This window comes from Suillus fuscotomentosus, assembly GCF_016647785.1.
Source record: "Suillus fuscotomentosus strain FC203 chromosome Unknown F5891scaffold_117, whole genome shotgun sequence".
NCBI lineage: Eukaryota > Fungi > Basidiomycota > Agaricomycetes > Boletales > Suillaceae > Suillus > Suillus fuscotomentosus.
The window spans coordinates 86,902-140,540 of record NW_024539629.1 but is presented as its reverse complement, the minus strand read 5'-3'; the positions used below and the strand labels follow the sequence as shown (position 1 = coordinate 140,540).

The following is a 53,639-nucleotide window of genomic DNA, read 5'->3' as shown; positions in this document are numbered from 1 at the left end:
TTTACCTGTTTTGTGCTGAGGGAGTTTATCATTGTAATTCCGCACCATTTCTTTTGGAGTATAGTTGGTACGAAGCACTGTTGTTGAAAGGGAACTTGAGGAAGAATCCCATATATTCTTTTGGTCATTGCCATACTGTCGGGCTGACCATTGTTTGTTTGTTTTCCTGTCAAAGTCCATAGATTGGATTGACCATCGTATTACTGATCTTGCAGAAGTATCCTTAGCTGAACATACCTTGGGTAGTATACAACTAGCCACCCACGAACGACCACGTTATCAGTCATTGGTATTTGTCTGAATCGCTGACCGTGGAGATATTTGTTTTTATAGGTGTTTATCTATAGATCATCTATCTAAGAAGACAGCGCGTGTCACGTGACTTCTAAGACGGATGTCTTTAAAGTCACTGACGTTCTCAAAGTAAGGACAGTCTTGTCTGAACGATGAGTAGTCGATCGAGGTAGACTTAGGCGCGATGAGCACCTAAGAAAAAGATACTAGAGACTGAAGCTGAGGGGGCTTCAGAGGGAAGTATGTTCGAGGGAAGATTGAGTAGATTCAAGTTAGGGAATCTAGTACAGAATGACCGACTACTTATACTAAGTGGAAAGGGTTAAGGGCAAGGCTACCGTACTGTAGGTAAGGGCAAAGGGGAAACGGAAAGGGTATAGGTACGCTGGTAGCAGAGCCTGATTAGTGATGTAAGGTCGAATGCGGAATGAGACTGAGAAACGTTGGAACGAACCAACGGTAAATGATACAATGTGCATCATGCACGAGTCAAAGGAAAGATAAGACAAGATAAGGAAAGCCACATTGGTGGCACGAGTCAGAACGAGTCATAGCCCGAAGGCACGTGCGCACGTTGGTGCGATAGGAGGGGGATGAGGGACGGGAACGGTCCCGAGGATCCGGTCAACGGATAGTCGGTAGAGAAGTACGAGCCGGAGGCATACGAGGGCGAGGACAAAGGGGAAAAATGATAGGGGGGCCATGTAGCCGATGTTACTTGTAACAAAAAGGCTTGAACATTTTTTCCTGATGTAGCATGGTACTCAGAATAACTAGAGGCCAGTAGCCTGAGGAAATGGACCAGTGGGTCAGGCCTAAAATAGGCACTGTGGGCACTGCCATGTTAATGGAACATTGACACTGGGACCTGACATGGTGTGTGCAATGTGAACCATAGTCACAACAGGTGGTAGATTAATTGTCACAGAATGATTGTCAGTGTATAAAGTAACATAGATTTTCCTTACTCATACTTTCTCTGTGCAGCATTCACAGACCACTGGATGATGTGTAGATTTGGCCACTTATGGCAGGGTCTCACTGTTGTAGCTTACTTCCCATGGTATTATTTGTGATAAGGACTACAGACATAATGTCCTGGTGTTCCTGGATCCACAGTAGCTACATAAAAACAAGGATCACCCTTCAAGATCTTGGAGCCACAGGTGGAGCATTCACACACTTAATCATCTTTAGCAAATGCATCTTCAGTAAACTGAGAGACCAGTTTATACTGAGACAATGTGAGATTATGAGAGGAGGTATAAGTGATAGCCAAATGTTAATGCCAACTAATATTTCATTAAATATACAAACTTACTTTGAAGTCTAAGATCTAACCATCCAAGGTATGCATCAAGCTGCAACTCCATATTGATACACATGCATGTTTGGTTTGGCAGTTGACTCTTTGGATAAGAGTGTTCTAGGCAAACATTACTCTCAACTGGTAGTTGGCTTTTTTGAAGGACCTTGAGGATGTTTAACATGCTAGTAGCCCCTATGGCAGTTCCTCAGGCACTGAGAAGTCATGTTGTTTGATCTGAGGCTATCCAAGTCTGTTAGTTTAATACTGATTTGAGAAGGAGTTCATATTTGAAGTTCCAGTAATTCAAGTCTATCAGTCCATGTACAGTGCTAATACTGATTTGAGTCACTTAGAGCTGCATTCCTTACATAGGCATTTGTGTAGTGTCCTCCCTAACTCCAAGCTCAATAAAGCTGATAGATGCAGAATGTCCAAGTTTGTTGCTGAAGGGGAGATAAGGAATCCAGGAGAACCATGTTGCTATGATCATGTAAATCCATATTTTTCATCCTCAGTTACCCTAGGACTAAAAACTTTAAGTACTTCATATTTCACCTACCTACTACTAGACAATTGATCATGCCTAACCAATACAAGCCAACCTATACATGCTTTATCACAGTTTCTAAGTTTCTGTTGAGAATTAACCTGACTAGTGCCTTTCAATGAGATTGCACCTCATATACTTTGGTTATGGAATGCTCAGCTAGCTGTTGGCCTCTGATCATGATAGGTAAATATACTTCAGGCACCGGTAGCACCATGGGTAGCAGAAGCATCTGCTAGCAAAGGTTGGCTAATTCTTCTGTAATGAAGTTGAAGTAGGCCTATTGCTGAAGCAATCTGTGGTTGGTCTCTGCCAGTTGATGCTTACCAACAGCAACCCAATCTTGCAATCTAGTGACTATTATATGGAGTTCTTGAACTTTCTAGTGACAATGGCTGGTGCAGGTGAGATTGGGATGGTACCAGGAATGTTAGGGATGTTGGGAATAGCAGGTGTCAGAGCAACTGGGTTTCCTGATACTAGTGAAATATTCATATCTAAATAACTTAGATTTCAATACAACAAAAGAACAGATACATATCTAAATGTTGAGAGGCTACACATAGTGAGGGACAATAGTAAGATCATGATCGAGTGCAGTGAATGTAGTCCAGCATTACCTTTTTTGGTCTACCCACCAGAGTAGACCTGTTACTACCATACTTTTGCTTTGATCTATGGCACTAGGCACAAACAGTCAGCTATCTACTAGAGTTATTATAACTCTGACAATAGACCAGATCATGCTGCACACAGTTGCCATATAGTAGGTTCCATATTGGAGATGATAAGTTAGCATAGTCATCCTTAGTGAGAATGCTGGCAACTGTGGATGTCTGTAATGGCACTGGGGCAATGTTGGCAGGCTACATAAGATAGTGTTAGCTGATATATAGGATAAATTAGGTAACTTACCAGAACCAGAATATATGGCATTCTGATACTTTTTGAAGGTCCAATATTTGGAATCTCATTAGTTTCATCATCGGTAGATACCACCAACCTTATAGCTGACTGATTGCAGTACATGGACTTTTTGAGTGCAGGAGGCAACTTTGTAAGGATGCCTGCCTAACTCCTATTAATAAGGCACTGATTCAATAAGAAAAAATATAACTTACTCTGTGTACCATTTTGAATCATGCAGTTGCATGTGGTGACAGCATATTAGATTGCATTGATGTTTTCACTAGACTATGAGATGGATTTACCAATGCCTTTGCTAGAGCTAGTGCAGTGTCCAACTCCTGGTCATCATTACTAGTGATGACCACTTTTAAAGAAGCATAGTGGTGCTTTGCAGCTGGTGGATGACTGGAACTTATTACAGAATGTTTACCCCATTCAATTGGTCAGCCTCAATTTTCATTACTGCATTTTAGTAAGGCCTTTTGCTTGCCTTTATCCTTTGTAGTGTGAAGTTGTGAAGGACTAGCCACTAGCAGAGATAGGTCAGTAGAGGCTTTCCTATATCCAATGGTCAAAGGGTAGAGAAGACTCCTTTTGCAGTGGAGATCTCCAGCATAAATATTAGCCCACACTAGGTACTTACTTTTATATAGGAGAAGGCATAAATGTGCTTGCTCAGCTTAGCAGCTGTCAAGAGCATAATTGGTGAGAATGTTTTTATCTGCAGTACATATATTAAAAAAATATTTAGATAAGCTTATGAAGATTAAATGATTACTTACTAAATGCTGGCTATTTCTAGTACCAACTGGCTATTGGTGGGATTAGCAGGATCCAATTAGAGTACCTGACCCAAAAGATGTTCAAGGTGATCAGCCAAGTGTCTAAAGGTAGCATTGGCTATTGCAGCAATAGCAGCAAGGGACATGTTAGAATAGACTTGGTTGTACAATGAGTGGTGAGGAACAAAAGTGAATCTAAATGCAAACCTGATGGATTATGTCATACAAATTGCCACATCTGCAAAACCACTGAAATGAACACTTAACTTACACACATTATGGACACTTACAAATGCCTATGACTTCAGTAATGCACTCATGTGATTGGTAGAGATGCTGAATACCAATATAATGCACTATATCTGACTGATAAAACTCAAGCCTGATTATCTTTTGGTGATAAGATGCAATAGCAATAGTCAATACAATTGATCATGCTAATCTAGCCACAGTCTACGCAAATTCAGTACTAAATGTATGGTAGCTCTCTTTGTCTGTGAAGTTGTTCAAAAAGAAACACTCATGATGTTCCAAATAAGTGGCCAATGAAATATCACTGGCCACTTTCTCACCAAAACATGGTATAAGTTCGATAGTGTGTGTTACATCTGTAATTTGCACCACAGCACCCTGCCTATAATGATTACCAGTATTATCTTGAACATACGAACACTCCACAGTCCACATTGAAAGTTCTGGTTGTTCGTCAGGAGAGGCAATAAAGTGGAAGTATTGGACATAAAAAAATAGAGTAGAAAGGTATGTGAGAAGGTCTAAGTTGGATCCTCATCAAATTGTTGGCTGGAAAAACAGTCAGACCTGTGTGACATAACTGCCTGGAAAAAATGATAAAATCAGTACTAAAAACCAGTACAGAAACATACATACTCGTTTGGCCATCATCTCTCATGGTTTCAATGAGAACTGTATCATAGTTGCCGAAGGAAAAATCCTCACTAGGTGGGTAAGCTTGTATCACTCTGCTTGGCATTATGATTCATGGCTGGAATGCTGAGTGAAGCTGTAGTTGGAATTTGTTCCACATAGAGAGGTACCCATATTTGCCGTTGTAGAAACAACAATACCGCTAGGAACAAAAGATGCTCCTAACTGTATCTAAAAATGTCATAGGTCGAGTGTTGCCTAGTCTGCTATGCTTGAGATGGCAAGCACGTTCGACCCTTAAGGGGAAGCAAGTGCAGCGAAGATCTAAAGGTACGCGCCGAAGTGAAGTGCGAGAAAGCGCAGGTGCGCGCAAGGTACGAAGGCACGGGAATGCGCGCGCATATTAGCGAGAAGCATGGGAAAGCGCGCACGCGCGTGCAGAAATGGTAGAGAGACTAAGCTTAAGTGATAATATAATGCAATATAAGAGAAGAGTGCGAGATGTAAAGGAATAGAGTTCTATTGCGACTTTCTAGGTAGTAAGTACTAGGTAAAGTGAGAGGTGAAAGTTCAGTAAAGTAATAGTATGTACTGCTGGCGCTTATATAGCGCGCCTAAGCGCGGTCATGCGGAGCCAAAGCGCTACCGAGTAGGTATGTAAGGATATATATGGGTGAGAGTCCATGATAAAAATAAAGGTGGAACACTATGCTAATAAAGGAAATGGAAATATACGCACTAGGGAGCTTGGTGGACAGTGGATGGATGCATCTGGATGGCTGGCGCTATAGGGCGCGCAAGCGCGGGAATGGTGCGCACATGGTGCGGGAAAGCTGCGCCTCATATAGGAATTGCTGTGGACAGTACACAGAGTGGTGCTGCGAGTTGGTGCTGTATACTCCCTTAGTGGAAACTGCCATATCACGCCATGAGAGGCATGAGTCTCTACACTGTCCCAGAGGCTATGCGCTAGCCCATGGACTGGGATGAATGATGAATGAAATTGGTGAGTGTGATATCAAAGTCAGGGAGCAAGTATTCTGTGCAAATCTCAACTGGGGACAGAGATTTGTAATCCGGCATTACATTCAGTTGAAAGGTGGTGAGTGCATCTCCAGAGAGAATGCCTTTGAGGAAGTGGTTGCAGATAGGTTGAGGACCATAGACCTTTGCTTCGTCAGGGAGAACTCAGGAAACCCAGGAGAGTGCAGGGTTGGTGGTTATGACATCTTCATCCTCGGCATGTATAGCATTGACTAGTGATGCACCACAAGAATGCAACAGCGCAAACAGGTCAAAGATCTCCATTGCTTCTTGCTGGTCCAGGATCCGCACACACTGCAATGCAAAATCTTTGCTTTGTCAACTCATCCAACTGAACAGATCCTTACAGTGTGTGATGAGCAAGTGCTCTGTCACATCAGCCAAAAACTGCATCAATGAGCCCAGTCTCTCAACTGTCCCACAAAAGCTTTGCAGTAGCTTGAGTTTAGGGGTGAAAAAATCTTCTTTTGCACTGTTCTTCCCCCTCCTTGCCTTAACATCAATGATGGCATCCTTGAAGGAGTGGAATTCCACAAGTGCCTATGCCATGGAATTCAGTGAGTCAGGCAAATGAACTGGATTTTGTGCGAGGTAGATGAAGTCTATGAGGGCATGATGTAGGACTGGAAGTCCTTGTAGCCTCATAGAGGCTATTTTTGCAGTATCCCTCAGTATCCTATTGCTTTACTATATGAAGCTCAGCTTTCCTGTGACCACGCACATTGGCCACTACTTTCCCACAATAGCCGCTGCATTCCTGCATGCGTGCACAGCCATGCATAGCCATGCTTCATTAGCCAATGTTTCGCACCATCTGTCCATGTCCAACCAACCCAATGGTACATTTTCTGCAATTAATACTTACATATCAGACCATTTCCACATTGCACCACCTTTATTTCATCATAGACACTTATTTACATATAGCTTTACATACCCTACTTGGTAGTGCATTGGCTTGGTTCCACATGAAAATGCTTAGTGCAATACTTAAACACTAGCAGTACATATCTTTCAGTAGTTTGTTTTCCAGACATTCCAGTAGCAACTCCCATTAGCCTACAGTTGGTAGCTATTGGTAATCTGTGTCTGTTTACCACCCGCACCACGTCCATTACTGTTCCACTTTACATCTATTTCTATTATCAGTCATCTCTATTATAATCTGAACCACCCACGCTGCAGCCGCTTCACAGCCACATTTTCCTACACCTTCAGCTATTAGCTGCTGCTTTGTTTCTGCGTGTGCACCCACCACTTTTCTGCGCTTTGCATTGGCTGCTAAGCAGCACCTTCTGCGCTCATTTCTAGACCTTTGCTGCACTAGCTTCCCCTTTAGGGTTGAACGCACTTGTTCTGCAAATATAGCAGACTAGGTATTGGACGACCTACAACATAAAGATATCAGTTTGGAGCCTATAGTACCACTCTGAGTTGTAAACCTACAGCACACCAACATCTGTTGATGACAACATGGGAGATTGAAGAGGCTGAGCGCTAGACAGCATTCCTTGAAGCACTCCATGTTGAGAGTAAACAGTTCCTGGGGTTAGAGGATGCCAAGTTGGAGAAAATGAGAGAGTGGTTTTCTTCCCACAACCTGACAGAAGTTGCAGATGATACCAACTACCTTCACTCTGATCTCTGTCTACTCAGGTACAACAAGTCTCGAAGATCTTAGGAAAACGTTCCGATGATATATTCTCAGCATCCACAGGTGAATCTACTAGCAAATCACCCTTAAATGTGCTTTTGGTTGTAGAAGATGAGGATGACTTAGATGATTTCTCAAACCTCAAGGCCTGATAAGATCTCCAAATGTGGTATGTACATGCACATGTGATGGCTGATATCCTACACTGATTTCATATCTAGTAGATAGCCCTGCCTCTTTGCCATTTCTGCTGTTTCATCAATTTTTCCTATCACTTATGATCTTTCATTTTGTACAGCTTGTACAGTTTGTATGTGTTATTACCTGCATACTAGAATCAAAGTGTCTGTTACATTGATAATGATGACTTGATTGTTTCCTTCCCCTACTATGAGTGTCCGTTACATCAAATACCGATGACTTGATTGTTTCCTTCCCCTACTATGATTGTATCTGACTTGCTCATTCTCCTCTACTTGCTGACACTAATTCTGCTTGCCAAATGCAAGGTGCTGGATGCGGTACCAATACCAAGTGCAAAAGTAAGGCTACCATCCCAAAACCATTTTGGGGATCAGGGCTTAATCCATCGGGATAGCCAGCCAATGATCAGCTCAATATTCCTTCAGAACAACTATGAATGCCTGACAATATGTTCGATCTGTATGATAGAGGTGGAGGTGGGCAAGGGAGCCATTGTGAGTGAATTATGAAACTGTGGACTCTTGATGCTGATGAAGACACGCCTGACACTTAAGCTGATTCGATACTGCCACACTTTACCTTTGGGGACGACAGCAATTTTGACATAGACACATTGTATGGTCAGGCTGGTAGGTTGCCAATCACACTCAATGATGCCTTAATGCTAATAGCATCAATTCCAGGTAGACAGATGCTGACAGACACTTTGAGGTCAGATCCCTACACAGATGCAGACCTGCCCATGTCACAATGGAGTGGGCATGTGCCAGATTGCAGAGTACATCTAGTGCCAGCATACAAGCCAACTGATCTAACAATGATGCAGAGAGGTGAGATACCTTCATCCAATATAGTGCATGTGAGTATTAATTCATTTGTTGGATGCACCCTGCTGATGCATTTAATTCTAGACTACAGGGCTTGCAAGGACCATACAATGTGTGACCCGGCAGGTGTCAATGCCATCAACACCATATGCGGTTCCACAAACCCTGGTGAGTTCTGATGCACAAAGCCCTGTCGCCATTGAAGTGCATGCTGGGCCTTCTGTGATGGAGCCGTTGTTGGTGTTGTTGTTGTTGTTGTCACAGCCTCAAGACATTACACCCACAAAAGAGGTCCGTCAACAAATCATATGCAAGGCAAAACATGGGGTTGTTGATTGGCTTTTCATGAAGTATGCAATGTTGCAAACTGCAGCAGATCAGAAACACCTCATCAAGAAAGCTATTTTAGATACAGTCCTGAAAATTTTCTCATTAACCAGTGAGTTTTTTATTAGATTCATCTGTTACATGCTACTAACAGGCTTTATAGTTTTATGCAATTCCCTAGTCACTAAAGAACAATATTGTTCTGTATCCCAAGCACTTACAAATGCACATGGCAAAATTATCGACATTGCTCGCAGCAGTGTACCTCATGCATATGAGCTATACTGCCTGAAAGGACATACAGAACAGACACCAACTCAATACCAGGTGCATATAGCCATGACACTTACCCATACAGACACATTGACAATTATGCACTCTCATCATTTTGATATGGTATGTGCATTCATTTTTAATTAGGATGGTAACATACATGTTCACAATCATTTCAACCATACATTCATCAAGCATGTCATGATCCGGTTCATTTGGTATCTTAGACATGAGACCTTCCTTGGCAAATCTCCCCTCACGAAGGTCAACTACATCATCATGATTGTCATAGCAGCTGTTTACTGTGTACTGCAGGAAGAATGGATGATGATGCCATCCATTGATCCCTTCACAGGTCTGGTCCATTACAACAAATTCGTTGAGATCATCAACTCCAGCTTTGTCTATCGGGCGGCACAGAGGTCATTCCAACAGTGGTTGGGCTGGGGCCAAGCATTAGCTCGGTTTGGATGCTGATGAGATTGCCACCGGGTGGGCGGGAAACAAACTCGACAGCGGATTGTCGGATGACTATTATATGTGATAAGATAGGCTGCTAGATATGATGATAGGTATGTATGTATGGATACTTAAGATAATCCAATATGACATGAATATGATTATTAGTTGCGACAATAATGGGAGTGGAGGGAGGGTGAAAATACGAGAAACGAGTGAGGAAACTGTAGGTATGATGTAGCACTCAAGCTCGCACTAGGCTCGTATTCAGCCATTTCACACATCACGTCAAATGCCCGTTGCACAATACTCACTTCCCGATGTAACCCGATGCATATCCGCCAAACCTGACACTTTGACTAGCGGACCTGATATTTTTCCCATGCACTTGTCCTATCTGTGTCTGGTCTTGTCAGCTAGCCCCACTAGCGCTATTACATGTTTTCCCATAGTCCGCAGCACCTCGTGTTTATTTACATGTACATTGGACCCGAAATTCTTCAGTTGCTACTTTTGCCTATAGGGTTCCGGATTTCTACGTACTTATATATATATTGGTTTCCACACAGCATATTCATGAGGGAAGTAGTAGGGAGCTGTTTCCTGACACTTTGTGGTCAAACCCGATATTTCGTAGTTCTTAATTGACATTGCGAATATTACCGCACTTTCTATCCGAAACACCCGTCCTTATCAATATTCTGCATACCGCTCACTACACCCGACAATCATTTTGCAAACCCGACGCAAACCCACCGAACCTGCACCCGAAACCCGCTAAACCTGAAAATGTCAGCCGACACTTTGGCATCGGACTCATAATTATACCTTCGGATTCTGTTTCTCGTGCTTGGACTTTTGACGATTTATCGATTGACTCACTATATACTTATTCCAATAGCAAACCCCTCGGGTCGAACACACTTGTCCAGCAAGTATAGCAGACTAGGCTGTGCAAGACCAATACAACATTTTTATATTGCTGACACTTACTTCATATAGTATCTAGCATTGTTGTATCTTTACAACGAGTGAGTGGAATGTGTGATACAGAGAAGAAACAACAAAGAGAGAGGAGCCGAAAATTCTCGCTCAGCTGGACGTGTGGTGCCGGTTCCTTCCAGGCACTCTGGAACCGGCACCTTTCACATTCCAGCTTTGTCTATTGGGCGGTATAGAGGTCATTCCAACAGTGGTTGGGCTGGGGCCGAGCGTTAGCTTGGTTTGGACACTGACAAGATTGCTGTTTACCCATGTGCTGGTGAAACCAAACTGCAGCGGATCACGCAGCCAGCCCAATCACTGGTGAGACAGTGCTACGATGGGATGATGCTGAGGTGTTGAGAAGCAATTTGTTCGAAGGTGCGGATGTACATTTCATAGGCAAGCAAATGCCAGCGCCCTGCTAGACGCATTATTTCAGGATCTACCTTCTGTGCAAGGTAGAATGAGGCCCCTCCTATGTGAAACGAGTGCCTGAACGTGGTTCCCCACCCCCAAGCTGCGATTATGCAGTTTATGCGCTCAAGTGCATGCTGTGTTACCATAGGGCGGATGTCACCCAGTTTGTCTCGCCATGAGAACAAAGGGTCCTCTTGGAGCGCCGGTACTACTGATGCTAAGTTGTGTAGCACTGTAATAGGACAGAGTGCGCCCTGGGAAACAAGGAAGATTGATTGAATTTCTCCTGGGCGAGCCATTTTAGCTGATGGCAGATCTAATCGAGCATATGCCTTCCCTACAAGGCCCATTCCCAGGAAAACATCCTTGCAAGTGATGTGTTTTACTGGATTGAAGGCTGTACGTGATTCAACCGACACTTCGCCGAAACACATCATACCAAAAAAGGCACAGCTTTCCATTGCCCAGACACAGGCATCGAATGAGTCGGATAAGTTTAAGGTGGCTTTGAGTGCATGTAACATATTGATAGTGACTGGAGGACAGAGCGGCTTGCATCGAGCACCAAGCAGGTTGTCTGAACCGTGTAGAGACCAATTTATTCGAGCATGGTCATCTTCAGAAAGTGGTGGGTGCCAGCCTTGAGTGATGTGCCATGCACAAACAGCGGCAAGGTATTTTCTAGCTATGCCTATTGAAACAGGTTCAAAAGGGATCACAGTGCAAGCACTGCTGAATGAGTCATCAGGCGAAGGGTCTGAGACTGCCCAGAGGGCAAACAAATGGAGTAATTCAAAGGAGGCTGGGAGGCGGTCGGACTCTGGTATAGAGAAAATGTCACAAAAAAGGTGAAATTTGCAGAGGCCAGAGCCATAGCTCATTGTATCGCAAAGGGAAGCTCTGGATGCTACGCTGGCCAAATGCTCTATGATGGGGTGTGCAATCATTGCTGGTGGTGGGACATTGGGCCCTCGCCAAAGGAATAGTCGTTCGTTTGCCCAACAAGGGGATCAGAAAGATGAAGGGTTAAGGCTGAGGAGACAAGATGGGACTGATGGTGGTGAAGAGTTTGCTGGTGGGGGACGAATGGCAACTGTGACCAAATGGGCTGAGGCTACAATGATATCAACTTGCCCTCGAGGTGATCCAGCAAATTGAAAGAGGCTTGTTGAGCCGCTCGGGGAAAACCAGCTAAGAAAGCTGCTATGTCATCACGTGAGAGTGTGTCTGCGATGTTGTCTCAACTCAGAACATATTCTGTGCGGAGGCACACTTCATTGAGGGCCTGCAAGGCATAAATGTGTTTGAGGGTGGAATTGGTTGCCGAGCTGTGGGAATGGCCTTTGTTGGTCATACCAAAAATGCCTGCATTGTCTGACCAGACTCGGAAGATGTGGTCATGTGGGCTCCCTGTATTTAATAGGTCTGAAATGGACGAGTGAGGGTACAGCAGTGTAAGATGAGATAATGACTGACTGAGGTATAGTGCCATGCGAAGCCCTAGTTCCACAGCTACTGCCTCTGCCCATCCTATGTCGAAGGCACATTTTGGTCCGACTCGAAAACCTGGCGCCCAATGCCAAACTGCCCAGAAGCGGACAACTACAACACCAATGCCAAAGGAGGTGCTGGCATCGCCCCACCAACCTATATCCTGCAGGTGCGTGGAGTGCAGAGGAATTTTGTTGGGAAGGATTGGAATCAAGTCCGAGATCCATTGGAGGTCTTTGATAACACCTTTTGGTAGGGAGAGCTTTGTGCAAGGTGAGAAAAATATTGCTGCAAATGATGAAAGCCCCCTTAAGAAGGGATGAATGATCGGGAATATGCAGGAAACGTGCATGAGTTTTCTGTGAAGGCTGTTTGCCTCTTTTTCAGAGAATTTGGTGGCAGTCTCTAGCCACATTTTCACCAGAGCTTGAACTTTGGCAAGTTTCTCCTCCAGTAAGGCTACAGATTTTCTTTTGAGGTTCCAGTCTAATCCAATATAACTTTGTGTGGAGGCAAAACAGCGGAGTTTCTCGAGGCTCCATGGAACACCACAGTAAGCAGTGAGGGCAATGAAATCGGCTTCTGTCCAAGATTGATGCGGTAAACAGATGATGAGGAAGTCGTCCCCCCATTTTCAGATCGGGTCAAAACCTGCCTTTCCACAGATAGCGATGAGCATGTCGGCAATAGATCCAAATACTCCAGCACTGGATGTTAAACCAAACATGAGAGCTCTGTCCATGTAGATGATCCTGCGCCAGAATACACATAGAGTGTTTTGCTGGAGAGGGTGCACGGGAGTTATGTGATATGCCACTGAGATATTGAACGTTGCTGTGACGCAGCCCAGTGGAAGAGTGAGAATTAGTTCTGCCGTGCTGTCGAATGAGCCCCATACCATGGGGAAGTTGTCTGAATTGATACCTGCATTTACTGAAGCAAAGGAAGGGTCGTTTCATGGGTATAAGAGGTCCTGTACCAAGCGGAATTTGCTGGAATGAGGCTTTGGCACTAGCCCTAAGGGCAATGATTGAAAAGGTCCAATTAGGAGTTCGAGTTCATGAGGGGTGTAACCTTGGGAATAACAACCAGTGGCTTGTTCGCTGGCAATGTACAAGTCGATAAAGGAAGGGTCTAGCTGAGAAGATGTATGATTTTTGAAATAAACGAGTGTTCGGTGGGGTGCCTTGTACCCCAACATCAAAACCATTGCGAAGTCCTGCAAGTATGTGCAACCAGTTGTCTAAGATATTATATTTACATAGAAGTTCCTCAACCCAATCTACAATGAGTGGAGTTATCACTAAGCGGGGGTCAGGCTCGCTGGGTGCAGCTGCCAGCTCCATGACTAGCCTCTCCGCAGATGCTGCATCCATGGAAGTTGGTGCAGTTGGCTCCAAACGAGCAGGCAGAAGAGCGGACCCAATTGAAGCAGTAGTGCTTTCTGTTGGCTGCTGTGAGAGTGTGTCTGCTCTTTGCTGTGGCTGTAATTGGGGCCACAGTTCTGCCTGCAGAGGTAGATTCGGCACTGCAGTCGCCCGGCAAATGTCCAGAGTGCCCACATTGAAAGCAATGTACTCGCACTTTCTTGCACAGAGATTGTGTAGCTCTGTACAAAAGCTTCCCAGGTGCTGAACATTTCAGTGGAGATGTCGATGTATGAGGTGGTATTAGCTGAGTGGCTAGGGATATACGTGCGACGGCCTGAGTTGCTACAAGTGTGAGGGCATTGATGTCCAGACCTGTCAGGTCATGGGCTGGGTTCTGTGTGGCCAGCTCTCACTGTGCAATATCATATTCTTGCGCAATTTCTCATCCGTGGGAGGATGTGAGCTCAGAAACAATCTTATGATGAGATATGAAGGCTGCCCCATGGTTGGTGCCGTGGTAAAAGGTGATATGCTCTTCCATGGCTCTGGATGCAGTCAACCAATCATGAAATTTAATTGTTTGTTCTTTGCTATGATCTAAACCTTTGGCTACTAAGTTGCCTTGTGTATTGAAGGAAAAAGCCTTGTCGCCGTTGCGAGCAGCATGAAGGCGTGCTGCAGGGGTAATTGCTAGGTATGGCACATATTTGTATTGCCTTAAGGCATCCTCTACCTTTGGAGGAATGACTGTAATGCGAAGATCTATGTGAGCAATGGAGCTCTCGACGGTGTGGAGGGAAACAAAGTGGGTACTATATAAATTAAGGCCTGCCTCCAAAGAGGAGCATAGAGCCACGATGGAGGATTTGCGCCAATGAGGTGCATGACAATGTAATGACAACGATGAAATATTGTAGAGGAGAACTTACTGGCATCAAGTGGGTTGGCTTTGAAGCCAGGAACCAATTCTGGCAATGTGGGCTTCTTTGGCTCATTGTGCATAGCGGCAGCGGCCTCACGAGCTCTATCAACTGCAGCTGGGTCTGCAAATGAGGCAGGAATACGAATAAGAGGGGCATTTGCCAGTGGGTGGGTGCCATTGGCCTCCTCCTTTTCTAACTCCAGAAGCCTGGCTCATAGGGCTGCACACTCAGTTGTGCGCCTCTGCGCAGCTGGGTCCGGTTGGACTATAGCTGGCCCCACTAGTGGGGGTGCCGTGCCAGTGGGTGCATTAGGCGTGGGCAGATTAGCTGCTGAGTTAGACAATCCAGCAGATGTAGTGGGCGAATGTCCAGATTGCGTGGAAGGTCTTGTTTGTGGCGCTAGGTGAGGTGATGATCCACTAGGTGCTGGGTTACCAGTGGGAGGCAAATTCAGGTGGGTAGATGTGATGTCTTATTACTTAAGGGTCTTATATGAAAGTTGTGTATAATGACAACACAATTATACATGGTGAAGACTTCTTGCCAGTCCTTAAGTCCACGGTCTCCGACTTTTCTACTTTGTGGGAGGTAACATGGTGAGTTCTTGGGAGGATTTAGTTTGTTGTCCTCTTCTTGTGTAGTCTTATATGAAGTGTTGTGGAAAGTTCTGTGTTCTGGATAAATCCGTTAGGTTTGTTTCAGCCTAGTAGGTCATGTTTCAACCTATGAAAGTCTGTTTCAACTTTGTCGTCCTTAGATATGTGTCTCACTTTCCGTTGAAAGAGAGAGTCTTTTGTATACACGTAAAGCTTAGAATGAGAGCTGTTCAATGGTTATATAGTCAACCCTTGTAAGGTAGTCTATAACCTAGAGTAGGATAACAATAATGAAAATTATATAGTCAACCCCTGTAAGGTAGTATATAACTTAGAGTAGATAATGATATCTTAGATTACCTCAAGGCACTTATATTGGCCTGCACTTTTAAGTCTTAGTGGTCTCACACAGTTTGAGATAAGAGTCAAGTGGGAGGATTGTATTTCATGGGTAAAAATGGGGTCCTTTTATACCTTTTGGGAACCCCCTTACTAAGCATGATTAATCAGATGGATTGGTAAGAATATGGCTTACAAACCAGGTGATGAATCAGCTTATTACTAAGTACATTACAAATACAGTGTAATCTTACAAAGAAATTACAAACCATGACAAACCATGACTAAACATGTTGAGTCATGTTAAATGTTGTTACAAAGCATGACCAATCATGACTAAACATGTTGAGTCAGCTTAAATAATGTTACAAACCAGAATATTTCCCAGTCACATGATGTGATGACAAATAAAATCTGGTGGCTGAAAGAAGCCAAATAAAAATAAACAGTCAGAAATAAATAGAGATACAAAACTTGGTGGCTGAAAGAAGCCAAATAAAAATAAACAATGAGAAATAAACAGAAGGTCACATGCTTGATACAAATACAAGGTAAAATAAGCCTGAAAAGTGAGAAATAAAATACAAGACAATGAAAAAAAGGAAAAATAGAGAGGTAACTTAGTGACAGAGGGCTAGACAGTCTCTCATATCTTCCTTATCACTCTATATATATATCTGACATGGTATGAATCACATACCATGCATGACAGTGGTTCCCATCCTTTGAGTTGACGGAGGCAAGGGTAGGATGGGTGGTTGCATAGGCCTATTAGCAGTGGATATCTGGTTGCTCTGCAAAGTAGAGCTGGATGGGGTTGCTTGAGGGTTGCTGTTCCCTGGGAGATTAAGGCCTAAATGCTGGTGTGTCATTTGAAATATTAAAGCAAAGTATCTGATAATCGAAAATACAAGAAATAAGTGAGGAGACTGTAGGTACAAGTGAGTGGGATGTGTGATACAAAGAAGAAACAATGAAGAGAGAGGAGCCAAAAACTCTCGCTCAGCTGGACGTATGGTGCCGGTTCCTTCCAGGCACTCTGGAACCGGCACCTTTCACATATTCTCGACGGTCTTGATGGAGAAGATAAAAAGACACTGGAAAGTTTTAAACTTGATATACTCGAAGTTGGACCATTGCAGATGTGCAGTGATATTGAGGCTGATGATGATGATGATTTACTATACAATGTAGTGTAGATAACATAGATCAATACAATGATTGTTTTTCAATAATCTTGATAACACATCTTTGCATAAATTACCTGATATTACCAGCTCAGGGTGTAATATAACTAAAAGTATGCTTTACAAATGCAAACCTGAGCTAGTCCACAAATGAACTGCTCAAAAGCACTTTAGAGTGAGCTTCAACCAACTCAGCTTTTTAGATGCACTGTGGGGACCAAACAATAGCTGGACCCATAGGAGTCTACAAGGTTTGTGATTCTTACAGTTGGTACCACAAAATCATAGTCCACCACATGTTTCAATATAGATCAAATGTATATATAAGGACCTCGTGAAAGTAAGGATTTTGAACTAAGCAATACTGATCATAGTGGAGTTCACTGATGATTAATTTAGGGACAGTGTTTACCAGTGCTGATGTCACCAATGTTTTGTAGCAATTATTTATGGAATATTTTGTGCTTTCAGTCATCTACTCAAATTAACTAAACAATAAAAAAGTTTTATGGCTTGTTCCCAGAACACAAATCATTTTAAGCTCCAATGGGAACCAGAGATATAAATTCTTATGGCTGCTGATATTATATTTCAGAGCAAATTCATTATGTCCAAGTCTACATTCATAGTCAATGGTGCTCTCACTAGCACCAATAATTCCGTTAGTCTCACCAATATGGCAAATATATTTGAGTTCACTGCTTCCTGACTGCTTACCATTTGGACTACACTTGAGCAAAGCACTCATGTAAAATTGGCAAAAGCTCATCACATCATGACAAGGTACCTTATGTGGGAGGGTGATGTGAGTATGAATTCTGATAGATTCCATTTGAAAGCTTCATCCATGTTAAGCAACTGCATGAGTATGAGTAACCTACACAGGTCCCAGGTAAGGGTGAGTGGTCAATACCCTCAATGCCACTTAAACCTAGCACCAGTGTTTGGCTATATCATAGCCCTGCGGGACTACTATCAGAGCAGCCAGGGAGTCTATCCCATATTCCCAGCCCCTTACGGTCGCCTTCTTCACTGAGTTCAACTCCTACATTGTTTTCATATCATACTCCCGAGGCACCGGTTGTTTTGACTCCACTGGTACAGTTTGAATGCCTGGGAGAAGACACCTCTAAGCATCCTCCACACTCATTCCTTTGCCCTTCCCCTCTCCTGGACACTCAGATAGTGGTGGAGACATCACTTTCGGAGTATAGATTGAATATATATCTCCCAGGCTTCTGAAGGGATAACATGTGAGTCTTTTAATTATACTTCTTGGGAAGGCTATTGATAATATTTTAGTATAATCGCTGTCCGAAGGCACAGCGTACTTCATGTTGTTGCTGACTCATGGGAGCCTGGAGGCGGTAAGCCATCAATACTTTTGCTTAAACTGAAGTTAAGTTTTATTGTATGTCCTCTACCCAGGACACTTTGAATGTCTCATCATATTCAGATATGATGTGGATATGAAACAAGTATGTGCTGGATTTGATACAGGAATACTTTGTATCATTGTCATCTGGCATCCATTGGCAGTGTTTTCTTGATTCTAAATGTATTTCTAGTCTAGCATAGGGCTAAACCGGATGGCTGCCACTACCTGCGATCAGGTTGGATGCGTGAATGTGACTTCCGCTTGGAGGTTTAGTTGAATGACATGACAGGGTGATTCTTATGGGGCATGCCTGGAACACCAAATGGATAGGGTAGACGAGATGAGCAGGATGCTCCGAACCATGGTTTTTGTACATACTGTATATCCGTACATATCAGTCAGGGTTGCCTTTTATGGCACCCATACCCTTACCCATACCTGTGCATGGGTTAGACCATCCAAATACTGGCAGCAAGCACTTAGTACCATGGGTGCACAACTCATTGAACACCACATCACCATTTGTACCCTCACCCCCACTATTCACATCAGCATTGGTGCATATGCCAATACCATCAACACTAATGACCACTATGCCATGTCCAATGCCACCAGCACTATGTACAAATGCCCAATGAACACCAGCAAGTGCTAATATGATATGAATGCTTGTGGACAACACCAGGATGCCAAAGATGAGAAAAGGAGAAGAGTTGGAGATGTGAGGAGAAAATTGATAGGAAAGGATAGATCTAGAGACACACTTTTATTCTTGCTTGTATGCAGTGCATGTAGACTCAACTCTGGATGGGGAGTTGGTGGTGTTAGGTGTAGTTGAAGTAGACTTTTGAGTGGGGATCTCTTTCTCTCAGCTGCAAAGGTGCATGTACTGTGTATTTTATGCTACTTCACTTTTAGCACTTTCTCAATAGCAAACTCAAAAGTTTTCTAGCATACCATGCTGCTGTAAGCTACACATATGGATATATGATATATTGAAGATTTCTTTGCACTTCCACTAAGGGATAGCATCAAAGAGAGCATGAAGGGCCATTGAAGGCTTGTGACCATCCTGTGAAAGATCAAGTGAGCTGTTCATTGGCTTCCTTGTCAAAATTTGGAGTGAAAAGCTCCTTATGAGGGCCTTGCTTATAGCTATGAATTATTTCCCTAACCTCATGACATACTCTTACTCTTCTTGTTGCTATATTGATATTGTCATTATTGATATCATCTTCTTACTATCATATCATTTTTTTCTATCATGTCCTGACCCCATATGAAACTATTTGAACCATGCTAATCGTGCCATGTGGTTCACAGCATACAAGATCTGGGTGTGTTTAATACATAGGTGTTTGCATTTGCGATTACTGATTATTATTATTATTTATTTGGCTACATCATGAGGTTTATGAAACCATGCAACTTATTGAATAAGTCTAACTATTAAGTACCAGAATTGAGGGTGCATCTTATTGTATATTTTCCACCCACTTTATTATGGCCCCAAAGGTGGGTTCAAGTTGCAACACAAAGAATATAACTTGTATGAAACACACAAAGACCACAAAAACACAACCTATACATAAGAACACTAAGATATGTCTTATTAAATGTGCACATACAACTAATTTAAATATTGTTAGGCAATTAAAAAACTAAGTAAAAACATAGATTTGAACTCATTCTTAAACTTAGATGCAAGCCAGATCAGCATCTGTATCAAGCAACCCCAGCCTCCAGCATCCTACAAGCAACTTATCTCATAGATTAACTCAGAAAGCATAGATGAAGATTTTTAGGATGATAAGATAGAGGAGAATAAGATAGAGAAATGTGATGTAGAGAATAATGAGATAGAGGATAACAATGAAGGTTCTGAGCAGCTAGGCCTACCATAAGACTACCCTCAGCTATTACAGAGCTATACTTAGATATTGTAGGGCTACCATCAGCCATCATAGGGTTGCCACCTATTCCATCAGCCCAAGCCCTACCTTCATTCACACTACTGGAACTTGCATCTTGTAAGGCTCAGTGATTTGGTGTGTTTACACCAACAATATTTAGAAACATTGTGCCTATGCATGAGAGGCACAGGAAAGAAGAATGAGCTTTTTATGTAAGATAGTTGCCCATTGACCTTCCTGAAATTTGCAAGGTATTTGTATATAACCCTTGTTAACTATCTAAAAAGTATTGAGGATACCTATTTCCAACTAGTGTTATCAGAGTATGTTGCTTACCTATCTTGTGATTGTGACTAACATTGTTCTATAGGCTACAGGTGATATTATGGTTACTGCACCACTCTCATTTTAGAGAGACTTGCCTCTAGTATCCACCCCTCCCTCACCCATCACTGGCCTATTTGTGGCTGGTGCCAGCTCTCCAGCCAATAATTTTGCATGCTTCTATTCTTACACCAGGCAATAATCTACCAACGAAAAGTTTAAGAGAATGATGAAAGTAGCAAAGTCAAATATGCGCTACCAAGTACTACTATAGAATGCCATGCCTGAAGGAGGTACTAATACAATAATAGCAGAGGCAGTGCTTTTTGGCAGTGAGCAAGAAGTTCCTGCCTAATAAGCAAATTCCTAACTATGACACTTATCTCAAGATGCTCTGTATTCTCACAATGACCATATGGACAGCTTTCAAAATAAGAGCACACTGTCAAGTCCCCACTTACTATGATTTCAATCATCCATCAGATCCAAATGCAGAAATCACACACAGGCAACAACATGTGCCAATGCTTGTAGAGAATCATGCTTACTTGCACACACAGATGGCTGGTGGTGTGAAATATGCAAGTATGTTTTGACTTCAAACATTTTGAATTGATCACACATAACTAATGTTGATTACAGAGCTAACAATGTACCATGGAATGAATGCTTTTTCAAAGGCAGCATTTCCACTCACCATACTCATATCACTTGTAATGTAAAGCTATCTACCAAGACTGGTGCAAGGAATAAGGTATCAAGATGCACAATTGTGCCATACCTGCCAACTGCAAAGCAACTGATGGGACCTAGCAGATATTAGACCAGTCACTCATACCTAAAATACATAAGGTGAGTGATTACAATTTTTTGTGTAACTAAGACACTTATGCCATACATAGGCATTCCAACTTGTTAATAAGGGACTATTCTGTCAACTCCTTCAGTATCTCCGGCCTTCCCTTATGGACAGAGACATTCTCCATCACACCAAAACTCATGATGAAATTCTTCAACAAGCCAAACTCACTGTCCAGCATGTCAACGACAAAATGGAGCAAGTCAACAGTAAGGTGTCTATCACTTTCAACTCATGAACCTCTGAACCCAGTGTACCTTTCCTATCTGTCATGGCACATTATATTGACTCCCCAGTTGGGAAACCTCATGAGTGAAAGCTGAAGGTGGAGCAAATTGCATTTACCACCATCAATGGTAATCATAACAGCAGCAACATTGGCCAAATTTTAATACAAACTATCGATGACTATGGCATTTATAACAAGCTTGGTTGGTTTATGGCTAACAATGCCACTAACAATAATACTGCGATTCAGACTGTTGCAGATGCTATTGACCCCTCTGATACAAAGTGGATTGCCAGTGAGTACCATGTGTAGTAAGTTGTTTATTTCACATTCAATTCAATTCAATGTCACTGATGTCTATTAGTTGCATGAAGCATGCCTTACACTTAGCGGCCAAACACTTTATTGAGGACATTGTTTTCACATGGCTAGTATTCTCAGCAAGAACATGACAAATGATGATGAGGGTGATGAAATGACTGATTTTGAGGTTGCCGATACCATTGGAAAAGCCCTCACACTGGTAACACAGATAAGTTTTAACCTTCAGTTGAGTATAAGCCTGCTTTAATGAACCATTTATGCAGGTACAAAAATCTTCTCAGACATAAACCTTCTTTCAGAAGTGTTGTGCTAAGGTCAATGAGCCAAGTCTTGAGCTATTAAAATGGATTTGCACAAGATGGGCCTCACTTTTTGGCATGATGGAACGCGCACTTCAGTTGTATAAGGGGTTCAATAGATTTATTCAGCTCACAGACAACAGCGATGAAGTTCCTAACTTGCAGGGTAAGTCATATGGAGCATTGAAGCTCTCAGTGGATGAATGGAAGTGTTGGAATTAATGTGTGACATGCTTCAGGTGCATGTAAGCCTCTCCATTGTTTGTTTTTGTGCTAACTATTAAACTACTTACAAGGAGCCCACAAACACCTAACAATCTTTTTCAGCAACTCGCAAACTACTATATGGCATACCATTCTAGTCCTCAAGTTTCTGCAAGAGACTTGGCAAAACATGGCCAATTGTTCAAAGTTCAACAACTTCTCAATGGCCATCAACTCTGGTCTCAATAATCTTTGCAAATGGTACCACAAGATCAACAAAAACAATGTCTATTTTATTTGTCTTGGTATGTGCTACATTTACTATAGAATGCCCCCTGTCATCCTAGCACTTGACCCTGACTATAAGGTCACATACATGAAGAGTAAATGGAAGCATTATGACTTTGAGGCAGGTATGGAATGCTTGCAAAAAGTCATAAGTCCATGTCTGTCTCATGGTTGCAAGTGCACTAATTTCACATAGTTTGACAAACATTATCATCATAAGATAGGCCGCAGTCATACTTTACTTGATCATGTAATCAGATCATGACATTTCATGACAGAAGTACCAGAATCGCATCTCCTCCTTCAAATCATCGTTTTTGCTAAAGTAGAACTTAGGAATGTTAGCTAAAGTACATCCTTAGAGAGCTTAGGTTTTAAAATTGTAATATAGTTAGTTCAAACTGAAAGTGAAGATCACTTTCTTATGTTTGGGACATGCTAATTGTGCTTTGTCATCTGCTTCAGAAGCCATCGACAGAACCAACACTACCTCTCAATAGTATGCCAAAACATAAACAACTCTTCAACATTGCAAACCTGGGAAGCTGGGCTAAGTCAACAACTCACTCCAAAGAGAATGTAGGATATTTTGCGCAACCTTGATAACATTGTATAATGGTGACTGATAGTAGTTGATAACACAAAATCACATCATATCACCACCTCAGTCACACCACGTGATCAAGTTAAGTATGACTGTGGCCTATCTTACTTTAAGTTCATTGCCTAATGCAGAGTGAGCTATTGCTGTTCCTTCATTGCTCACTCATCAAGGGTCGTATGGCCACAGTTGGATGTGTGATGCCATCAAATCTCATGTCATCAATGACATTATGAGCCAAAGGCCTCGCCAAGAGCTTGATGATTATCTTGCAACACCGCTAGAGGACATTGATGATGTGGTGGCATGGTGGGGGGTAAGTTTAGTTTTTTGTATTGCTATTTCTCCTCAAGCTCACCATATTCCTAGCATCATTCAGTTCAATATCCTACCATTTCCCACATCACAAAAGACTATCTGGCCATTCAGGGCTCTGCCATTGCATCAGAACAGGCCTTTTCAAGTGGTGGAATCACTGGGACATGCCGAAACTGCTTGTTGCCAACAATGTTTGAGGCTCTGCAACTGCTAAAGAGTATGTATCGTCAGGGTCACATACTATCTGCAATGGCACAAGCTGAGTTTGCAGCTGCTCGTGAATACCCCCTCATGGATGTTGTGTAGTTACTCATGTGTATCAAATTTTTCATGTAATTTCTACAATTTGTTTTTAAATTATATGTTGTGTTCAAGTGTTCATACTCCTTGCCTGAACCTGACCAATAGTCCAGTTTGGGGTTTACATTCAGAGGCCCAAGAACCAGACCGAACTGGACTTTGGCAGCACCATACAGTATAGGACCAGTCCTTTACTCATCACATTTTGAAATGCATCCCACTCTATAATAACTCATTTTTTCGAAAATCATAGCGGACAGTAATATTCCACTGTACATGTAAATACTATAATAAATTTTTGAGAGTTATTGACGATGATGTTAGTGTATTGTAGCAAGATCATTAAAAACAGTGTTATCTTTGACTTCACCAGTCCTTTACCCACCTCAATTTAGATGTTACATCATGCAACACCATAAATTTGTAATCCAAAAGGTTATGATGCAAAATGCTGATGCAATGCTGATGAGAATAGTGTGAGAGCTATGTGTGACAAACTCACCAAGATCATCTGAAAAAATTAGGGTTTCTATAGTGCACTTTATATCATATATAGCTGTCATAGCTTCATAATAACCCCCCCCCCCCCTTTATGATCACTGTATAGCAACCTCCTACATTTACATAGCTGCCATAGTAATGTGAGGATTCACTATAGCAATATAATGCTATTACCAATAACTACATTGCACTATGTGATGCACACTTACATAGCCACCTTTGTCATGTCAGAATTTACCTGTAGTAATATAATAATATCTCTAACATCTACAATTCTCAATGGATCAGCATCTTGTGACTATTGAAAATTATAATGCTGTCACTCAATGCTATGAAACTCCTATATATTTGTTACTAGCTGATATTACAATGGTTTGTAAATTTCCCTTGATGCAATGTATGTACAATGATATACTCTTGCCACTATAGAAGTACTATCAAAGCTACAAAGGTCTCATACAGACTCATACATGTTTGTCGCAACGCACTGTGATGTGAATACATAGTATCTTATGCAAGTAGCACATTTACCTGTCCACTGACAAATCCCAGGTAGGGACCAGAGCCGTGGAAAAGCCCAATTGTCCAAACAGCTCACGAGCGAATGCCTCTGAACCATATATAGATGTGTCTGATGACTTTGCTGCTGAAATGGGTCTGAAGAAACACTTCCAATCCTTGTGGGTCTTGCTAGCTCCCACATTCCTAGAGGATAAGTTCTGGAGATGTGATTGAAACCACTGCTCATCTGTGTCTGACCAAAACTCTTTCCATCGGCAAGATGCATCCCAGATGTCATGGGGCAGCCAAAAAGATCCAGCTTCTGAAACATCAATCAGTGTGGCGCTGTCCACCGCTGCCACAGAATCATCACATTGACCATTGGCGATGTCTCCTATTCCCCATATCATGATGTCCGAAGAGGGGCCTGCAAGAGCGTGATTGAGAAGGGAAGGTGGGCTGAATTGGAGCACAAGACGCCATAGAATTCCCCCCAGGGTTAAGAACTGTCGCGTGTAAGGACACATCAGTAGTGCTTGCACCTGTTCTAGGTAAATGTTCCAGCAATCCAGGTTTTTGAGGTTTAACAACCCTGGATGGGTGTTGCACAGAGCGTCCAAGTAACTTGGATAATTTCCAGTCAAGAAAAGGACTCGGATCGCTTGGGAACGGGGTGTGAAAATGCAGTATGATGCTCCACGCTGGAGTAGAGTTGGTGCTGGAGAGGCAGCAGGATCAACGCAGATGTCGTACGTGACTCGAATAGCCGATTGAAACAGCATAACTAGGGTGCCTAACTGCTGTAGTGGTACACCTTGTCAGGTGTAGTCATGTCGGGCGCAGGAGCAGAGCAGAGACAGGCTGGCGGGAGACAGCAGAGTGAGAGGCAGGGGTGCCAGGGGGTTCTGCAGTCCCTGGGGGACTTTGGTTGTAGCTAGTTGCGTGTAGCCCAGCAGACATCAGCATCTCAGTTGTCCTTGTCCTTTCCAGAACACAGTGCTGGCATGTCTATCTGGTGATGAGAGTGGGGCAGCGACCCAGTTCACCGTCTAACAGTATAGAAAGCTCAGACTCAGGACGAATCAACTTAGATATGTGTGCAAGACTTCGTGGACTCACGCCTACAGGGACGACTAGTGCCAGCAGGAACTTGAGTTTATCCCCCACTAGACCTACATTTTTTCCAGCATATCCAAGCAATCAAGCACCATTCACTCCGTGTCGTCGCATCTTCTCATTACCCTGTCAACTAGAATACCAAGGGTCACCAGACTCACCCTTGAAGGAAGAAACCAGAAGCCCTACCTTCCTCCTTCAACCAGCTCACTTCACCCCAAGTCAAGACAATAGCACATCATCCTCTCCAACAACAACCTCTTCACTCACAGCAACACGTCCCACGCCAACACCATCCACCAACATAGCAGCACTACCCATCAGGAAACAGTCGAGTTCACCACCGTTACCTATGGCTAGCAAGAACCCACAAACAGTGCCATTGTTTTGGGGGGACTATGCAAACAAAGAAGAGCCAACGGAATGGTTCGCCCAATTCAAGCTGTCAATGCCAGCATCTTGGAATGATTTGCAGCGAATTAGCCGCTTTGAAATGCAATTAGCTCCAGGGAACATAGCAGAAGAATGGTTCCAGGACATTGCAACCAGGAAAAGCTTCATGTTTTCAGGCCTCAAACTCGCATTCCGCAAACATTGGCCGCCTCCCAAATGACCCAAGTACATGCAGACACAGCAGAAGGAACGGGTCATGGCAGAGCTACTAGAGGAGGACGAGATTGGTGTATGGGCAGAGGGCAACTACAGACACGTCACTTGGGTAAGCAAAGTGTCGCATCTCGCCCTGGGAATGAGAGATACAGCAGGACATCTAATCGAATACGTGGTTGAAGGCATACCGGACTTACTGAAGGACCACCTCAAATGTGACTACGATAGTTGGGATGACTTCATAGATGATGTGCAGAGCGTACCGAGCATCAAGCTTAAGAGGGGTCGCGAGGATCTGGATAAGGAGCATGCAAGGGACACAGACATCGCGAGGCTCAAAGCGCAAAGTGTTCAACGACTCAGCACACCAACCTACTGAACACCATTCTGAACGGCAACACCACCCAACCCAATGCCAGCAAATGTCATAGGAAACACATATCCTTCCCTCTATCTGACCCTATCAGCCCCCACCATGAATAACCCCATGATGCCAATGCGAGGGGAATGCCCTTCATGTGTGCGCAGCTAACCAGAGCTCAAATCCTGGAGAAACTATCAGCAACGCCCCAACAAGCCAATACAGAGGCAGGAAGACAACAATACAAGGTGGATGTTGAGTTATGGCACCGTACACATGGTGCAGAAGGGTTCCCAACCTTAGAAAAACCCTACCCTCTACGTCCAGGAACCGCAGTCCTTGGATCAGGAGAGTGCTACAATTGTGGCATGGTCACGGAACTGCTTCACGTCAGTACACAATGCATCGCTCAAGACCTGTTAAGACCCCAAGAATCAAGGTGGTGACAACAGGTCGCAGGATTGATTAGAAGGACAGCATCGCCGATGAATCGTCCCAGCTACTTATCAACGCCAGTCCAGCACATTATGGCCACCACATACCCACAGTATGGTGCATATGGAATGGCGGGAACAATGCCAATATATACGGTAGCACTGCAGGAAGAATTGGGAGGATGGAGCGGACAAGATCATTGGATTGCACAAGAACCAGGGTACGAGTGGATACCGGAAAACTACATGGAACCACTGCCAATGTTGGACCAGCAGTAGTTCCCATAGTACCAAGTCCATCTTTCATTTCTCCTTCTAACCAAATGAACAGTTTTGCGTCTCATAACACATCTCAGGATGTGCCTCGGGCACAAAGTATTGTACATAGCATTTCTTCTTCTTCTTCAACGGCAAGCGTAGAGTTGCCATCTCTTAACTCACCATCACCTACCGGCTCGGTTGTACCTTCAATTATGTCAAACAATTCTATTACTGATGTTTATTGGTTGGATGCTTCAGGCAAACCAGAAATCTCACAGACGAGCAATCCATTTTTAACAGTACCCTACCTGCAAGGACCACAAGGGGAGAAAACACGGTTCCTTGCCATTGTGGATAATGGCGCAATGATCAACGCTATCGACACAGCAGCGTATCAATGTATAGCAAGACACCTCTCTCCACTAAGTCCTTCAATGAGAACCTTACACATGGCTAATGGAGCATTAGTACCGTCAACGGGAGTATGGATAGGAATACTGTCATGGGGACCGGTACAGGTGCACACAACCTTTGAAGTCTTTCCAAGTGGGGGATCATGGTGAATGCTCATTGGTAAACTGCTACTAGAACAGGTACGAGCGATACACAAATATAGTGCTGACACCATTATTTTACCTTATAGAACATCTTATCATCATATCCCCAACTTCTCCGAGTATTGTCCTCTCCCAAGGCCATGTTTACCAATGGCTGTCCAGTTTCCATCATCGTCAAAATTTGTAACACCACAAGTATCAACGTCTAATGAATTTACAGCACATAGTATCAACAATACTCAAGTATATACAGTCCCACCCATAGAAGAATCGCCCATAGAAGAACCTCCAGAATTAATAAGTGAAGTCCAACATGTAAATAAGGAAGATGACGAAGATGACACGCAAATATTAGGTGAAGTACCGGACCTTGGAGACTCAGCACTACCTGATGATATCTTTACTAGACTAACATCATGAGGACTGTTCTATCCACCTCAAGTAAATGCAATCACCAACGCCATTCATTTTGGAGCCCATCTCAACAAAGAACAACTACAGAAGGCACAAGCACTAGTTATAGAGTTCATGGACATATTCGCGCTATCAATCCAGGAAGTGAAACCAGTGGACTTTACTGAATTCCATCTACAGATACCTCAGGACGCGATATTTTCAAGGAAAATGCACCAAAGACCACTAACACAGCCTCAATGCAAGTATCTATTCCCAGTTCTAGATGACATGAGACGGGCAGGAATCACACATTTCATTCCAGCGGACAAAGTCAAAGCAGTAGCTTCAACAGTCTTAGTACAGAAGACTCACTCAGGAACCAGCTTATCGCTTGACGACATTCGACAGATTGTTAACCAACAGTGTGTCGCACTCGGTGAGCCTTCGGACCACACTGTTGACATGGAATCAACACCGGTTATCACTCCAAAGCAGGTAGACCCATCTAAGGTCAAATGGAGAATACAGTGGCTCAAAAAAGTGTCTCAATGTTTGTAACTTTTCATGTAATTGCTTTATTATGAGCCAGGGTGTGGGAATATGACTAAACTGTAGGGAGGTGTCATAAAGCTATACTTCTTAGCCTCATTGAAGTTCCCTATAGCGTGGGAAGATGATATCATCATGTGCATATATGGCTATTTTAATTTGGTGACTCATTGAGACACTTTTTTGACTTTCAGTTTGATCAACACAATCTCTATAATTATGATACTTCATGTGACCTCCTGTTGCTCTAATCACTTCTGCCACTCTTCTAGACATGCTATCTATCAATTTTGAGTATTTCTTCTTAGCACTCCTTTCTCACTCTGCTGCAACTCTGTCCTACAGCTGAAATAGCCCCTATGATGAATTTTGATAGGCTGTAAGCAATTTCTTGAATATTTTTCAGAGATATTCAATAGGGCTGATGTATAGGGACTATGATAGACATGATAGAACATTTATATCATGGTCTTTGAGCTGCTAGTGACTAACTTAGACATATACTTAGGATCATTATTTTATTGCAACATAGTATCTTCCTCATTAATCTATGATTTCTGTATGCTTCTTAACAGACTCTCATCTAAAATAGAGATGTACCACTTGGTATTAGTCCTTTACTTCACTTCACACAGAGAATATACACTCTATTACATCTCATGCAATCCTATACCTCTATGTTTGTTACTCTACACTTAAGAGTTTATACGATTCTTTTTCTTTTAGTGGTTCACCTGTCTTTTTACAGATGTATTCCCGGCCATGGAATTGATGAATTAGGTGACCTGAGTAGCATTAGCAGCCTGCCCAGTCAGAATATGGTAAATGTGAGATCTTCATTCATGTGAGGTAAGCTTTCAATTTAGTCACTAGCAGCTCAAAGACCATGATATAAATGTTCTATCATGTCTATCATAGTCCCTATATATCAGCCCTATTGAATATCTCTGAAAAATATTCAAGAAATTGCTTACAGCCTATCAAAATTCATCATAGGGGCTATTTCAGCTGTAGGACAGAGTTGCAGCAGAGTGAGAAAGGAGTGCTAAGAAGAAATACTCAAAATTGATAGATAGCATGTCTAGAAGAGTGGCAGAAGTGATTAGAGCAACAGGAGGTCACATGAAGTATCATAATTATAGAGATTGTGTTGATCAAACTGAAAGTCAAAAAAGTGTCTCAATGAGTCACCAAATTAAAATAGCCATATATGCACATGATGATATCATCTTCCCACGCTATAGGGAACTTCAATGAGGCTAAGAAGTATAGCTTTATGACACCTCCCTACAGTTTAGTCATATTCCCACACCCTGGCTCATAATAAAGCAATTACATGAAAAGTTACAAACATTGAGACACTTTTTTGAGCCACTGTAATGCCAGAACTTCAGGGACGTGAATAAGGTATCAAACGTAGCAGTGACACCTCAAGGAGACATAGCCGCGAAACAACAATGTTTAGCGGGACATGAATTTATTTGCATCTTGGACTTCGCGACAGGTTTCTATGCAATTCCTGTGGAGGAAGAGAGTCAACCCTATTTGTGTTTCTACACCGAAGGACGAGGATATGAAGCCTATCAGCGAATGCCAATGGGGGTACAAGGTGTGCCATCATGTTTCAGTGATCTCACAGCTCAAGCATTACATGACATAATGTTACAATTACTCCTGGAGTTATATGTCGATGATGGGGCTATGGCATGTAACGACTTCAATGAACTACTATCAAGGTTACAGCTCTTTTTCTTATGGTGTTGAGAACGGGGACTGTCAATTTCACCAACGAAGACCCAGCTCTTCATGAGAGAGGTTGTCTTTGGTGGATCACACGTAGGATATGATGGTATATGACCGGATCTAGCGAAAATTGCAGCTGTAGCAGAATGGCCGGTTCCTACTAACCTGTTAGAACTGATGCATTTTCTAGGCCTTACAGGATATTTTCGATCGCTCATCAAGGACTATGCACATATAGTACTTCCATTAACTGACCTTCTACGAAACCTAGATCTACCTCCACTCAGTGTGAAAGGAGGAAAATGGAAGTATAGGCAATACTTATGTGAACGCAAGCTGGACACATATTGGGAGCAACACCACATGAAAACATTCATAAGACTCAAGCAGATATTAGTTTCAGAACTGATCCTACGTGCACCTAACTTCAATGGGACACTGTTCATCATCATTAGCGACAGATGCAAGGACGGCTTTGGGGCTGTACTAGCACAATGGTTCACGACACAACAACCATCGGGCAATACTGTCATGAATATCTACCCAATTTGATTCATGTCGAAGCATACTTCTCCATCGGAAGAACACTACAAACCATATCTACTCGAATTCGCAGCATTATTGTATTTGATCAGTTCAGATCAACAGTGTGGGGCTTCCCTGTAGAAGTGGAAACGGACTGTACAGCATTGCGGGACACACTACTCAGTGACAAACTGTCAATAGTGCATGCACATTGGCGCGATGGGATATTAGTGTACCAAATCACTGCATTCCGGTATCGTCCAGGTATCACCAATGCAGCCGCAGATGCATTAAGTCGTCATATGTCTGGACGACCACACACGGATAGAGATGGAAGCGCTTGGTCAGTTAGCGAAGATTGGGAAACAACACACGGCTTAGTAAATGACCTCTTTCTAGTGCAACCTACTGATTCAGCGATTTTAGAACTACAAGAACGATTTAAGCAAGAACCTCTCTTCCTAGAAGTCATAGATGCACTCCTTGACCTTGACAGCAGCAAACTGGACCGTGAGTGACGCAGAGCACGTTACCATGCTCTGGGATACATGATTGAAGAAGGGAAATTGTGGTGCATAGCAGACGGCAAGTCAACGCAAGCACGAGCACAGCTAGAATGTGTCTCCCAAATGGAAGCAGTAGAATTGGCGCATCAAGTACATGCAAGCAATGGACACTGGGGATGAGACCTTACCAAACTGCAGTTGATGGACCGCATCATCAGCCCACATCTGGACAAATCCATCACCGCAGTGTTACTGAACTGCCCCCAGTGCAAGAACTTTGGTCCCACTCAGTTACACGCTCTCATGTACCCTATCACTCGACGCCATCCCTTCGAACTCCTAGTAGCCGACTACCTAGCTCTTCCGAAAGGGAAAAACGGGTATCATAATGTCCTACTAGTCCTCGACACATACTCACAATACGTGTGGGGGTTCAAATTGAGAAAACACGGAAACATGCAGACAACAGTCGACGGACTCGAAACTATCTCAAATACCTTTCGAGCACCGGACATATTCATGACAGATGGCAGATCTCATTTCGACAATGGGGACGTGCGGACATGGTGTGAAGCTCATGGAACCAAACACCATGTAGTAGCGGCATATGCACCATGGGTGAACGGTTTGGTGGAAAATGCTAATGGGAAATTGTTAGGACATTTGAAGAGGTTATGCAGCCCAAGTCTAGGGGAAGATGAATATGAGAACGTGGAAACAGAGAGTCTAGCTCGAACATGGCCAGATCACTTCGACAATGCCATTCGTCAATTGAACGAGCGCATCATCCCAGCCTTCAAGTTTTCACCTAAAGAACTTATGCTAGGCCTTGTCGTCAACACCATTCCTACACCGATAGACGATGCAGTGAGAGAGCCGAGCGAAACAGAAGTTGACATACACATGGCCTATGTGGATCAACAACGCCTTGATGGAGCAGATCATACGGTTGCTCATACAGCACAGTGAAAGGCTATGTTCGACAAGAAAGTTCTCAAGTCACATACAGGTGAAGTAATATTTGAAGAAGGACAGTTAGTTCAAGTCTATGCTAATGCATTAGACTTCACCATGGCATTGGCGCACAAACTACAGCCACGATGGTCAGCTCCACAATGTGTTGTTACCAAAGTCGGCAACTCCTACACATTAGCCACTCTGGAAGGATTCCCACTCAGTGGGTTATTCCATGCAAGACGCCTTCACAGATTTGTACCAAGAAACAGCACCACACTCGCAATGCTGCAAGAGACGTTGAACAGCCCGGGTATCGAAGATGAAGAAGAATATGAAGAGGAGTGGCAAGATTTGCAGGGAGCGCTAGACAAAGAACTAGAACTTGCAGAAGATCTCGAAACCGACGAGTAGTATGTTAGGCGCCCCCGGAGTGTTGCATTTTTTTTTGGGGGAAGATGTAGTGGTACACCTTGTCAGGTGTAGTCGTGTCGGGCGCAGGAGCAGAGCAGAGACAGGCCGGTGGGAGACAGCAGAGCGAGAGGCAGGGGTGCCAGGGGGTTCTGCAGTCCCTGGGGGACTTTGTTTGTAGCTAGTTGTGTGTAGCCCAGCAGACATCAGCATCTCAGTTGTCCTTGTCCTTTCCAGAACACAGTGCTGGCATGTCCACTGCATGGCTGGGGTAGTTGGGAATGTAATCCCTGGGAGGTTCACAGGTGGTCCGATGATTAGACACACATCTGCCCCATAGGCACTGCGGATGTGGTGCAAGCCTTCGTTGGAGGGTAACAGAGCTGATGTCGATTGTAAGTTCTGCATATTATGAGTGAGGGCTGGTGAATGTGGTGAGGGTTGATGAGGACCAGATTGATGAGGTAAAAGAACAATCGGAGGCACTGGTGTACACTGAGGCGACCATGACGCTGAATTTGTCTCTTACAGCTTTGTCCAACTCCCTGTCACCATCGAGCGCTGTGGGTACAACAATTCAGATGGTCATTCTGAACAATATGTTGGGTCTTGCAGAACCTAGCTACTATTCGACCCTAAAGGGTTTCTGGACCAGGCTCAAGGCTCAGAGGAGAGGAAATATGATATAAACTTGCTGATCTCTCAGACTCATAGTGGAACTAGTGAAAAGGTGACTTTCTTATGTAAGCTAAGGTGCAAACATAACTATAGGTAAAACAGTCTCTGCAAGCCCAGCCAGGAATCAGTCCCTACAGTGTGCTGAGCCCTTGAACCCAAACCACGGTTCAGGATCATCACACTGGCAAACTGGACCTCGTGGACCTCACTCTACAAACTTGTTCTGTGTTTTTCATCTGGATCATGCGAGAAGCCAGGCTTTTCTGCTGATTTAGATTGCCGACTATTCAACATCAGTAGAGATGTCCTTCATTTTGTTACCCTATGCACAGCTCGTTCCCTGGTCTCGATGCCTCACATAATATATTCCGATAATTCTCTTGGATTCTCTCACTTGTCGTTCAACACCAGAGATGCAAGGCATTTCTGGTGTTGTCGAGGACGACTTTCCGACTATTCAACATCAGTAGAGATGTCTTCACTTCGCTACCTTATGCGCAGCTCATTCCCTGGTCTCGATGCCTCGCATAATCTATTCCGATAATTCTCTCGGAGTCTTCTACCTGTCGTTTAACACCAGAGACGCGAGGCATGTTTGGTGTTGTCAAGGACAACTTTCCGACTATTCAACATCAGTAGAGATGTCCTTCACTTTGCTACCTTATGCGCAGCTCATTCCCTAGTCTCGACACCTCGCATAATCTATTCCAACAATTCTCTTGGAGTCTTCTACTTGTCATTCAACACCAGAGACAAGCGGGATCATAATAAGTCACCAAGCTTCTCGACACTTCTTTGGCTTGTAGCTCAATATCAACGCCCCCGACCGCCTGGGTGACTCATGAAGTGAGTATGCACTTGCAACTCTTGTTTTATTGAAGTGAATCTGCCACTGTGAAACTGTCATTAGAACACTAGTTTCCCCTAAATAAGTCACATCTCCACATCCATGATTCATTTCTCTTTGTTGACTTCTGCTTTTGAAGGACAGCTCAGCTGTCCTTCAGGAATTTTGCTCCCTGTTAGAGCACAAGTGACGCCTAGAAAAGAAAGCATTTTGGGACAAGCATTTGAAATGCTGGACAAGATTGTTGCTCAGTTAAATTGAACGCCCAGCCAGTGGCCTGGCAGGAACACAACTTTCAATGACCCCATCACAACTTTGCGCCAAGCGACAGAAGATGAGTTGATCAGTCGTTTAGTACAGGCTCAATAGTGCTTGAGGATGTACCTACTCTTGCACGCATCTATAAAACACCTACAAGGTTGTACACGTAGTTTGGCGACGAGGAGTGATTCATCGTTGTCAAACCATGCGTGCAACTTGAATATCATTGTTGGACATCTTCAAGTTGCTATGTCATGGTGATTTCTGCCAACAGGACAACATACTAGTACAGTATCCGAAGTGATCCATAAGCTTCATAGGCTGGCCCACTTATTTGAAAAGTAAGGACTAGTATTACCTCATCTTGGATTAGCCCCACTCACCAAAGTATTGATATTTTATTCTGCCATTTTACTGTTTCAACGATGTGACAAGTAGAATATGTCCAATAACACAGAACATGGGTGCTATATATGTTTTGATATGCTTTATGTCAGACATTCAAGCCACTATAATACAGAATAGGTTCACTACATGTATTGTGTATCTGGACCATGCACTACAGAAATTATGAGTGCTATATAGACTATGTAACAGTAAGTTCTAAATATACAGTGAGTATATACAATAAGTCATATGCTATGAGCAAGCTATGTCAGCTATAACTAGGGAACTGCGTGGGTACGAGTAACCTGCACGGGTCACAGGTACGGGTACCGCTGGGGTATGGGTATGGGTCTGAGGTCATGATACCCCTACCCCTACCCGTACCCGCACTGTGGGTATTAGTCACAATGGGCGCCGAATGGATGCTAAACAGGTGCTAGTAAAATTCAACTATGTAAATGCGAAACTATACAGCTGCCAACTGTCAAACTCTAAAGACAAATATAAAATCATACCACGCTGCCCACGAACCTTCGTCACCAACCAGCGCTGCCCATCATGCAGCTCAGCTTTGCAGCCACGGCGAAACACCACATAATTCAGTAAAGATTTTCTGTATTATACAGACAGCCGAAGTTGAGATACTTCCGAGTGAGACGGGTCATCTAAGGTGGGCCCAAATGGCAAGTGAGTGCTGTAAGAGTCGGTCAGGCCTACATGAATATTGCTGTTTGATATTGACGGACGGGCCAGTATGTGGTATATAATACAATTTCGGTATATACAGATGGGCCGAATCAGGACTGATAGAATCAGGATCTTGGCAGATACGAATGGGCTCAAGTGCATACAGTGCATGGGATGGTATTGTAATATAAGTAGGGTATACACGAGTGGGCCTGGTACATGACGTTGGATCAGGATATCGGTAGACACAGCTGGGCCTGACAAGGTCAGTACAAGGTATGGTATCAGAATCACGGTATACACAAGTGGGCCTGGTCATGACATGGGTTCAGTATTTCAGTATATATGGCAGGCCTGGCAGGTAAGTCAATACATGGCATGGGATTGGTACCTGCACGAGTGGGCCCAGGTAGGTCAGTACATGGCATGGAGTTGGGATGTCGGTAGACACGAGGGGGCCCAGTTATGTTCTAGCACAAATATCTGTATGTTCAGGTGTACCGAGATTATGAGTGCAGCGGACAGGAAATGGCCTGGTGTGTTCTAGAATAACATCAGGGTGTATATATCAGCCTATTCACAAGGGATCACAGCACCATATCAGTGGATACAAGCAGGCCGAGATATTTCAGTATACGGTACACAATCAGAATATCGGTAGACCCAAGGTGAGAATCAAGTGGATGAATGCGACCCGGCCATGTTCAAGCGCAAAATATCAATACAAACCGGAATGCATTACATCGGTATTTTGGTAGGTCATGTTGGCATTATATCCGGATATATGGATACCGCACTCATTCACATGCCGATAGATGTGCCAAAATTGCAGAATCCACATGACCGAGATTCTATATAACATCACAAATAGTTATTTCCATATATCAAATAACCACTGAAGGATGGACCGGATAATAAGGAAGAGCTGGGATATCCCAAGGGTACCCAACTATGACGTCACTACCGAGGATTTACTAGCCTTATATATTCAGGAGATATCCATGGGCGTCCTTTTGCATGACTCTATTTTAATCTGTCATGACGCTGGTCAATGACAGTAAATGTACATGCGAAGTAGTGGGTAAGCATACATGTATGTAATATATATATAACTACAGAGTACAAATTATTTTTGAGGGGACCCACCAGTTGGGAGACTAGATAGGTCAGAGCACCCGCTCAAGTTGTGGTGATCAAGGGATCCTTGCCCTGCGGAGGCAGAAATATTCTTGGCAGTTGCTGGAGGAGCCACAGACAAATCCCAAGCAGTGGTGAGATTTTTGCCAAGTTCCAATATACTCAGATCCAAAGGTTGAGGGGCTGCAAAAGGGGGCTGAAGCCATGTCCCGGGTATCTGGCCATATGGGTGTCCATGAACGGATGGCCCTGCAGAAGGGGGGTCGAAGGACATCGAATATCGGGGGATCTTCATGGCCTTGAGTGCGTTGGCCATGTATCCGATCGATGCGACGTTGCCGCAGGTTTTCATCTCCACATCCCGAACCCTCTCCTCAACACTCCGGATCTTGTCCTCCATCGCAACGAACTTCACAGCCCAGTTGTCATCCAAGGCAGTGAACCTTGAATCCATCTCTTCATGAAGGGCATTGGTGCAATTGCCCGAAGTCTTGAACAACGCCTCGAACTTACTGCCAAGAGTGTCAATTTGGAGGAGCAGGTCCCGATTTGTCGGCTGTTCCGCGGATTGCAGAATGGGGTTATTAGACACGATCCGAGGAGGAGATGGTTCGGCGTGGTCGAAGGCAATGCCCATGTCAACGTCGAAGTCTGCAGGACCAGGTGCCGGTTGTTGCAGATGTTCTACCACACAACGTTAATGTGGAAATGCAAAGAAAAAATTAGACATACCAATATCTGGACGAGACTCTGCGTTAACATGTTTCGCAGGAGATGATGGGAGTGCAACGGCCAGGGAAAGTAGTGCAGCTGTTGCTTGTTCTAAAAAAAAATGAATACCAAGAACCAAAATAAACACAACAAAGTGCTTACCAACATCAAGAACACTGTCACCATCAGCATCCTCGTCCGACTCCGCATGAGGAGTCGGTGATGGTGGAGATTGCGGCTGGGCCTTTGACACGGAGTGTGTCGACCGTGTACTTATGGGCACCTTGGGTCAATTGATCGACTTCAGCAAAGAAGCCAGTGTGTCGGTCTTCTTTGTTGCCTTCTTTGCCTTCTTGTCGGCAGCTGCAGCTGCCTTGGCCTTGCGTGCGGCGACTTCGCCTCGAAGGACAGCGCTGCATTCAGGACCCAGTCGACAGCATTTGATCTTTCAGCCATCGCAGTTCCTGCATGTCTTCCTCACCTTGCCAGATTTCTTGGCGAGGACAGCGGTGCAAGCAACATCGTCCTTGATGCAGCATTCACATGGCATGCCAAAGATGTGGGCAGATGACGTCTCTTCAGGAGAGACGGCATCCTCGGCGTCTGATTCTGAAGAAGACTGGTAATGTTAGCATGAGATTATGTAGATTTTGGTATGAAACATACCTCGGCTTTAGAAAGCAAGCGGTCTTGCACTATCGAGGGCTGATTACTAGGTCCAACTGTTGGTTTTCTCTGACTTGCACGTTAGTTAAGGTGGGACTGTGAGATAACGACACATATCTTTACAAAAATGACATCATGAGTTGGGATGTTGTCATAATCCTCCTCGACTACGACCTTCTTCGATTTGGCCTGTGTGGGCTTCATCTTCTTCCTCGGTGGGGCTTTACCGGCATCCAACCGAGTCTTGCTCAACGGTTTGGCATTCCGGATGATGACCTTTGGGACGTCATTGTCCTCGGATTCTGACATGCTGGCCTTCCGTTTGGTCACAGTACCTTGCACAAAAAGGTTGTGCTTCCTCTCGGTGATGGGAGGTGCCACGATTGGCAAGGCAGCATGCTCTTTGACAGAGACTTCTGCCGACGACGGAGCCGGCACAGGTATGGGTCCCGGCGCAGTTGTAGATGCGGGTGGGAGTTGGTATCCCAGAGTCTTTGGGTATAGGGGATGGGTGTGGATGCGGACGTCATCATCTGATATCGACGACCAGTCCGGCAGCCCCTTCAACCTCCCATTGAGGCTCTTGTCCCTGATCTCAGCAGCGCAGGACAAGAGTATCAGCACAATGGTGGTGGCGGTGCGACTGTGCTGCGAGAATGCAGACGCCTAGAATAGGTATGTTAATCCAGTGATCAAAACAGGAACTTTGAACAATGACTTACCAAATTCATGGCAATCTTGTGTGCCAAAGTCAAAGCAGCCGGATTGTCTTCTGCGAGTTTTTGCGACCTTTTGACAAGGAGCAAAATCTTGTCAGTGATGGTGTTCAACGCCTGGTTTGAAAACTCGGAGGTTGACATGATGAATGTAGCGGGTATCAAAAGTAAAGTGGTTGCGGGTATGGGTAATGGATATCAAAGTTTGGGAGAAAGGTAGAGTCCAAGTTTGGACACAGTATATATAGGGAACAACAATTTGGGCCACAGCGGTGCTGACAGAATTTGCCAATGCCTCATGGCCATTGTTCTTAGATGTAATGGCGCCACATAATGTTGAAATCTCAGCTCTTGCCGCGACAAATATCGAACAATAATGTGAAGAAGTCTGACATCATCGACCATATATTCACATCCACATTTCAAACTATTGCGCACCACCTGTTCCCTATTTAACCCACCTATTCCCCACCCGAACATCGCGAACATAATCCCTGCATCATGTCACCCCGAAAAGTCCGTTTTTCGATGCCATTGACAAGTGAAGAGCTGGACACTACCTCGGTCGGTGAGTCCCTTGCCAGTGATCTACGAAAGACAGCCTTGGCAAAATGGTGGGGTAATTTTGTACCCATGGACCAGTGGACACCGCCGAACATCCAGCATACATTTAAGGATTTGCCATTTAGAAGTAAGTATCTTCTTCGGCAGATCTTGTTCATGGCATTTGGAAGCTAATTCAATGCCAGAATACAATATGACTCCGGAAACTCGGATCGACAGTCCGGATAATGCCTGGGGAGATTCAACTCTGGACATCTACGACCGCAACTTCGCCGGAGTGGAGGAGGCCATTCATGAACTCTCTGGTAAACATTTTCTGTAAACTGATGTCTACATTCTCACTTATTGATATATTTTCAGTAATGTTCGAAGATGATTGGGTCAAGTCCCGATCTCAACCTCCATTGGTTGGATCACCTCCAACGACCGAGTCTATAGATGAGGAGGAGCTGATGGACTGCGATGGTCCATTGTATGATCTTGGGTGGGATGGCATTTCTTCTGTCTCACAGGAGGTCAGACCACCATCCGAACAAGGTATGACTGCTGGTGAGTGTTTAGTCCGTGTCCAGATGGGATGACTGACCCTGTTGATTTGCAGACAATGGGCCAATTTATGATCTCGGATGGAGTGGATTGATGTATCAGACTCTATCTGTGATTGATCATTCGGCTACGCATGCCCGATTGCCATCCTTGGACAGCACAAGTGCTTGTAAGTTGGTTTATGTATATGTCGGTCGGTATCTTTGGCTAATAGAACATTGTAAAGCGGATGGCATCAATCAAAGTCCTGTCTACGATCTCGGTTGGACATTGGACCCTATACCACCATCGGTAGTACCTGCGGATGAGATCGAAGAGGACCCTGTATACAATCTCAGATGGTCGTGTCCCACGATGTTGCCAGAGGAAGCCGAAGCCACCGATGACAACGACGACCCAGCATACAACCTCAGCTGGGTGGCAACAATGGTAGAGTCGGCGGCAATGGACAATGATGTGATTGATCTGACCATAGATGAGACACCTGAACCCTCTGCATGGCTCCCAATGGAGGAAGAAGTTATGGACTTGACTGAAGAATATTCCCCTGTTTATGATCTTGGATGGGGATCTATGGCCGATGGTGAAGAAAAGGTAAATGCATCTGATTTTTTCAAACATCAACTGAACATTTCCGACAGCAACATCTGGGCATTGTTCACCCATAAGGATGGATATGGATGTTCACAGTACATCTCTGTCGATTCATGCGAGGGAGGCCGAGGACAACATCTTCCAGATGAATTGTCTCATGAAGGCGATTGGCAATGACATGAGTGAGTCTGATGTATTATACGGCGACCATCATTCTAATCGATCTGCAGCCAATGAACATGTCCGTGCAATTGTTGAAAATGCCGTCTACGGATTGAATGACTCCTGCATTCCTGATCAAATACTCTTCGACAACAGGCAGATTTTTGGGATGTTTGCCGACTTGCGAAACCGAGTCACTGAGGTGGGCCTGGACATCTGCAAGTTGCACGGCATGATTCAGCTTCAGCGTCGGCTGTTAAGAACTGTTGATAGTGTCATAGCATCTTTGGAAGATAATGATGATTAGATGCAATTATATTATGGGAGTGTCGGTAGTATACAGATTGTCTTGGTCTGTTGAATTGAATTATGCCAGATATTGAGGTGGTATACTCCAATGCATTAATATACGGCCGGTGATAATTCACATTCAAATTATGTCAGATATAATTCAACAGTCCGTTTCATATGCAACACCAACATTATCACCATTCCTAGCAAACACTTATGACCTGATGAAATTCGCTGCATATCTGGAGTTCGGCTTTTTGGATCTTTTGGGAAGGAGATCCAATGCCTTGCTTCTTGTGCGTTTTGCGGGGGAGTCATCCCATGAATCCTCGGCAGGACATTTACGACCTTTAGTGTTCAACCGAACTCTTTTCTCCTTCGGTTGTTCTAGCCTGTCTTTGGGACCATGTCACCTCCTGCAATCCAGTTTATCGGCAGTATATTTGGAACCCGCTTCCTTGTTAACATTGTCCGAGCACTCAGCTAAATTCTTTCGTAATTTCCCCCCAGGACGAGATGCCGGTCCTACCCTCCGAGGATTGTCTAAAGGCGTCGGCGGTGCTTGGGAAGCCGATGGCTCTGGCACTCCCACTCCCAGCGTCGTGTCCACAGCTTCTGAGATGCTATGCAATGCAGTGGATTGTGTGAGGCGCGTTTTTGCTGGCTGCCTGGTTGTGATATTGGATGCCACATCCCCTCCAACCAACTCCCATGCGAATTCTTGACGACTGTTTGATGATCCAGAAGCCTTCTCGGGTTTTGTTTTACCTCGCGACTTCATGATCAGCTGCCTACTTCTTTGTTTGGCCGTGTGCGTCCATGTACGAGGTGTGTCGTCATCATCGCCTGAACTATCTGATTGGACGACCGCCTGTTCTGCATACCTCCTGACCAGTTTCGGCAGCTCTTCATCCTCACAATCTTGATCACACTCCTTAGGCCATCTTATGGGAGGTTTGATTTCCTTGTCAGATTTACTCCACCACCCGTTGAACTCGAATGTTGCATCTCGGCCGGCCTCCTGTCAGTCGTGCCAGAATTTCAATAACTCGGTGGCCTCTTGTCTGTTCATCTGAGAGGGCTCCCAGAGTTTTCTTCCATCGGGAAGATACGGCAGTGGGATAAGCTCCTCCTGCCTCGGTATTACTTCCTTCCATGGCACCACCTCTTTTGGCCATCCCATGCAATCCTCTATCAGCCATGTGAGAACAGCCGAGCATGTCACAAGACTGACTTACGATAATGCCAATTCAAGAAGGCTTGGACGACCACCTTACGGGTGTCTGAATCCATCTGTGTATGGTCCGGAAGGACAGGAAACCCATCATCCCCTATCTTTAGGACGTACATCTTGTCTTTTCTGCTTTTTTTCACCAGGGTATCATCAGAGTCTACTTCCTTGTCTTTCCATCCAGCATCCATTAGCGCAGTTTGATTGCCGAAAAGAGCTCCCAGAGAACTCACCGAACTGTTTGGATGCATAAGACTTCCATTCTGGCACTATATCCTTCCAGTCGTGAGTGTCGGTAAAACTTTCTCCATTACCGATTTCTCCGTTGAAGTCGTGGCTGTCAGTTGACTAGACCTGAGATTGTCCAAAATATGCTGAGTTGGTGACTTACCTCAAGACCATTAGTTTTTCTTCTTTGCCTTTCCAAGCCGACAGTATGAACAGCTGCATTCCTGCCTTTTTGAACATCTTGGCAGCAACATGTCGCAGAATGTCCTCACTCTTTTGTCTTGCCGTATCCGCCTGAACATCGGGAGAAACTCCCTGTTTGTTCCACTCTACAGCCTTTTCGGTAGCTTCCTCCACCTCAATCTCGGTGAGAGAATTCACCATGTCCGCAAGATACTTAGAGTAATACTTCATCATATCCTTTTCCCCAGCCTTCACACCAGTTTTGTCCTCAATCTTCTTCAGAATCTCCTTCTTCCGGAGAGCGCCAACCACCATCTGGTACGTCCACTTTCTTCCGAGATTGATAGGGGCTTTTATATCCTTCTTTTCACCGTGGTTTTGTAACCATTTCCGGTAGATCTGCATGCTGAACAATATTGATAATTCAATTCCCCAAGTCGATTGAACAAGGCACTCACAGTCTTCCTTGACCTCAGCTTGGCAGCATCCATCTTGGGTGCCTTCAGCCGAGCCTCCGTAGTGGTGTCCTTCCAGACCTTGTTTCTGTCTTTACCCGAAGTGTTGTCCCATTGCTCCAGATGGGACTCCAGAACAGCAACCTCCTCTCTATTAAGAGGCAAGTGCTTGTGAACTTCTTCTTCCGACTCCAAAGTGTTCCCTGACACAAATGAAATGTATAGCAAGATGGAAGGGAAGGAGACGTGTCTGAAAAGAGGTTTAATTTAAAGCAAAATTGTTTGTTTCATAATGGTTATTTTGAGGCATAGATAACTACAATCCCATACAATGAAAATGTCCCGTTGCACAATCTGACGGATTTATTGGCACTCTTGATCTTCAAGACATTTACCCACCAATTTAACTCATTTCACTAGCCAGTCAACTTCGGAATTCAGGTATAGAATCACACAGATTTTTGTTTTGTTCATCTTCCCGAGAAATTCCTCAAACATCCCATGGGTTGGGATCGGCTATCAAGATACTGGAATCATGGAATCACCGCTATTCATTTGCCTCAAAGTTATGCCAGGACATCCTCATCTTGATTTGATTCTTATTGTTTGAGAATGAGAAGGAACTTGTGGTACTGCGAACAGATTTGGAGTAGATGGTTGCTGTTGCTGTCATGCTCCAAGGCGCCCAAATCAAGAGAGCCCCTTCAGTGACAAATTCCGTATTATATGGGCCACCCGACCTCCATAATATCCCGTATGAGACGGGCCAGCTGATCATGGGCCCATGTTGTGTATATTCTCGATGATGATGGATGGGCCGGGACACATATTATTTCCGATCGAGACGGGTGGGCCCATGTATGCCAATGATATATATATCCTTAATGTTGACGGATGGGCCGGGGGAATATGATCATTCATGGAGATGGGTGGGCCCATCTGGGTAATATGTAAAGTAGGATATTATAGACAGCTGGGCTGAAGAGAGATGTAAGGCAAATATTGTTATATAGATGGGCGGGCCGACGTGGGTGTATTACATATATGGGTGGGCCGAGGTAGGGGAATATTACATAGACGGGTGGGCTGATGTAGGGTGTATTACATATACAGGTGGGCTGACGAAAGGGATATCAAATAGACTGGTGGGCCGAGGGTGCGATAAAATATTTATTACATAGACAGGTGGGCCGAGGTGGGGTATAATTATATAGACAGGTGGGCTGACGTAGGATGTATTATATAGATGGGTGGGCCAACATAGGATGTATTACATAGATGGGTGGGCTGACATGGGGGATAATACATAGACGGGCGGGCCGACGGGGGTGTATTACATATATGGGTGGGCCTAGATATGTTCCATCAAGACATACAGCTGATGTAGCCACCAGCAAATCAAACACATAGGATACATGTACACTATGAGTGCATATACCTACCATCGACCACCAAATCTAAACCCCTAAGCACAAAAACATGAATCAACCATGTGTGGCATTGACCAATAATCCAGGACTGAAGTGGAAAAACCCCACACCTGAACCCTGGTGTGCAACAAATCCTATTTCTAAGCGCACAACACTCACAAAAATATATATGTCAAATTTTCAGTGCCAAACCCCAAACCGAGATGTACCAACCCTCGAACCCCGAACCCTGAGAGTGCTGGGTCTTGGGTATCAGGTGTCCGGAACTCGGAACTCGGGGAAATTTGGGGAGATAAATACAATTTAATTTACAATCGAGTTGATTGACAACACATTGACTTACCCATGTTTGCAATATATTTTTGTTTAGACATGCTGAGTTCCGAGTTCCGGACACCCGAGACCCGAGACCCGGCAGTCTCGGGTTTCGGGGTTCGGGTGTCCAGAACTCAGAACTCGGTATGTCTAAACAAAAATATATTGCAAACATGGGTAAGTCAATGTGTTGTCAATCAACTCGATTGTAAATTAAATTGTATTGATCTCCCCAAATTTCCCTGAGTTCCGAGTTCCGGACACCCGATACCCGAGACCCGGCACTCTCGGGGTTTGGGGTTTGGGGGTTGGTACATCTCGGTTTGGGGTTTGGGGGTTAGTAAAATGTTTACAGATATACATAGGTTGATTTAAGCATGTCTGGAAGATGTTGTTCGTCTAAAATGTCAAATCCTGAGTTCCGGGTGTCGGGACTCGGTACCCGGCACCTGGGACTCGGGGTTCGGCACTGATAATTTGACATTCGGGTGTTCAGGTTTCAGGTGATATCTATCTCAATCTGCAGTTTCGAGTTCTGGATATCGGGAGTGATCATTGAATGATTCAATTGTGGCATAGGTAACATGCATGGAAAAAAATTTATGTACATCTATCACTGAGCAATTATGTAGCCATGTCAACCTCCTCACCAGGAAGATCAACCTTTCCCTCAACATCCATCTCCTCATCAGAAGAATCATATTCTGGCAGGAGGTTACCTGGTTCATTAGGGACCACAATATCGCTGGGGAATTCTGGCAGGAGGTTGCCTGGTTCATCAGGGAGAACAATTTCGCCGGAGGATTGTGGACCCTCAGGTTGAACTTGGGTGGGCTCAACCATGGGACCTACCATAGCAGATCCATGCTCAGGCGTCAAGGGTGTAGGTTCCATGACTGAAAAGTCCAAATCAATGAGGTTGGAAAGTGCGGAGGGGAGGGGTGACATGGATGGGGGAACCTCCTTGATCAAGCAACATTAATCCATCAGTCGGTGTGTCTGGAAGTGAAAATGAAGGGTGCCGGTCGACCACTGTGCGCCGGAGGCTCTCATGGAGGCATTGCAGGGTATCAATCTTAGTGTCCTGCTCCTGCACCCAAGCCTCAAGAATAGCAATGCAAGCTGCACCATCCCGAATCGCGATTGCCATGGAATGGAGATCCGGCATGGGAACATTGAGTGCTGCACGAGGCACTGCGACGCTGGAAGACCTGACTGCTAAGTAAAAAATTAGGTCAGCCGGTCATCAAAAGTATGGGTGACTTACCAGCTGGCGCAGGTGCAGGAACAGGTGCAGGTGCAGGTGCAGGTGCAGGTGTCTTCTTGGTAGTGATGGTCTTGCTGCGACCACGTGACTGCACCTGGGGTGTAGTTGCAGCAGGGATGGCCGGAGTTTGGGAAGGGCCACGAGATTGACTACGAGTTCGGGCCCTTGACCAGGAGGGAGACGGAGCATTGGATGGAGCAGGGGCAGGTGTCTTGGAACGCGTCCGGCTGGTGGTAGACTTCCCTCAGGTCCATTTGGGCGGGGATCCCAGAGATGCAGGGTTGCATTTGATCTTCTTGGTGGAGCAGCGGATGCAAGACAAGCAGGGGAGGCTGGACCTCTTGTCCAATCGAGTCACACAGGGCCAATTTTCCTTGACACAATGATGGCAGGGGTTGTTCTGTGGTATCCATTAGTAGATGGACGAAGGGGAATTTATTTGAGTACTCACTGGGCCGGGAATGGTGATATCAAATGTGGTATTGGCCGGTGGGTCACCATCCGAAGCACTGGAAGTATCATCAGAGGACTCCTCCTCAACTTCTGGACGACTGCCGGAGGTTGCCTGACCGATTGTTAATACACATATGAGTTTCTGGAAAACTTCTAAGACTTACCCGAGCCTCCGGATGACTGATGGGAGATGGACGACTGATGGGAGATTTCTAATGTAATGGGAATGAGTGGGAACTATACATGGGAGGTCTGGACAAGTCCAAACGACTCACATCAGCAAACTACTGGGTGCTTGTGCAGGATTGTACAAGCTTGTGCAAGCTTGTACAGACTCACAGAACCTACAGCTAAGTCCCCCCTTTGCAGGATTGTACATAGGCCCACAATCTGTACAGTCATTACAATATAGTGACCATGGACAGACAAGCCAGGTTGTGCAGATAAGATAAGTTACACAGATCATGCAGAGGCTACATTATGTATGAATAAATAGTAGATGTACATGGGAAACATGCCATACAAGCGCACAAAAGTCATGCCAACTGTCATTATGATTATCAAACTAAAATAAGCATCGAGCATCGAACAGCACATTAAAGTATGATATTGATGTCCACATCACTGCCTGCTGCACTCCCATCTGCATGCCAATCAGATTTGCCCATACCAATCTTAGCCCATTGCTGCAGCATCTCTTCAAGCTCTTTGCGAAGTTCCGGGATGTCGAGCAACTTATCAACTGATGTCCGCAACTTGTTGAAGTCGGTCCTGCATCTATCAGCAGGGAGTTCAGGAGATCTGTCGGTCCCAGTTTCACTGAACCCAGAAATAACACCCTTCATCTATGAAATCATCAGCGAAAAAGGAAAAAGAAAAAAGAAAAAAGAAAAAGGCGCACGACTGCCGCCACGAGAATGAGCGCGTTAGCAGGGATTGTTTGGTGGAAGTCATCCGTATTCTTCAGCGCTTTCTTGCTGTCACCATAGAAAAATTCGAGACAAACATCCTTGAGAGCCTGCAATACAAAATTCTTGAATTTTCCCTGCGAGAAAAATAGTGAGTCAGCGTATTAACAAGAGTCGTTACCTACATAAGACGAGTCAGGGATCCAGAGGTAATCACCAGTCTTGAGTAGCTTAGTGGCAGCTGCAATGACACGCTTCTTTATCTCCTCCGATCGCAGTGAGGTGCCCTTCGGAAAGATATCATAAGACAATTTGGCTATAGAGATAACAACCTTTTTGAGCTCTGTACGGAACATGAAGAGATCGTCACAGAGCTGATCAATGTATCAGTGAGAGTGCCCACCATCAATAAATGGGGGACTTACCAACCGGCACATCTGCGGGCTATATGCCGGGAAGTAGCCTTGCAACAAGATATGAGAAGACTCGAAGAAAGCAGCAGGATAGGGAAAATTTACCATCCTCGAATTTAAGCTTCTTCTGGTGGCATACCCACAATTCAGCGTCCAGGACTTCTTGCGCAAGTTGCACAGCATCCTTGTGTTCTGGAATTGGATGTGTGAGAACAGCTTGCAGTCGCATCTGTAATTTTGCCACCTGAAGAAAGCCTTGCCAACAAGGTGGATAAAATCCAAGCTTAGAAGGGTTGTCTTGTGTTGTCTTGACATTTCGTGTGCACCAAGCTTCAACGGGTGTAGTGCTATGAGAGAGTGAATGACTAGGAGTAGTGGCATGGTCAGAAGAAGTCCGCAACGGAGAGTGTTTGCAGGAGGAGGCCTGTGTACGACTATCGGAGGAAGTGACTGGTCGAGATGGGGAGCGCCAACGTGAAGACTTCACATATGAAGGACATTGCATAGACATTGCAGGTTGATATGAGTGTTGGCGTGGAGACTTAGGGTGAATGTAAAGTTTGGGCGGATGAGATGGTGAGAGTCTACATCGGGAAGTAGGCGCTTGGACAGAAGAGGCATCCACAGATGGCACACATTGATGAGATCTCGGGCGGTCACTACTTTGAGACGGGCGTTGGCGAGGAGACTTGGAGCGAATGGAGGTACTAGCACGTTCATTTCCTTTCATTTCCGAAAGATATGACAGTGAAGGAGCCTTGCATCGTCCATTCTGTGCTTGATGATGTTCAAGAACATCATAAGTATCCTATACACATAATCAACGAGTGAACATGAGCAAAAAAAAAAATGGAATACATCATCTTGACCCTCCACATCCATGGGTTCATCTTCCCAGTCATGCTCTCAATCAAAATCCCTTCCATCATCACCACCATCTTCAACAGGTGCATCTGAATGTTGACTGGAGTCCTCTCCATTGTCCACATGCTGATCTACACCACTTTTTTCGGCTCTGTCCCTGCAATGAGTACATCAAAAAAGCTAGAGGTGAAAAAAAAGCTAGCACTTGCATATTGTCATGCGATTGGTGCACAGACTCTCTATCATCATCTTCCTCGCTCATGTCTCGCTGGTTTGCCTTCTGGGTGCACTGCACACTGGAAGTAGGTGTAGGTGCCTTAAACCCGAATCTGTCAGAAGAGCAAACAGTATGTAGCACTGGATGAGGAGAAGTGTGGGCTGGGTTATTTCTCACATTGTTGCCCGACCTTTGATAGGGTCGCTTAGAATTGCTGCTCATAGTTCGAGGTTTTGCAGGAACAGGTTTCGGTTTGGGAACATTGTTTGTAGTCCGAGGTTTTGCAGGAGCCTGATATGATCATAGTTCGAACATCGTTAAAATAAAATAGAATAAACTTTACACTTTTCTTCCCCTGACACAGCCGCGCAGGAGCCATTGAATTTTCTTCAGGATCACTGGCATCAAGCTCAGGGTAATCGTTTCGTCCTTTCCTACTCTTCGTGGGTGCTGCTATCGCTTCTCCAGGTTTTTGAAGTTGTGCTACGTGGCCGCCAACACTGTGATTAGATCTGGAGCTTTGTCGACAAGCAACCTCAGGTGTCGTATCGTCCTGAGCACCTATAGTAGAACATCTAGCTCTCTTCTTGGGAGGCATTGGAGATCAGCAAAGCAATGAACAGCGCAGGTTGGTTAGTAGATATAGACATCATGTAAGCAAATGTTATGTAATCATAATGCTATGACAGTACGCAGAGGCATCCTAAAAAAATTACAACAGTAGACCGAGAAGAAAAAGGTGCAGCAAAGTCGCAAGGACAAAATAGGCAGACTTGGAGAAGACAATATAGTTTAGAACTAGCCATGCCAGCATGGTATGACCTGGAACGGGGTGACGAGACTTCTCTGTCTAGTATCTCATCTAGTAGTCCTCCCGGGCTGAGTCGTAGAAGCAAGTCGCTGTGAATGGCGTGGGCCTGGCTGGCTTGATGAAGGCCATGGTGTGCCAGTGCGTGGAAGGGCCGAAGGACCTGCAGTGGGTTGAAGAGTCATGGCTGAAGGACCTGCCGTGGATTGAAGAGTTGCAGGCTGGGAGGGAGCGCAGGGCAGTGGGTCCGGGTCCAGTATTTCATCATCAAGTTTCATGATGAACGTGACAAGCATCTGAAATATGTGATCGTGGATGATTGTTTCACTGGTGTCAATTTACGTGAGGTGGATTTGACCGTGCCATTCATCAACTAGAGGTCTGAATTCTGAAAAATATTCGGAGACTCTGTCCATCAAAAAGTCGCCTTTGAATATGGCTCCCTTCTTAGACAAGAAAGTGGTAAGCAAACCACTGGCACCTAAGTTTTCATAGGCGTCTGACCATGGCATCGCCAGCTTATCCCATGTCGGTGCGAGTATGCCATGTGCCCCCCCATACTTGGCAACAAATTTGAAAAAGATGTAAAACATGGACTTGAGGTCATCGCACACATGGTGTTCAATTGGGTGCAGCTGATTAGCATCAGCAGTCTTTTTCATGGTCTCGGCATTCCTGGACATCATCTTGAGGACACGCATAGAGATGTATGGGATGGTCCCCTAATAAAATAAGATTAACAGCCTGAGTGAGAACAGTAAACTCGAAATTCTTACAGTGCCAAATGAAATCATAGAGGCCTTGCCTTTCTCTATAAATCCAGCATGATCAAAATCAATGAAGTGCCCGATACCCTCATAGATGATGAAATTGTTCAGGCTCAGGTCCCCGTGTAGAATTCCACGTTCGACCATGAGTCTATGAGCTAAAATCATAACATCGTTACACTTGAATTTGACATGTCGAACTGAACTGAACTCACCAACGACAAAGTCACGAAAAGCACAGATCAGCTCCTTTCTAGAGCTGAAATCTGACAGCGGCTCTCCACAAGGGGCATGACAATCCGCCGGTGAAATCGATTGCGGAACCTGTGATCATCCCTATCCTCTGGGTCGAACTGCTGGTAGCGATTACGAATTCACGCTGTGCAGTCGGGCTCCCCATCGTACATGACATCCCAATGATCCACGAGTTCAATGACATTAGGAATGCCCTTGATGCGCTCGAGGACATCCACTTCATGATACCTCTTTGCCTCAGGCACCCAGCAGTCCTTCATTGCATAATCCTTCCCGTCCGGGTTGGTAGGATCTCTGACGCGATAACAAACAGTCCCGCGACAGAAAAAACCCTGACTTTTCCATAAAGTGTCCATGATTGAGTAAGTTTTACTGCTGTTGTTAATTACCCATCCTTTTGCCCCCACAGTGAGAGAGGGATGAGTACCCTGACAATCAGGGATGCACATATGGATGGTTGGGTCGAGACCCAAGTACTGCGGGTCAGCTAATGCAGTTGTGGCTACTGCCTCGGTAACACGTATGGGAAATTTATGGATTGGGGTCGGAAGGGATATGATGAGCCCCGAGCGGTCAAAATAATGGGCGCGAAGGTTGTCTGCGCAAATAGAGTAAGCAAGAATGAAACGATGCCAGGGTTGCTCTTGCATGATGAGGTACGCTTTGGTGGCAGATCCCCAATACACTGCTAAGTCATGCGTTACAGCGAGGTTGCTAGAAGTGTGTTCCACAAAGCTCAAGACGTCAGCCCATGTTTTTTCCCGATGTTTGTTCTTGTAATAGAACAGGGCTACATCCGGCTTCTGAGCATTGTATGGGTCTTGTATGGGAGAGTTGGCAAACTCTGCAGACCAGTACCGCTTGATAGGCGAGATCTCGAAGGGAAGTTTTGATGGGTATCTGCTTCGATTGCGCAGGGCCCACTGAATGGCATGGAATAGGTACTGTAAGTCTCTCTCTGTCGAACACTTCTTTTGTTTCCTCTTTGATCCTGTATTTTCACTGCCCTTGTATTTGTCGTCACTCCAGGTGCCATCGGTCCCTTGGGAAAAGATTGTTGAACCATGAGAATCCAAACCCTCAACTTCTTCGTCCAAGTCAATCAAGTCAGTGGCATCTGTATCAATGCTCTCTGGGTCCTTCGTCTTGCTCTTTTTCCTCTGGTTGAAATTCCACTTTTTTTGGGTGTATACTGACAAACTGTCCTTTTAATGGTACTTGATCTTGTCGATGTGTTGTAACTGAAGGGAGGATGTTCAGATGAGCCCACGAAAGATGGAATCGGTGAATTTCATCTTCTTAAGATTAGACTCGTCGATAACTTTGCCATCAAGCTCTGATCTCAGAAGACCTTTGACAGCACTAACGGTGCATCCGCCTATAGGTGGAAAACCCACAGAGCTAAGTGAAGCCCCACAAAGGTAAAGGTCGAATGATGTGGCATCCTCAGGAAGTTCAAACGATGAGGTGGTCGCCATTGGCAGTTTGCAAGATGACTCTGAACTAGACAGTGTGCTGCAGAGTGGTGTCTGGTAGGAGCTAGTATCAGTATGCTGGTGTGGTGCATCAGCACATATTACAGTGACCTATTTCCGTATAATACGAGGGAATGGACGTGCATAATATCCCGTATGATACGGGCCAGCGGACCATGGGCCCATGATAAAAATATCCTCGACTATGATGGATGGGCTGGGAGGCAAATTATTCCCGATGGAGGCGGGTGGGCCCATACAGGGGATATATAGAGTAGATGAGTGGGCCGATGTACATGAATATTAGGTAGACGGGTGGGCCGAGGTAGTTGGATATTATGCAGATGGGTGTATTAAGGTAGATGTGTATGAGATAGATGGGTAGGTACTTGTTATCACATTCACGGGTGGGCCCAGACACATATTAAATTAGATGGGTGGGCCGAGGGTATTATAAAATATTGTATTATATGGGTGGGCCCAGACGCATATTAATTAGACCGGTGGGCCGAGGGTGTTGTATGGGATGTTGTATTAGACCGGTGGGCCGAGGGTGGTATACAATATAGATGGGTGGGCCCATGTGTATCATAATTGTAGACATGATGGAGCTGAGGTAGTTGTACATCAACCAAATCAGAGGAGGTAATAAATCAAAGTTACCAAGTTCCCAGAGCATCAGGTGATCTCCTGACATGGCAGTGCGAAGCTTGTGTTGCCCTATGAGACGCCAAGTTCCGACCATCAGAATTTGAGTCAACTGTACTGAGTTCCGAGTTCCAGGACGCCGAGGGTATTATACAATATTGTATTATATGGGTGGGCCCAGATGCATATTAAT

The 53,639-nt window shown here is 44.5% G+C and overlaps 10 protein-coding genes across 10 annotated transcripts; 2 read left to right on the top strand and 8 right to left on the bottom strand.

Moving 5' to 3' along the window:
* Positions 1-2,510: 2,510 nt before the first annotated feature.
* On the bottom strand, positions 2,511-3,283 carry F5891DRAFT_986429 (uncharacterized protein; the record flags this gene model as incomplete). The annotated part of the gene is made up of 4 exons (XM_041377769.1): positions 2,511-2,629; positions 2,905-3,016; positions 3,066-3,221; positions 3,272-3,283. 4 exons carry the CDS (start codon positions 3,281-3,283, stop codon positions 2,511-2,513), a joined length of 399 nt encoding a protein of 132 aa, XP_041218412.1.
* A 4,584-nt stretch (positions 3,284-7,867) lies between these two features.
* On the top strand, positions 7,868-9,532 carry F5891DRAFT_986428 (uncharacterized protein; the record flags this gene model as incomplete). Its single annotated transcript, XM_041377768.1, has 8 exons — positions 7,868-7,966; positions 8,097-8,122; positions 8,223-8,257; positions 8,312-8,487; positions 8,540-8,623; positions 8,720-8,894; positions 8,946-9,178; positions 9,203-9,532. The coding sequence occupies 8 exons, from the start codon at positions 7,868-7,870 to the stop codon at positions 9,530-9,532; spliced, it is 1,158 nt and encodes a 385-aa protein (XP_041218411.1).
* Positions 9,533-10,830: 1,298 nt separating this feature from the next.
* Positions 10,831-11,913, bottom strand: F5891DRAFT_963910 (uncharacterized protein; the record flags this gene model as incomplete). Its single annotated transcript, XM_041376055.1, has 2 exons — positions 10,831-11,644; positions 11,696-11,913. Coding segments are annotated over 2 exons (1,032 nt in total), but the record flags the coding sequence as incomplete, so codon positions are not given.
* A 1,448-nt stretch (positions 11,914-13,361) lies between these two features.
* On the bottom strand, positions 13,362-16,506 carry F5891DRAFT_1197230 (uncharacterized protein; the record flags this gene model as incomplete). Its single annotated transcript, XM_041368444.1, has 7 exons — positions 13,362-13,625; positions 13,684-13,914; positions 13,991-14,118; positions 14,190-14,321; positions 14,380-14,523; positions 14,706-14,909; positions 16,335-16,506. The coding sequence occupies 7 exons, from the start codon at positions 16,504-16,506 to the stop codon at positions 13,362-13,364; spliced, it is 1,275 nt and encodes a 424-aa protein (XP_041218409.1).
* Positions 16,507-24,886: 8,380 nt separating this feature from the next.
* On the bottom strand, positions 24,887-25,820 carry F5891DRAFT_1197228 (uncharacterized protein; the record flags this gene model as incomplete). Its single annotated transcript, XM_041368443.1, has 2 exons — positions 24,887-25,660; positions 25,719-25,820. The coding sequence occupies 2 exons, from the start codon at positions 25,818-25,820 to the stop codon at positions 24,887-24,889; spliced, it is 876 nt and encodes a 291-aa protein (XP_041218408.1).
* An 11,448-nt stretch (positions 25,821-37,268) lies between these two features.
* Positions 37,269-39,516, bottom strand: F5891DRAFT_1209779 (uncharacterized protein; the record flags this gene model as incomplete). Its single annotated transcript, XM_041369143.1, has 8 exons — positions 37,269-37,963; positions 38,012-38,101; positions 38,153-38,234; positions 38,257-38,403; positions 38,472-38,609; positions 38,657-38,725; positions 38,780-39,322; positions 39,379-39,516. The coding sequence occupies 8 exons, from the start codon at positions 39,514-39,516 to the stop codon at positions 37,269-37,271; spliced, it is 1,902 nt and encodes a 633-aa protein (XP_041218407.1).
* A 357-nt stretch (positions 39,517-39,873) lies between these two features.
* Positions 39,874-41,545, top strand: F5891DRAFT_986424 (uncharacterized protein; the record flags this gene model as incomplete). Its single annotated transcript, XM_041377767.1, has 6 exons — positions 39,874-40,063; positions 40,122-40,241; positions 40,297-40,485; positions 40,538-41,065; positions 41,124-41,258; positions 41,307-41,545. The coding sequence occupies 6 exons, from the start codon at positions 39,874-39,876 to the stop codon at positions 41,543-41,545; spliced, it is 1,401 nt and encodes a 466-aa protein (XP_041218406.1).
* A 393-nt stretch (positions 41,546-41,938) lies between these two features.
* F5891DRAFT_986423 (uncharacterized protein) lies at positions 41,939-44,124 on the bottom strand (the record flags this gene model as incomplete). The annotated part of the gene is made up of 7 exons (XM_041377766.1): positions 41,939-42,550; positions 42,677-42,720; positions 42,768-42,932; positions 42,994-43,097; positions 43,152-43,570; positions 43,630-43,829; positions 44,082-44,124. 7 exons carry the CDS (start codon positions 44,122-44,124, stop codon positions 41,939-41,941), a joined length of 1,587 nt encoding a protein of 528 aa, XP_041218405.1.
* Positions 44,125-47,687: 3,563 nt separating this feature from the next.
* Positions 47,688-50,091, bottom strand: F5891DRAFT_986422 (uncharacterized protein; the record flags this gene model as incomplete). Its single annotated transcript, XM_041377765.1, has 9 exons — positions 47,688-47,936; positions 47,993-48,136; positions 48,185-48,373; positions 48,425-48,462; positions 48,518-49,220; positions 49,282-49,407; positions 49,482-49,605; positions 49,684-49,784; positions 49,837-50,091. The coding sequence occupies 9 exons, from the start codon at positions 50,089-50,091 to the stop codon at positions 47,688-47,690; spliced, it is 1,929 nt and encodes a 642-aa protein (XP_041218404.1).
* Positions 50,092-50,639: 548 nt separating this feature from the next.
* On the bottom strand, positions 50,640-52,801 carry F5891DRAFT_986421 (uncharacterized protein; the record flags this gene model as incomplete). Its single annotated transcript, XM_041377764.1, has 6 exons — positions 50,640-51,023; positions 51,078-51,226; positions 51,284-51,321; positions 51,474-52,483; positions 52,521-52,564; positions 52,594-52,801. The coding sequence occupies 6 exons, from the start codon at positions 52,799-52,801 to the stop codon at positions 50,640-50,642; spliced, it is 1,833 nt and encodes a 610-aa protein (XP_041218403.1).
* Positions 52,802-53,639: the final 838 nt, after the last annotated feature.